The sequence below is a fragment of the Tachyglossus aculeatus genome, chromosome 18, assembly GCF_015852505.1.
Source record: "Tachyglossus aculeatus isolate mTacAcu1 chromosome 18, mTacAcu1.pri, whole genome shotgun sequence".
Taxonomy (NCBI): Eukaryota; Metazoa; Chordata; class Mammalia; order Monotremata; family Tachyglossidae; genus Tachyglossus; species Tachyglossus aculeatus.
In genome coordinates, this window is record NC_052083.1 from 39,004,592 (window position 1) to 39,073,702 (window position 69,111).

Genomic DNA, 69,111 nt, shown 5'->3' on the forward strand with positions numbered 1-69,111 from the left:
CCTCTGACTCCCAAGCCCGAGCTCTTTCCACTGAGTATATTTGTTAAGCACTATGTGCCAGGCACTGTTGTAAGTGCTGGGGTAGATACAAGCCCCTCTCCATCCCCCCCATCTTACCTCCTTCCCTTCCCCACAGCACCTGTATATATGTATATATGTTTGTACATATTTTTTACTCTATTTATTCATTTATTTTATTTGTACATATCTATTCTATTTATTTTATTTTGTTAGTATGTTTGGTTTTGTTCTCTGTCTCCCCCTTTTAGACTGTGAGCCCACTGTTGGGTAGGGACCGTCTCTATATGTTGCCAATTTGTACTTCCCAAGCGCTTAGTACAGTGCTCTGCACATAGTAAGCGCTCAATAAATACGATTGATGATGATGATACAAGGTAATCAGGTTGGAAACAGTCCCTGTCCCACGGCAGACAAGTGGCGGAGCTGGGATTAAAACCCAGTACCTTCTCACTCCCAGGCCTGTGCTTAAACGGCATAAAAAAAGAAGTCTCGAGCTGCCCCCATTGAGTCTGAAAACGATTGAAGGCATTACTCTATTTATTTAACTTGTACATATTTATTCTATTTATTTTATTTGGTTTATATGCTTTGCCAATTTGTACTTCCCAAGCGCTTAGTACAGTGCTCTGCACATAGTAAGCGCTCAATAAATACGATTGATTGATTGATTGATTTGTTTTGTTGTCTTTCTCCCCGTTCTAGACTGTGAGCCCGCTGATGGGTAGGGACCATCTCTCTATGTTGCCAACTTGGACTTCCCAAGCGCTTAGTCCAGTGCTCTGCACACAGTAAGCGCTCAATAAATACGACTGAAGGAATGGAAACTGGGCTCTTGTGGGATGGATGCAATCTCAGCCCTCCTCCTGCTGCCGTCCTGATCCTCGGGTCAGAGCAGGGGGATCTTTTAGCCCCCGCCCCTGGAGTTGAAAGTTAATAATAATAATAATAATGGCATTTATTAAGCGCTTACTATGTGCAAAGCACTGTTCTAGGCGCTGGGGTAGATACAAGGTAATCAAGTTGTCCCACATGGGGCTCACAGACTTAATCCCCATTTTCCAGATGAGGTAACTGAGGCACAGAGAAGTGAAGTGACTTGCCCAAAGTCACACAGCTAAGTGGCGGAGTCCCAGATGAGGTAACTGAGGCCCAGAGAAGTGAAGTGACTTACCCAAAGTCACACAGCTGACAATTCGCAGAGCCGGGATTTGAACCCATGACCTCCGACTCCAAAGCCCGGGCTCTTTCCGCTGAGCCACGCTGCTTCTCTTCCTCGCTGCCAGCAGTGGCCTGGACCCCTCAACCCCCCCGAAGTTGGCCGCCTCTGGCTCCGAGGAGTCCCCTGAGCCTGCTCAGACTGAGGCCAGCAAAATAACAATAATGATGGCATTTATTAAGCGCTTACTATGTGCAAAGCACTGTTCTAAGCGCTGGGGAGGTTACAAGGAGATCAGGTTGTCCCACGACGGGGGTGCTCACAGTCTTCACCCCCATTTTACAGGTGAGGTAACTGAGGCCCAAAGAAGCGTGGCTCAGTGGAAAGAGCACGGGCTCTGGAGTCAGAGGGCATGGGTTCAAATCCCCGCTCTGCCAACTGTCAGCTGTGTGACTTTGGGCAAGTCACTTCTCTGGGCCTCAGGTACCTCACCTGGAAAATGGGGATTAAGACTGTGAGCCTGATTACCTTGTAACCTCCCCAGCGCTTAGAACAGTGCTTTGCACATAGTAAGCGCTTAATAAATGCCATTATTATTATGACCCGAAGTCACACAGCTGACAATTGGCAGAGCCGGGATTCGAACCCATGACCTCGGACTCCAAAGCCCGGGCTCTTTCCGCTGAGCCACGCTGCTTCTCTTCCTCGTTGCCAGCAGCGGCCTGGACCCTTCAACCCGCCCCGAAGTCGGCCGTCTCTGGCTCCGAGGAGTCCCCCGAGCCTGCTCAGGCTGAGGCCGGCGTAAGTACTAGCCATCTCTCCTTGGGCCCCCTGTTCTAAATGTCCCCCGGGGTGTACGTGCAAGGAGGATACGGACCGCCACAAAAAAAGAGGCATTTCCATAGGCGGCTGAGCTTTATTGAGGGGGATCTGTTGCTGGAACACAAGTCACGGATCGGCCGGCCCCGAGGTCTTAACGTGTCGTAAGCGAATGGGTGCGGGGCCCGCAGACGACGTGGGGTCGTGGGGAGGGGGCCGGGGGTCCTGGACCCCCTCTATTTCACGCTGCTGAAGAGTTTGTGTGCCACCTGCAGAGAGGGCAGAAACCACAGATCAGTAAAACCTTTCGGCGACGGATGCCCCCTAATCCTAATCTTCATTATCGACTGCATTATTGAGCACTTATTCATTCATTCAGTCGGATTTATTGAGTGCTTACTGTGTGCAGAGCACTGCACTAAGCCCTTGGGAAGTCCAAGTTGGCAACGTATAGAGACGGTCCCTACCCAACAGCGGGCTCACAGTCTAGAAGGGGGAGACGGAGAACGAAATAAAACCTATTAACAAAATAATAGAATAAATATGTACAAGTAAATATGTACAGACATCATCATCATCAATCGTATTTACTGAGCGCTTGCTGTGTGCAGAGCACTGGACTAAGCGCTTGGGAAGTCCAAGTTGGCAACGTATAGAGACAGTCCCTACCCAACAGTGGGCTCACAGTCTAAAAGGGGGAGACGGAGAACAAAACCAAACATACTAACAAAATAAAATAAATAGAATAGATATGTACAAGTAAAATAAATAGAGTAATATGCACAAACATATATACATATATACAGGTGCTGTGGGGAAGGGAAGGAGGTAAGGTGGGGGGGATGGAGGGGGGATGAGGGGAAGAGGAAGGAACATATACATACATACATATTTTGAGCGCTTATTGTGTGCAGAGCACTGTACTAAGCGCTTCTGAAGTCCAAGTTGGCAACATATAGAGACAGTCCCTACCCAACAGCGGGCGCACAGTCTAGAAGGGGGAGACAGACAACAAAACAAAACATATTGACAAAATAAAATAAATAGAATAAATACGTACAAGTAAAATAGAGTAATAAATATGTACAAACATATATACATATATACAGGTATCCTCCCCAGTGCTTTGCACATAGCAAGAGCTCAATCAATCAATATCAGTCGTATTTATTGAGCGCTTACAGTGTGCACAGCACTGTACCAAGCGCTTGGGAAGTCCAAGTCGGCAACATCTAGAGGCGGTCCCTACCCAACAGCGGGCTCACTTATCCATGAAAAGCACTGTACTAAGCGTCTGGGAGAGTACAATACAACAACAAACGGACACATTCCCTGCCCACAACAAGCTTACAGTCTAGAGGGGGAGACGGACATTAATAGAAATAAATGACAGATACGAACCTAGGTGCTGCGGGGCTGAGTACAGTGCTCTGCACACAGTAAGCGCTCAATAAATACGATTGAATGAATGAATGAGAGCGGGATGAATGAAGGGAGCGAGTCAGGGCGACGCAGAAGGGAGTGGGAGAAGAAGAAATGACGGCTTAGGGGAGGCCTCTTGGAGATGTGCCTCCGAAGCAGCGTGGCTCAGTGGAAAGAGCACAGCCTTTGGAGTCAGAGGTCATGGGTTCAAATCCCGGCTCCGCCAACTGTCAGCTGTGTGACTTTGGGCGAGTCACTTCACTTCTCTGGGCCTCAGTTCCCTCATCTGTAAAATGGGGGATTAAGACTGTGAGCCCCCCGTGGGACAACCTGATCACCCTGTAATTTCCCCAGCGCTTAGAACAGTGCTTTGCACATAGTAAGCGCTTAATAAATGCCATCATTATTATTATTATTAATAAGGCTTTGAAGCTGGGGGGGGGAAGAGTCATCATCTGGTACTTCCCAAGCACTTAGTACGGTGCTCTGCACACAGTAAGTGCTCAATAAATACGACAATGAATGAATGAATCTGGGAGAAGCTCTGGGAACCAAGGTTCGCCCGATGATTCCCGGGGGCCAGAAGCCAAACAGCCCTGCCTCCTCCCCGACGTGACCTGGGATGGGAGACGCGCTGCCCACCCCGGTTCCGACGGAGCTGTGTCGTTCCCGTCTTCAACGACACCCTGGAATTAGCCGAAGAGAGGGACGTGGACCCTCTAGTCTTACGTCCCTATCTATAATTTATTTGTATTAAGGGGTCTCCCCCCTTAGACTGTAAGCTCTAAAATAATCCCCAAACAAGTGATGAGTAAAAATAAATGCCAAACGAATGAACAATAATAATAATGATGATGATGATGTGTCTATTTTATGCCAAGCAGTGCACTGAAGTGGAGAGCTCCTGGGCTTGGGAGCCAGGGGACACGGGTTCTAATCCTGGCTCTGCCACTTGTCTGATGTGTGACCTTGGGCAAGTCACTTCACTTCCATCCCTCGGTGACCTCATCTGTAAAATGGGGATTCCACACATGTTCTCCCCCTTATGTACACTGTCGGGACAGAGATGGTGTCTGACCTGATTACCTTGTATTTTCCCCAGTGCTTAGAACAGTGCTTGACACATGGAAAGCTTTAGAAGTCCCCTTACTATTATTATTATTACTACATGTCTTGAGCTCTGTTGGGCAGGGACATCAGCAGTACATGACAGAAAAAGCTTCCCAGACTCTTCTCACATTACCTATCCCATGGGTTTGCATTAGAGCTGCAAGGCCATGGCGGGTAACATCAGTCACGTTTCCAGTTTAGTATTAAAGCCTTTTTCCTGGTCGGCCACGGCAGGTAACATCAGTCACGTTTCCAGTTTAGTATTAAAGCCTTTTTCCTGGTCAGCGGGAGGGCCCTACTAGCTGGGGATGGGTGAGGAAGGGGAGAGGAGGAAAGCAAAGATAAAGTTGGAGCCCCTCCCTCCTCCTTGCTGACTTAAGCAGAACTCTGTTAGTACAGATTTACTACTCTATTTATTTTACTTATACATATTGACTATTCTATTTATTTGATTCTGTTCTGTTTTGTTGTCTGTCTCCCCCGTCTAGTCTGTGATCCCGCTGTTGGGTAGGGACCGTCTCTATCTGTTGCCAACTTGGACTTCCCAAGCGCTTAGTACAATGCTCTGCACACAGTACAGTCGAAGACTGAACTCCTTGTCTTCCCTCCCAAACCCTGCCCTCTCCCTGACTTTCCCATCTCTGTTGACGGCACTACCATCCTTCCCGTCTCACAGGCCCGCAACCTTGGTGTCATCCTCGACCCCGCTCTCTCGTTCACCCCTCACATCCAAGCCGTCACCAAAACCTGCCAGTCTCAGCTCCGCAACATTGCCAAGCTCCGCCCTTTCCTCTCCATCCCAACCGCTACCCTGCTCGTTCAAGCTCTCATCCTATCCCGTCTGGACTACTGCATCAGCCTTCTCTCTGATCTCCCATCCTCGTGTCTCTCTCCACTTCAATCCATACTTCATGCTGCTGCCCGGATTATCTTTGTCCAGAAACGCTCTGGACATATTACTCCCCTCCTCAAAAACCTCCAATGGCTACCAATCAATCTGCGCATCAGGCAGAAACTCCTCACCCTGGGCTTCAAGGCTGTCCACCCCCTCGCTCCCTCCTACCTCACCTCCCTTCTGTTCTTCTCCAGCCCAGCCCGCACCCTCCGCTCCTCCACTGCTGATCTCTTCACCGTACCTCGCTCTCGCCTGTCCCGCCATCGACCCCCGGCCCACGTCCTCCCCCGGGCCTGGAATTGGCAACACATAGAGACAGTCCCTACCCAACAGTGGGCTCACAGTCTAAAAGACTAAAGACTCTAAAGACTCTCCCTCGTCCCCCTCTCCATCCCGCCATCTTACCTCCTTCCCTTCCCCACAGCACCTGTATATGTGTATATATGTTTGTACATATTTATTACTCTATTTATTTTACTTGTACATATCTATTCTATTTATTTTATTTTGTTAGTATGTTTGGTTTTGTTCTCTGTCTCCCCCTTTTAGACTGTGAGCCCACTGTTGGGTAGGGACTGTCTCTATATGTTGCCAATTTGTACTTCCCAAGCGCTTAGTACAGTGCTCTGCACATAGTAAGCGCTCAATAAATACGATTGATGATGATGATGATGGAATGCCCCCAATCCCTCTGCCCATCCGCCAAGCTAGCTCTCTTCCTCCCTTCAAGGCCCTGCTGAGAGCTCACCTCCTCCAGGAGGCCTTCCCAGACTGAGCCCCTTCCTTCCTCTCCCCCTCGTCCCCCTCTCCATCCCCCCCATCTTACCTCCTTCCCTTCCCCACAGCACCTGTATATATGTATATATGTTTGTACATATTTTTTACTCTATTTTACTTGTACATATCTATTCTATTTATTTTATTTTGTTAGTATGTTTGGTTTTGTTCTCTGTCTCCCCCTTTTAGACTGTGAGCCCACTGTTGGGTAGGGACTGTCTCTAGATGTTGCCAACTTGGACTTCCCAAGTGCTTAGTACAGTGCTCTGCACATAGTAAGCGCTCAATAAATACGATTGATGATGATGATGATGATGATAAATACGACAGTGGGTGGACGGATAGGGCCCGGCCAGACTCACGCAGTGGTCCCGGGCGTGCAGGAAGTCGAAGAGCTCCTCGGTGCAGTCCTCCTCCGTGTGTGAGCGGGATGCCACGCGGGCGTCACACAGCTCCAGGCGCTCCCGGGCCTTCACGCATTTCTCCAGCTGCTCGCAGTGCTCCCGCACGGTCGTCAGAGGGTCCTGGGCGCAAAGCCGGGACCCGTTGGGCGGGCGCGGGACCACGGCTCCTCCCGTCCCTGCAGTGCCACCCCCTTTAAACCGTAGGCTCGCTGTGGGCAGGGAGTGTTGGCCTGTCCTCTCCCAGGTGCTTAGTACAGTGCTTTTAGACTGTGAGCCCACTGTTGGGTAGGGACTGTCTCTATGTGTTGCCGATTTGTACTCCCCAAGCGCTTAGTCCGGTGCTCTGCACACAGTAAGCGCTCAATAAATACGATTGATGATGATGACGCTTTGCACACAGTGAGCGCTCAATGAGCACGATTGAATGAACGTCCCAGAAGTGGAGAGACTTTTCCCAGCCCGCCCCATGTCCACCTGCACCCTCGATGATGCCACCCGGGAACGCCGGTCCTCGGCCACTACAGCTCTCTTCCTCCTCTTCAAAGCCCTACTGAGAGCTCACCTCCTCCAGGAGGCCTTCCCAGACTGAGCCCCCTCCTTCCTCTTCCCCTCCTCCCCCTCCCCATCCCCCCTGCCTTACCTCCTTTCCCTCCCCACAGCACCTATATATATATGTATATCATCAATCGTATTTATTGAGCGCTATGTGCAGAGCACTGTACTAAGCGCTTGGGAAGTACAAATTGGCAACATATAGAGACAGTCCCTACCCAACAGTGGGCTCACAGTCTTTTGTACATATTTACTACTCTATTTTACTCGTGCACATTTATTCTGTTTATTTTATTTTGTTAATATGTTTTGTTGTCCGTCTCCCCCTTCTAGACTGTGAACCCGCCGCTGGGTAGGGACCGTCTCTACACGTTGCCAACTTGGACTTCCCAAGCGCTTAGTCCAGTGCTCTGCACACAGTAAGCGCTCAATAAATACGACTGAATGGATGAACTGAATGAATGAATGAGTGGGCCGTCATCCTGTGAGCCCCCCGTGGGACAACCCCATCACCTTGTATTCCCCCAGCGCTTAGAACAGTGCTTTGCACATAGTAAGCGCTTAATAAATGCTATCATTATTATTATTATTATCCTGGGTCTCACCGAACCCCAGCGGCAGCTCTCCGGGGGGTCTTGGGGCCCCTCCGGGGCCCAGGCACCCCCACTTTGAGGGTGGGGGGCAACCAGGGGACCACAGTCCGGGCCTGGTTGAGGTTGGCTGCTCCCTGAGCCTCTGGGATCAGTCCTTTCGGGTCCGAACACTGGAATTCTCTGGAATGCTCCTTGTCCACCCTCTCCTTCCAGACAACCCCAACTGCTCTGCGGCCCAAGCTCCCCCATCTTCCCGCCCGCCCTCCTGGGGGGGACCCATGTGGCTGAGTGACTCGAGTGCGGATCGATCACGACTTCGTCGCGGCAAAAATGGACTCTTACCACCATCTCCTCCTCCTCCTCCTCCTCTTCCTCCTGCCAAAGAAATTTAAAAAAAGGTGACGTCACTCCACCAACAATGCCTGCATTTCGCGTAGGCCCCAGCAGACTTTGAAAAGGTTTTCTCCCATCTCCGAACACGTGACGGCCAGTGGGGAGCGGGAAGAAGACTAGAAGCTCTCTACTGGCCCCTCCCAAGCGCTCAGTACAATGCTCGGCACCCACCAGGCGCTCAGTAAATACTCCTGATGGAGCCCCTACTCCAGCAGCCAGAAGATAATAATAATAAAAATGGTATCTGTTAAGCGCTTACTACATGCCGAGCACTGGGGATACAAGGTAATCGGGTTGTCCCACGTGGGGCTCCCAGCTTTAACCCCCATTTTACAGATGAGGTAACTGAGGCTCAGAGAAGTGACGTGACTTGTCCAAAGTCGCACAGCTGACAAGTGGCGGAGCCGGGATTAGAACCCATGACCTCTGACTCCCAAGGCCGGGCTCCTTCCGCTGAGCCACGCTGCTTCAGAAGACGGTACGGCGGCCAAGCTCCTGGAGAGGTGCCCGGTCCTCCATGTCGACTTCCCGTGCCAACGCCTCCCTGACGCTTCCGGATCCCGCACGCTACAAATCCAACGCCCACCGGACGATCCCATCCTGGATTGGGAAGGGCCACCTGAGCGGCTCCCCTCCCAACCCTGACTAAATTCCCGCGCGCGGTCTTCCAGAGAAGCGGCACGGCGTTGTGGACAGAACACGTGCTTGCGAGTCGAAAGTCACGGGTTCCAATTCCGGCTCCGCTGCCTGCCTGCTGCGTGATCTTGGGCAAGTCACTTATCTGTGCCTCAGTTACCTCATCTGTAAACCAGGGATTGAGACCGGGAGCCCCGTGTAGGATCGTGTCCAATCTGACAAGCGCTTAGTACAGTGCCTGGCACAGAGTAAGTGCCTAACGAATACCACAGTTGTGTTATTATTGGCCCTCAGTGGGAGGGGAGGCCATCACACCCTCTCCTCCAGAATTCAGGGCTCCAACCTCAGCGGGGCCGCTCTTCACGGGGTCATTTTTATTGTCCTTGGGCGAGATGAGGGACAGAGGGCGGGAAAAAGGCCTCGGTCACAGGGGCGAACACCTGACTGACCTGAGGATCATCATCATCAATCGTATTTATTGAGCGCTTACTATGTGCAGAGCACTGTACTAAGCGCTTGGGAAGTACAAATTGGCAACATATAGAGACAGTCCCTACCCAACAGTGGGCTCACAGTCTAAAAGGGGGAGACAGAGAACAAAACCAAACATACTAACAAAATAAAATAAATAGAATAGATATGTACAAGTAAAATAAATAGAGTAATAAATATCTACAAACATATATCCATATATACAGGAGCTGTGGGGAAGGGAAGGAGGTAAGATGGCGGGATGGAGGGGGGATGAGGGAGAGTCTTTAGAGTCTTTAGTCTTTTAGACTGTGAGCCCACTGTTGGGTAGGGACTGTCTCTATGTGTTGCCAATTTGTACTTCCCAAGCGCTTAGTACAGTGCTCTGCACATAGTAAGCGCTCAATAAATACGATTGATTGATTGATTGATTGAGAGAGGAAGGAAGGGGCTCTCGAGCGCTCAGCGCAGTGCCCCGCACACGACAGACTGTCAGCTTCTTGAGGGTAGGGACTGTGTCTACTACCGGTCTCTCCCAAGTGCTTAGCACAATGCTCTACTTAAGGTACCCTGCCAGCTCCTTGAAGGGAGGGACCCGCTTCCCACTCGATAGACACATTCCCTGCCCCTTCCACGGGCAGTTCAGAGGGGGAGACGGACACTGATATAAATAAATAAAATAAAATTGTGGCTGTGGACTAAGCGCCTTGGGAGGGGTGGAAAAAGGGAACCAAACCGAGTGTAAGGGCAAACCACCTGGACCGAGCGCCTGGGAAAGGACCGTACCTCTTGTGCCTCCTCCTTAGGCCGTGAGCCCCGTGGGGGACGGACACTGTCGGGCCCACGTCCGCCACTTAATAAATAGTAATAATAATGATAGCATTTATTAAGCGCTTACTATGTGCAAAGCACTGTTCTTAGCGCTGGGGAGGTTACACCGTGATCAGGTTGTCCCAAAGGGGCTCCCAGTCTACTTTCAGACTCTCCCAAGCGTTCAGGACAGGGCTCTGCGCACTGCAGACTGCCAGCTCCTTGAAAGCCGGGATCGTGTCTGTCGGCTCTGTCAATCAATCAATCAATCAGTCAATCGTATTTATTGAGCGCCTACCGTGTGCAGAGCACTGCACAAAACAAAATAAGTACATTTCTATCCTACTTATTTTATTTTGTTGGTATGTTTGGTTCTGTTCTCTGTCTCCCCCTTTTAGACTGTGAGCCCACTGTTGGGTAGGGACTGTCTCTATGTGATGCCAATTTGTACTTCCCAAGCGCTTAGTACAGTGCTCTGCACATAGTAAGCGCTCAATAAATACGATTGATTGATTGATTGATTGATTGCACCAAGCGCCTGCGAAGCACAAGTTGGCAACACACAGAGACAGTCCGATCAGGGGAGAGCCCCTGAGGCCTAGCGTCGGGATGCAACTGTTTTTGCCTAAATGGGATTTGTTAAGCTGCTTACTACGTGCCCGACACTGTACTTAGCGCCAAGGCAGACACAATAATAATAATTATGGTATTTGTTAAGCCGCTTAGTATGTACCGAGCCCTGTTCTAAGCGCTGGGGTGGATACAAAGTAATCGGGTTGCCCCAGGTGGGGCTCCCGGTCTTCAATCCCCATTTTCCAGATGAGGCAACTGAGGCCCAGGGAAGCTAAGTGACTTGCCCAAGGTCACACAGCAGACAAGGGCGGGGTGAGGGAGAGGGAAAACAGCATGGCTCAGTGGAAAGAGCCCGGACTTGGGAGTCAGGGGTCGTGGGTTCTAATCCCCGCTCCGTCAGCTGTGTGACCTTGGGCAAGTCACAACTTCTCTGGGCCTCTGCGACCGCATCTGTAAAATGGGGATGAAGACTATGAGCCCCTCGTGGGACAACCTGATTACCTTGTATCAGCGTGGCTCAGTGGGAAAGAGCCCGGGCTTTGGAGTCAGAGGTCATGGGTTCAAATCCCGTGTCCGCCAATAAGCTGTGTGACTTTGGGCAAGCCACTTAACTTCTCTGGGCCTCAGTTACCTCATCTGTAAAATGGGGATGAAGACTGTGAGCCCCCCCACCGTGGGACAACCTGATCATCTTGTAACCTCTCCAGCGCTTAGAACAGTGCTTTGCACATAGTAAGCGCTTAATAAATGCCATTATGAGAAGCAGCGTGGCTCAGTGGAAAGAGCCCGGGCTTTGGAATCAGAGGTCATGGGTTCGAATCCCGGCTCCGCCACATGTCTGCTGTGTGACCTTGGGCAAGTCACTTAACTTCTCTGAGCCTCAGTTACCTCATCTGTAAAATGGGGATTAAGACTGTGAACCCCACATGGGACAACCTGATCACTCTGTATCCCCCCCGGCGCTTAGAACAGTGCTTTGCACATAGTAAGCGCTTAACAAATGCCAACATTATTATTATTATTACTGTATCTACCCCAGCGCTTAGAACAGTGCTTGGCACATAGTAAGCCCTTAACAAATACCATTATTATTATCTCATCTGTAACATGGGGGTTAAAACTGTGAGCCCCACGTGGGACAACCTGATTACCCTGTATCTACCCCAGTGCTCAGAACAGTGCTTGGCACATAGTAAGCGCTTAACAAATACCAACATCATCATTATTATTACTCATTCATTCAATCGTATTTATTGAGCGCTTACTGTGTGCAGAGCACTGTACTAAGCGCTTGCGAAGTCCAAGTTGGCAACCTATAGAGACAGTCCCTACCCAACAACGGGCTCACAGTCTAGACGGGGGAGACAGACAACAAAACATGTGGACGGGTGTCAAGTCGTCAGGGCAAACAGAATTAAAGCTGGACGCACATCATTAACACAATAAATCAAAGGGTAAATATGTACAAGTAAAATAAATAAGAGTACTAAATCTGTAAAAACATATATACAGGTGCTGTGGGGAGGGGAAGGAGAGGAAAAAGGGAGCTCAGTCTGGGCCCCCCTTAATTCATTAGATTTAGATGATACCCCTCGTGAATTACTTCCTATTCCCTTCATCCTCAATGCTGCCAATTATAACCTGATACTAATTTTAGGAATCTTTTTTTTTATCTCTCTCCCCCTCATCCCCCTCTCCATCCCCCTCACCTTACCTCCTTCCCTTCCCCACAGCACCTGTATATATGTATATATGTCTGTACATATTTATTACTCTATTTATGTATTTTACTTGTACATATCTATTCTATTTATTTTGTTAGTATGTTTGGTTTTGTTCTCTGTCTCCCCCTTCTAGACTGCGAGCCCCATGTTGGGGAGGGCCCGTCTCTATTACGTTGCCAGCTTGGGCTTCCCAGGCGCTTAGTACAGTGCTCTGCACACAGTAAGCGCTCAATAAATAGGACTGAATGAATGAATGAAGGGGTCAGGGGTGGCAAGGCTCACCTCCTTGGGGTCCCCGGCCCCTTTCAGCATCCTCCGCTCGTCCTCCAGCCCCATGCCACCTTCCAGGGGACAGCGACGGTGGCCAGGGCGACAAGGCCAGAAAAAGGACTTGCCAGGGTCACCCACCGGATATCCGGTTGCCCCCTGGCTACCGGAAGTGGGCTCCTGGAAGGCCTTCCTGGCCACTGTGGCCCAACCCACTGGAGGAGTAGTCCAACTCTGCCACAGAGGGGTGGGAGGTGCCAGAAATCATCATCATCATAATGGCATTTATTCATTCATTCAGTCGTATTTACTGAGCGTCATAATGGCATTTATTCATTCATTCAGTCGTATTTACTGAGCGCTTACTGTGCGCAGAGCACTGGACTAAGCGCTCGGGAAGTTGGCCACATCTAGAGACGGGCCCTACCCAACTTGTGAGCCCCGAAGAGCACTGGTGCAAAGCACTGTTCTAAGCGCTGGGGAGGTTACAGGGAGATCAGGTTGTCCCACTGCGGGGGCCTCACAGTCTTCATCCCCATTTGACAGATGAGGGAACTGAGGCACAGAGAAGCGACTTGCCCAAAGTCACACAGCTGACAATGGGCAGAGTCGGGATTGGAACCCATGACCCCTGACTCCAGAGCCCGTGCTCTTTCCACTGAGCCACGCTGCTTAATAATAATAATAATAATGATGATGGTATTTATTAAGCGCTTACTAGGTGCAAAGCACTGTTCTAAGCGCTGGGGAGGTTACAAGGAGATCAGGTTGTCCCACCGGGGGCTCACAGTCTTCATCCCCATTTGACAGATGAGGGAACTGAGGCACAGAGAAGCGACTTGCCCAAAGTCACACAGCTGACAATTGGCAGAGCTGGAATTGGACCCCATGACCCCTGACTCCAAAGCTCTTTCCACTGAGCCACGCTGCTTAATAATAATAATAATAATGGTATCTGTTAATAATAATAATAATAATGATGGTATTTATTAAGCGCTTACTAGGTGCAAAGCACTGTTCTAAGCGCTGGGGAGGTTACAAGGAGATCAGGTTGTCCCACCGGGGGACTCACAGTCTTCATCCCCATTTTACAGATGAGGGAACTGAGGCACAGAGAAGTGACTTGCCCAAAGTCACACAGCTGACAATTGGCAGAGGCGGGATTGGAACCAATGACCCCTGACTCCAGAGCCCGTGCTCTTTCCACTGAGCCACGCTGCTTAATAATAATAATAATAATGATGATGGTATTTATTAAGCGCTTACTAGGTGCAAAGCACTGTTCTAAGCGCTGGGGAGGTTACAAGGAGATCAGGTTGTCCCACCGGGGGCTCACAGTCTTCATCCCCATTTGACAGATGAGGGAACTGAGGCACAGAGAAGCGACTTGCCCAAAGTCACACAGCTGACAATTGGCAGAGCTGGAATTGGAACCCATGACCCCTGACTCCAAAGCTCTTTCCACTGAGCCACGCTGCTTAATAATAATAATAATAATAATAATAATAATAATAATAATGGTATCTGTTAATAATAATAATAATGATGGTATTTATTAAGCGCTTACTAGGTGCAAAGCACTGTTCTAAGCGCTGGGGAGGTTACAAGGAGATCAGGTTGTCCCACCAGGGGCTCACAGTCTTCATCCCCATTTTACAGATGAGGGAACTGAGGCACAGAGAAGTGACTTGCCCAAAGTCACACAGCTGACAATTGGCAGAGCTAGGATTCAAACCCACGACCCCTGACTCCAGAGCCCGTGCTCTTTCCACTGAGCCACGCTGCTTAATAATAATAATACTATTTGTTAATAATAATAATAATGGCATTTATTAAGTGCATTTATTATATGTTGCCAATTTGTACTTCCCAAGCGCTTAGTACAGTGCTCTGCACCTAGTAAGCGCTCAATAAATATGATTGATGATGATGATTAAGTGCTTACTAGGTGCAAAGCACTGTTCTAAGCGCTGGGGAGGTTACAAGGAGATCAGGTTGTCCCATCGGGGGCTCACAGTCTTAATCCCCATTTTATGGATAAGGGAACTGAGGCACAGAGAAGTGAGTTGCCCAAAGTCACACAGCTGACAATTGGCAGAGGCAGGATTCGAACCCATGACGCCTTAATAAAAACATAAAAATGAAACATTCATTCATTCAATTGTATTTATTGAGCGCTTACTGTGTGCAGAGCACTGTACTAAGCACTTGTGAAGCACAAATCGGCAACAGATAGAGACGGTCCTCTCCCAACAACGGGCTCACAGTCTAGAAGGGGAGACAGACAACAAAACGAAACAAAAGTTTTCAGTTGAGGTAACTGAGGCCCAGAGAAGTTAAGTGACTTGCCCCAAGTCACCCAGCTGGCCCAGGTTCATTCATTCATTCAATCGTATTTACTGAGCGCTTACTGTGTGCAGAGCACTGTACGAGGCGCTTGGGAAGTCCAAGTTGGCAACATATAGAGATGGTCCCTACCCGACAACCTGCTTCCCTCGTATCAACCTCAGACCTTAGAACAGTGCTTGGCGCATAGTAGGCGCTTCACAAACACAGTGCTCTGAACCCATTAAGCGCTCAATAAGTACGAGTGAACAAATGAACGACGCAGAGCACTGTACTAGGTGCTTGGGAAGTCCAAGTTGGCAACATATAGAGATGGTCCCTATCCAACAAACTGCTTCCCTCGTATCTACCTCAGACCTTAGAACAGTGCTTGGCGCATAGTAGGCGCCTCACAAACACAGTGCTCTGAATGCAATAAGCGCTCAGTAAGTACGATTGAACGAATGAACGACGCAGAGCACTGTACTAGGTGCTTGGGAAGTCCAAGTTGGCAACCTATAGAGATAGTCCCTACCCGACAACCTGCTTCCCTCATATCTACCTCAGGCCTTAGAACAGTGCTTGGCGCATAGTAAGCGCTTCACAAACACAGTGCTCTGAACCCAATAAGCGCTCAATAAGTACGTTTGAACGAATGAACGACGCAGAGCACTGTACTAGGTGCTTCGGAAGTCCAAGTTGGCAACATATAGAGATGGTCCCTACCCGACAACCCGCTTCCCTGTATCTACCTCAGACCTTAGAACAGTGCTTGGCGCATAGTGGGCGCTTCACAAACACAGTGCTCTGAACCCATTAAGCGCTCAATAAGTACGATTGAACGAATGAACGACGCAGAGCACTGTACTAGGCGCTTGGGAAGCCCAAGTTGGCAACATATAGAGATGGTCCCTACCCAACAACCTTCTTCCCTTGTGTCTACCTCAGACCTTAGAACAGTGCTTAGCGCATAGTAGGCGCCTCACAAACACAGTGCTCTGAACACAATAAGCGCTCAACAAGTACGATTGAACGAATGAACGACGCAGAGCACTGTACTAGGCGCTTGGGAAGTCCAAGTTGGCAACATATATTGATGGTCCCTACCCGACAACCTGCTTCCCTCGTATCTACCTATCTATCTATCGTATCTATCCAAGCGCTTAGTACAGTGCTCTGCACACAGCGCTCAATAAATACGATTGATGATGATGATCTACCTCAGACCTTAGTACAGTGCTTGGCGCATAGTAAGCGCTTCACAAACACAGTGCTCTGAACCCAATAATCGCTCAATAAGTACGATTGAACGACTGAACGACGGCTATTATTATTAATTATCGTTATTACGATGGTTATTTGAGGACGAGAGGCGGGACTCCCGCACACTCCCCCCGGTTCAGAAATGGATCCGTCGAAACGGCCGACCTTCCCAAGATGGCGGCGCCTGAGGCCTGGCCTAAGATGGCGGCCGGTGGGCCGGGCCTCAGGCGGGGCCGTGAGGCGATTGAGGCTGAGGGGACGATGGCGGCCGGCGGTGGCGGCGGTGGTGGGCCCCCCTCGCTGTCCTTGCTGTGCAGCCGGGCCGTCACTGCCCACATGGCCGCCCTGGAGAGCGAGGTGTGGGGTAAGTTTCCAGGGCCAAGCCACTGGAAGAAGCTCCTCGTGGGCAGGAAAGAAGAAGAAGAACAACGATGTCATTTGTTAAGCTCTTATCTAAACGCTGGGGGGGAAAATACAAGAAGCATTGTGGCTCAGTGGCAAGAGCCCGGGCTTTGGAGTCAGAGGTCATGGGTTCAAGTCCCGCGCTGCCACTTGGCAGCTGTGGGACTCTAGGCAAGTCACTTCCCTTCCCTGGGCCTCCGTTCCCTCATCTGGAAAATGGGGATTAAGACTGTGAGCCGCTTGTCACTTCCGTGGGCCTCAGTTCCCTCATCTGGAAAATGGGGTTTAAGATCGTGAGCCACTTGTCAGCTGAGTGATTTTGGGCAAGTCACTTCACTTCCCTGGGCCACAGTTCCCTCATCTGGAAAATGGGGATTAAGACTGTGAGCCACTTGTCACTTTCTTGGGCCCCAGTTCCCTCATCTGGAAAATGGGGATTAAGACTGTGAGCCACTTGGCAGCTGTGTGACTCTGGGCAAGTCACTTCACTTCTCGGGGCCTCAGTTCCCTCATCTGGAAAATGGGGATTAAGACTGTGAGCCACTTGTCAGCTGTGTGACTCTGGGCAAGTCACTTCACTTCCCTGGGCCTCAGTTCCCTCATCTGGAAAATGGGGATTAGGACTGTGAGCCACTTGTCAGCTGTGTGACTCTGGGCAAGTCACTTCCCTTCCCTGGGCCTCCGTTCCCTCATCTGGAAAATGGGGATTAAGACTGTGAGCCGCTTGTCACTTCCCTGGGCCTCAGTTCCCTCATCTGGAAAATGGGGATTAGGACTGTGAGCCACTTGTCAGCTGTGTGACTCTGGGCAAGTCACTTCACTTCCCTGGGCCTCAGTTCCCTCATCTGGAAAATGGGGATTAAAACTGTGAGCCACTTGTCAGCTGTGTGACTTTGGGCAAGGCACTTCACTGGGCCTCAGTTCCCTCATCTGGAAAATGGGGATTAAGACTGTGAGCCACTTAGCTGTGTGACTCTGGGCAAGTCACTTTACTTCTCGGGGCCTCAGTTCCCTCATCTGGAAAATGGGGATTAAGACTGTGAGCCACTTGTCAGCTGTGTGACTTTGGACAAGTCACTTCACTTCCCTGGGCCTCAGTTCCCTCATCTGGAAAATGGGGATTAAGACTGTGAGCCACTTGTCAGCTGTGTGACTCTGGGCAAGTCACTTCACTTCCCTGGGCCTCAGTTCCCTCATCTGGAAAATGGGGATTAAGACTGTGAGCCACTTGTCAGCTGAGTGACTTTGGGCAAGTCACTTCACTTCTCGGGGCCTCAGTTTCCTCATCTGGAAAATGGGGATTAAGACTGTGAGCCACTTAATAATAATAATAATAATGGCATTTATTAAGCACTTACTATGTGCAAAGCACTGTTCTAAGCGCTGAGGAGATTACAAGGAGATCAGGTTGTCCCACTTGGGGCTCACAGTCTTAATCCCCATTTTCCAGATGGGGGAACTGAGGCACAGAGAAGTTAAGTGACTTGCCCGAAGTCACACAGCTGACAGTTGGCAGAGCCGGGATTCGAACCCATGACCCCTGACTCCAAAGCCCTGGCTCTTTCCACTGAGCCCCACAGCTTGTCAGATGAGTGACTTTGGGCAAGTCACTTCACTTCTCGGGGCCTCATTTCCCTCATCTGGAAAATGGGGATTAAGACTGTGAGCCACTTGTCAGCTGAGTGACTCTGGGGAGGTCACTTCACTTCTCAGGGCCTCAGTTCCCTCATCTGGAAAATGGGGATTAAGACTGTGAGCCACTTGTCAGCTGTGTGACTCTGGACAAGTCACTTCACTTCTCGGGGCCTCAGTTCTCTCATCTGGAAAATGGGGATTAAGACTGTGAGCCCCCCCCCGTGGGACAGGACCGTCTCTATATGTTGCCAACTTGTACTTCCCAAGCGCTTTGTACAGTGCTTTGCACACAGTAAGCGCTCAATAAATACGATTGAATGAATGAATGAACAACCTGATCACCTTGTAACCTCTCCAGCGCTTAGAACAGTGCTTTGCACATAGTAAGCACTTAATAAATGTCATTATTATTATTATTATTATTATTATTATTATTATTACAAGGTCATCAAGTTGTCCAACGTGGGGCTCACAGTCTTCATCCTCATTTTACAGATGAGGGAGCTGAGGCTCAGAGAATAATAATAATTCTCTACCTTGGGAAAGTATAAAACAACCAGAGTTGATGCGTTTTCCACCCGTAATCTACAGGGGAAGACTACAGAGAGGGGAAACAGTAGTTTATCATGATATTGCCGTAAATGCAGAGAGCCTGGGCTTTGGAGTCAGAGGTCATGCGTTCAAATCCCGGCTCTGCCACTTGTCAGCTGTGTGACTTTGGGCAACTCACTTCACTTCTCTGTGCCTTAGTTACCTCACCTGTAAAAATGGGGATTAAAACTGTGAGCCCCCCGTAGGACAACCTGATCACCTTGTAACCTCCCCGGCGCTTAGAACAGTGCTTTGCACATAGTAAGCGCTTAATAAATACCATCATTACTATTATTATTATTACTGGGGGCTCCTAAGCTCTCCTCTCACTTCTCTGTGCTTCAGTTCCCTCATCTGTAAAATGGGGATTTAGACCGTGAGCCCCCCGTAGGACAACCTGATCACCTTGTAACCTCCCCGGCGCTTAGAACAGTGCTTTGCACATAGTAAGCTTTTAATAAATACCATCATTATTATTATTATTATTATTATTACTGAGGGCTCCCAAACTCTCCTCTCACTGCCCTGTGCCTCAGTTACCTCACCTGTAAAGATGGGGATTAAAACCGTGAGCCCCCCATGGGACAACCTGATCACCTTGTAACCTCGCCGGCGCTTAGAACAGTGCTTTGCATATAGTAAGCTTTTAACAAATACCATCATCATTATTATTATTCCTGGGGGCTCCCAAGCTCTCCTCTCACTTCTCTGTGCCTCAGTTACCTCACCTGTAAAGGTGGGGATTAAAACTGTGAGCCCTCTGTGGGACAACCTGATCACCTTGTAACCTCCCCAGCGCTTAGAACAGTGCTTTGCACATAGTAAGCTTTTAACAAATACCATTATTATTATTATTATTATTATTATTATTACTGGGGGCTCCCAAGCTCTCCTCTCACTTCCCTGTGCCTCAGTTACCTCACCTGTAAAAATGGGGATTAAAACTGTGAGCCCCCCGTGGGACAACCTGATCACCTTGTAACCTCCCCAGCGCTTAGAACACTGCTTTGCACATAGTAAGCGCTTAACAAATACCATCATCATCATTATTATTATTATTACTGGGGGCTCCCAAGCTCTCCTCTCACTTCTCTGTGCCTCAGTTACTTCACCTGTAAAAATGGGGATTAAAACCGTGAGCCCCCCGTGGGACAACCTGATCACCTTGTAACCTCCCAGGCGCTTAGAACAGTGCTTTGCACATAGTAAGCCCTTAACAAATACCATCATCATCATCATTATTATTATTATTATTATTATTATTATTATTATTATCATTACTGGGGGTTCCCAAGCTCTCCTCTCACTTCTCTGTGCCTCAGTTACCTCACCTGTAAAGATGGGGATTAAAACTGTGAGCCCCCCGTGGGACAACCTGATCAAGTTGTAACCTCCTCGGCGCTTAAAACAGTGCTTTGCACATAGTAAGCACTTAACAAATACCTTCATTATTATTATTATTATTGTTATTATTATTATTATCATCATTACTGGGGGCTCCCAAGCTCTCCTCCTGGCTGCACCCCAGCCTCGACTCTCCCGCCTTCCCCGGAGCAGAGGTGTCCGCACCTCCCTTCCCCCTGCGTGGGCCCCGTGGCCTTTCCCAGCGCTTAGCACGGTGCTGTGCACACAGTAAGCACTCAATAAATACGATTGATTCCCAGCACTGACCCGCGGCTCCGTCTCGTCCCTCCAGTTCTCCCCGGTCCGATTTTGCAAGGCATCTTGCCGCTGCTCAACATCTATTACCTGGAGAGGATCGAGGAGGCTGCAGCGAAGAAAGGTGAGTGGAGGCCCCCGTCCCCTACTAGTCGCCCACCCGCACCCCAATCTGGGTGGTCAGTCTCGGCCTCCGAGGGTCCGGTCGGGGCTGAGCGATGTTCCTCCCCCCCAGGCCTCTCCACCCAGCCCATCTGGCACCGCCTTTGGGACGACGTGATGAAGACTCGGCCCACCGGCGCCGAGGTGAGCGAGGCGGGTGGGTGGCCTTGGTGTCGGGACGCCGGGCCCGTTACCTCCCAATCCGGCACGCGTCATTCATTCATTCAATCGCATTGATTGAGCGCCCACTGTGTGCAGGGCACTGTACTAAGCGCTTGGGAAGTACTAGTTGGAAGCATGTAGAGACGGTCCCTACCCAACAACGAGCTCACGGTCTAGAGGGGGAGACAGACATTAATACAAATAGGTAAAACAATAAATTACAGATAGATGCATAGGTGCTGTGGGGAGTCATTCATTCAATCGCATTTATTGAGCGCCTCCTGTGAGCAGAGGACTGTACTAAGCGCTTGGGAAGTACTAGTTGGAAGCATATAGAGACGGTCCCTACCCAACAACAAGCTCACGGTCTAGAGGGGGAGACAGACATTAATACAAATAGGTAAAACAATAAATTACAGGTAGATACATAGGTGCTGTGGGGAGTCAAGGCCTTGCTGAGAGCTCACCTCCTCCAGGAGGCCTTCCCAGACTGAGCCCCTTCCTTCCTCTCCCCCTCGTCCCCCTCTCCATCCCCCCATCTTACCTCCTTCCCTTCCCCACAGCACCTGTATATATGTTTGTACATATTTATTACTCTATTTTACTTGTACCTATCTATTCTATTTATTTTATTTTGCTAGTATGTTTGGTTTTGTTCTCCGTCTCCCCCTTTTAGACTGTGAGCCCACTGTTGGGTAGGGACCGTCTCTACATGTTGCCAGTTTGTACTTCCCAAGCGCTTAGTACAGTGCACACAGTAAGCGCTCAACAAATACGATTGATGATGACGATGAGTCACTCATTCAGTTGCATTTATTGAGCCCCCACTGTGTGCGGGGCACTGTACTAAGCGCTTGGGAAGTACAAGTTGGAAACATAGACGGTCCCTGTTCATCCCCGCTGCCCAGACGAGGGAAGTGAGGCAGGGGGAAGTGAAGTGACTTGTGCGAGGTGTCACAGGGCAGAGCGCGTCCCCCCCCCCCCGTCCTTACGTTGAGCGGCGGCTCCCCGTCCACCTCCTCCATGGGGCCCTCCGGGCCGCGTCCCCGCCTCGGCCCTTCCGTTTCAGAGCGTGGCCTGTTGGCGAACCAAGTTCCTGGAAGCCTTCTTCGCCCACGTCCTGCGGGGGACCCTCGACCTGGCCTCGGACGGGCGCCTCCTCGACGGGCGCTTCTCCCCGCTGCTGCTGGGCTCCCGCTACGTCAGCCAGCTGACGGTGTGCAACATGCTGCAGGGCGCGGCCGAGCTGGTGGCCCCGCCCAACCGCGGGGTGCTGGACAACTTGGCCGGCTCCCTGCGCACCCTCAAGTTCCGTCACCTGCTCTTCTCCGACCTGGCGGCCCAGCGCTGCCTCCGCCGCCTCCTCCACCGGCTGATCCACCACGGCGCCGTCAGCCGGGTGGCCATGTACTCCTGGCCCGTGCCCGAGACGGCCCTCTTCCTCCTCATCCTGACCATGAGCGCAGGCTTCTGGCAGCCGGAGCGGGGCTCCCCGGATTCCCCCTGCAGCCTCTGCGAGGCGGGCCCCGGCCCGACCGCGGCAGCCGTGCCCCTCGGCGCCCGCCGGGATTCCGGCGAGGGCGGGAGGACCACGGGCCTGTCCAGCGGCGTCTTCCCGGGTACCTCGGGAGCCTCTTCCATCGGCGTCTCCCCGGGCTCGCAGGCGTCCGGTGCCCGCGTTTTCCCGGGGCAGTCAGAGAGCCGAGGGGAACCCCCGCTGCCGGCGGGGAGAGATGCTCTGAGGGGTCCAGCCTGTGCCACCCGGAGGAGCCCCCCGCCGCCCCCCACCCCACCACCCTCCTGCAAGAGGTCCCTGCCCGTCTCGGCCCTCCCGTCCGAGCCGTGCAAGCGCTTCAAGCCGGGCTCCGGGCACAGGTGCCCCAGCCCGCAGGTGGACCCGGAGTCCAACGACCTGTACGACTTTGTCTTCATCGTTGGCAAGGAGGAGGAGGGGAGGAAAGAAAAGGAAGACGAGGAGGAGGAGGAGGAGGAGGAGGACTGTGTCTTGCTTGCCCCTGCAAGGGGCAAGGAGAGCTGGCCGGCGGGGCCCGGCCTGGGGTCCCCGTGCTGTTTCCGCAGCGTGTCCACCCTGGAGCTGTTCACGGTCCCTCTGTCCACCGAGTCCTCCCTGACGCTGTGCCACCTTCTGGGCTCCTGGGTGACCCTGGAGACTCTGACCCTCTCCTACAATGGTGAGCGGCTGCCTCCCTGCCCGCCAGCCTCTCTGGCCTCTTTAGCTCATCCCCCGGGCTTTCGCCCCGCGGGGGAACGGGCTGGCCGCCCGCCCCACACCTGGGCAAAGCGGTGAGCGTGGTGACGCGGGGGGTGGGGGCGGGCTTCGGAAAGCCACCGGCCCTGGTTGGAAAGTTGGGGTTGGTCGGACCGGAGCGGGAGGGGGCCCGGGCCGGCGGGGATGCCCACGGTGCTTCTCTGCCTCGCCCCCACCACTCCAGGCCTGGGCTCTAACATCTTCCACCTCCTGGACGGGCTCCGGGCCCTGTCACGCCAGGCCGACTGTCGGCTCCACACCTTCCACCTGAGCGACCTGTTCTCGCCCCTTCCGGTCCTGGAGCTGGTGGGCTGCATCCTGCGGGTCCTCCCGCGGCTCCGCACCCTCTCCGTGCGCGTCGACCACCCCAGCCAGTGGGACGGCCACGGGGGAGAGGAGGAGGAGGACGACGGCGGCGACGACCCCGGCGCCCCGGCCCGGGAGGTGGAGACCCCAGGTAGAGGAGGGGGCCCGGGGCAGGAAGGTGCGTGGTTTTGGTGGGCCAGCCGGCTGAGTTGGTCTCCCTCCTCCCGTCCACCGCAGAGAACTCCCTGCAGCAGCTGGAAGTGGGGTTTCCGCGGGGGAGGCCGCAGGGCCCGCTCTTACGCTCCGTGTTCAGAGTCTCCCGCTCCCTGGAGCAGCTCTCGCTCGACAGCGCCGTATTCCAGTCCGCCCAGGAGTTCCGGCTCACCCTGCAGACCCTCCGAGGTGCGGCGGCCCCGCTGGGGACGGACGGGGGCCGGGGCAGAAGCCGACGGCCGCCGAGAACGGTGGTTCCCGTCGGACCGAGGCACCGGGTGGGGGGGGGATGGCGGGCTCGGTCCGTCGGTGCTATCGAGCGCTTACTATGTGCAGAGCGCCGTACTGAGTGCTTGGGAGAGCTCAGTACGACAGGATTCCCGGCCCGCAACGAGCTTACGGCAGGGGGTTCTGGGGGGTATCACTCTGGTCCTTGTCCCCGTCTCACCTCGGGAATGCTCCGGCTCCCAGGGTCGTAGGAGCAACGGTAGCTTGTGTCGACCCCCTGGCCTGGAATGCCCTCCCTCCACACATCCGCCAAGCTAGCTCTCTTCCTCCCTTCAAAGCCCTACTGAGAGCTCACCTCCTCCAAGAGGCCTTCCCAGACTGAGCCCCCTTTTTCCTCTCCTCCTCCCCATCCCCCCACCCTACCTCCTTCCCCTCCCCAAAGCACCTGTATATACATTTGTAGATTTATTACGCTATTTATTTTACTTGTACATATTTACTACTCTATTTTGTTAACAGTGTGCATTTAGCTTTAATTCTATCAGTTCTGATTTATTTTATTTTGTTAGTATGTTTGGTTTTGTTCTCTGTCTCCCCCTTTTAGACTGTGAGCCCACTGTTGGGTAGGGACTGTCTCTATTTGTTGCCAACTTGGACTTCCCAAGCGCTTAGTACAGTGCTCTGCACACAGTAAGCGCTCAGTAAATACGATTGATTGATTGACTTGACACCCGTCCACGTTTTGTTTTGTTGTCTGTCTCCCCTTTCTAGACTGTGAGCCCATTGTTGGGTAGGGACCATCTCGATATGTTGCCGACTTGTACTTCCCAAGCGCTTAGTACAGTGCTCTGCACACAGTAAGCGCTCAATAAATACTGTTGAATGAATGAATGACCCCAGTGTGTTGTACAGTGCCCGGCCCAGAGTAAGCGCTTAACAAATAATAATAATAATAATAATAATAATAATAATAATAATAATGATAGCATTTATTAAGCGCTTACTATGTGCAAAGCACTGGGTTTTTTTTTTAAATGGCATTTATTAAGCGCTTACTATGTGCAAAGCATTGTTTTTTTTGTTCTTTTTTAAATGGCATTTACTAAGCACTTATGTGCAAAGCACTGTTTTGTGTGTGTTTTTTTTAATGGCATTTATTAAGCACTTACTATATGCAAAGCACTGTTCTATGCGCTGGGGAAGTTACAAGGTGATCAAGTTGTCCCACGCGGGGCTCACAGTCTTAAAAAGTTCTAAGAGCTAAGGAGGTTACAAGGTGATCAGGTTGTCCCACGGGGGGCTCACAGCCTTAATCCCCATTTTACAGATGAGGGAACTGAGGTACAGAGAAGTTAAATGACTTGCCCAAAGTTCCGCAGCTAATTGGGCAAATACCATCCTTATTATTGTGCCAGAGGGAAGGAGGAGTTGAGGAGTCAGGGGAAGAGATCCCAGCCCCCCAGTTGGCCCCAGGTATCTGGGTTCGCGGCCCCACCAGCCTAACGTTTATCGTGTACTCTCCCAACCCCTTAGTACGGTGCTTTGCACATAGTAGGCGCTTAACAAATGTCATTATTATTATTATTATTATTATTATTAGTACGGTGCCTGGCGCGCAGTGAGCGCTCAGTACATACGATCGACTGACTCCCTGTCCTTGCAGAGTGGAACCCGAGGCTGAAGTCACTGAGCCTTCACGACATGAACCTGTCTGACTGCCAGAAAGAGGTGCTTTTCCTGCTGCAGAATCCGGCCCTGCAAGGTGCGTTCCCTCCTGTTCCCTGACCATCATCATCATCAATCGTATTTATTGGGCGCTTACTATGTGCAGAGCACTGTACTAAGCGCTTGGGAAGTACAAATTGGCAACATATAGAGACAGTCCCTACCCAACAGTGGGCTCACAGTCTAAAAGGGGGAGACAGAGAACAAAACCAAACATACCAACAAAATAAAATAAATAGAATAGATATGTACAAATAAAATAAATAAATAAATAAATAAAGTAAAAAATATGTACAAACATACATACATATATACAGGTATATATTAGCCGGCCACGGCTAGCCCGCCCTTCCCTCCCTCTGCCAGCCCAGGGCTAGGAGGGGAGGAGGGAGGGAGGGAGCCAAGCAGGGGGCTGGGCGGGCGCTGTCGGGTCCACCTATAGTCAATCAATAGTATTTATTGATCAGTGGTAGTTACTGAACACCTCTTCCTGCAGGACACTGTACTGAACGCATGGGACCCTAGACTGAGCCCCCTTTTTCAATCAATCAATCAATCAATCGTATTTATTGAGCGCTTACTATGTGCAGAGCACTGTACTAAGCGCTTGGGAAGTACAAATTGGCAACACATAGAGACAGTCCCTACCCAACAGTGGGCTCACAGTCTAAAAGGAGGAGACAGAGAACAGAACCAAACATACCAACAAAATAAAATAAATAGGATAGAAATGTACAAGTAAAATAAATAAATAAATAAATAGAGTAATAAATATGTACAACCATATATACATACATACAGGTGCTGTGGGGAAGGGAAGGAGGTAAGATGTGGGGGATGGAGAGGGGGGCGAGGGGGAGAGGAAGGAAGGGGCTCAGTCTGGGAAGGCCTCCTGGAGGAGGTGAGCTCTCAGCAGGGCCTTGAAGGGAGGAAGAGAGCTTTTTCCTCTCCTCCTCCCCATCGCCCCCGCCCTACCTCCATCCCCTCCCCACAGCATCTGTATATGTTTGTACAGATTACTTCATTTTACTTGCACATTTTTACTATTCTATTTATTTTGTTAATGATGTGCATCCAGCTTTACTTCTATTTATCCTGATGACTTGACACCTGTCCATATGTTTTGTTGTCTGTCTCCCCCTTCTAGACTTTGAGCCTGTTGCTGGGTGGGGACCGTCTCTATATGTTGCCAGCTTGTCCTTCCCAAGCGCTCATTACAGTGCTCTGCACACAGTAAGCGCTCAATAAATACGACTGAATGAATGAATGAAAAGAACCCAGGTCCTTCCGACTCCCGGGCCCGGGCCCAATCCACTAGGCCAGGCTGCTTCTCTTTCAAGTGCCGAGGGTGGGGTGAAAATCAACTGATGTGCTCAGTCAGTAGTATTTGGTGGATGCTTATTGCAGGCAGAGCACTGAACTAAGAACAAGAGAGCTCCTGAAGGTTTGGTTTTCCCCATCCCTCCTCGCTCCCAGGTCCCCCGCTCTCCTCCCCTGCCCACTGAGCCAAATCGGAGAACTATTAGAGAAGCAGCGTGGCTCCGTGGAAAGAGCCCGGGCTTTGGAGTCAGAGGTCATGGGTTCAAATGCCGGCTCCACCACTTGTCTGCTGTGTGACTTTGGGCAAGTCACTTAACTTCTCTGGGCCTCAGTTCCCTCATCATCATCATCATCATCGTATTTATTGAGCGCTTACTGTGTGCAGAGCACTGTACTAAGCGCTTGGGCAGTACAAATTCTCATCTGTAAAATGGGGATGAAGACTGTGAGCCCCACGTGGGACAACCTGATCACCCTGTAAATTCCCCAGCGCTTAGAACAGTGCTCTGCACATAGTAAGCGCTTAATAAATGCCATTATTATTATTATAACTACAACAGGCCCGGAGGCTGTCGTGAGCCACTGCTTACAAACAGCTTTGCCAACCCATCTCGCCTCCAACCCAGGGCATGGGGTTCCCTCATCATCATCATCATCAATCGTATTTATTGAGCGCTTACTGTGTGCAGAGCACTGTACTAAGCGCTTGGGAAGTACAAATTCTCATCTGTAAAATGGGGATGAAGACTGTGAGCCCCACGTGGGACAACCTGATCACCCTGTAAATTCCCCAGCGCTTAGAACAGTGCTCTGCACATAGTAAGCGCTTAATAAATGCCATTATTATTATTATTATTATTATAACTACAACAGGCCTGGAGGCTGTCGTGAGCCACCGCTTACAAACAGCTTTGCCAACCCATCTTGCCTCCAACCCAGGGCGTGGGGGCAGAGTGCGGCCCAGGGACGAGGCCCAAGGGCGAATTTCCACTCCCAAGCGAATGGGCCTCGAAAGAGAAATGGGTTCCGGTCCTGGCTCTGCCACTGGTTTTTATCGTGCGTGCCCAGGCAGCTCACTTGACTTCTCCACTCGCAGCAAGTACAGGGAGGAGGGGGCAGGAGAGGCCCGGGAAGCCCTCTGCTCCCTTCCCCAAACAGGCCCAGAGATGGGGGGAGCAGGCAGGAGGTCAGACCAGCAGAGAGGCTGAAGAGCAGCCATCTTAATGCCCTCCTCCTCCTCCTCCGCAGAAGTCACGTTTGCTTTCTGCCGACTGCTGGAGAAGCACGCGAGCCAGTTTCTGCAAGAGCTCGTGGCCGTCCTGAAGGCCAACTCCACGCTCAAGGGGCTCCGGTTGCCAGGAAACCGGCTCGGTACGGTGGGCAACGGAGGGAGGGGTAGCCCCCTCGGCGGGCAGCCGGCCCAAACCCGGGGGCAACCGTGGAGGTGGTAGCCCCTCAGGACGTAGGCCCCGTACCCCTCCCCACCCACAGCCTGGGCCTCAAGCAGGCTTCCCTGAATTCCCGGGAATGGCGGCATTCTCCCCCACTCCCGCCCCCTTGAACCTGCGGCAGATCTGGCCCCCACCCCTTTCCATGCTGACCTGGTGTGGACCCCTTCTTCTTCCCCAGGGAACTCTGGCCTCCTCGCCCTGGCTGACGTCTTCAGCGAGGACTCTCGTTCGAACATCGGCCAACTGGACATCAGGTACCTCCCTCCGTGGCCGCCAGCTGGGCGCTGGTCCGCCTCCCGGCCTGAGAGGGGTCTGAGAGCGGGGATGTCCTGTTCTCTCCCCCAGCTAGCTGCATCCAAGGACTCCTTGGGTGATGCCTTAAGGGTTAAGCGCTCAGTACAGTGTTCTGCACACAGTAAGCGCTCGAGAAATACGAATGAATGAATGATGCCTCCCGGAGTGATGCACTCCGAGGCCACAAGGGGGCGGAAATTCCAGATTCACACGGGCCATTGGATAATAACAATAATAATAATAATAATAATAATATTAAGCGCTTACTATGTCCAAAGCACTGTTCTAAGTGCTGAACACAATCAATGGCATTTCAGTGCTAACGGTACTATGCACGTGGGAGAGTACAGTAAGATCCCCGCCCGCAACGAGCTCCCAGTCTAGAGGACGATAGACTGGTCAAAGGGAAAAGGGTCCTGGCCTTCCCAGACGTCCCCGTGACTCCGTCTTGAGCACCTGTGGTAGGGGCAGATCTGGCTCCCTGACCCCAGAAATTCTGGGGGTGGGGGCAGGGGTCCGGTTCAGCAGGAATCACCTCCCCTGCAATCTCTCACCAAGGCTGCCGGGGTTGAGGCCCAGACGGGAGGCCGAACCCCGGACACGAGCGTGTTCCCCCCCGCGCCCCCCGAATTTACAGCACGCAGTCTCCCCTGGCCCTCAAGTGACTGACCCTCTCCTCTCCAGCTCTAACTGCATCAAGCCAGGTGCGCTCCTGAGATTTGCCAAGAGGCTGGAGGCCAGCAGCACACGGCGGGGAGGCCAGCCCATCTTAAGCTACCTCTGCCTCTTCCAGAACTGGTTGGATCAGGACCCGGCCCTGGCCCAGGAGGCCATGCGCCGGCTCCGGGCCACCTGCGTGGCCATCAGCGACGCGTGGACCACCACCCAGGCCTTCACCGAGTACATCAGGGCCATGTGAGCGCCGCCCCGAGCCGCGGGGCTCGTCCTGCCTCATAAAAGTGGCCCACGTTTCTCAGGCGCGAGGTTGTCTGTGTTCTCCGGGACGGGTCGGCACGGGTACCTAGTCCACGTAGGCCTTGGGCCTGTCCTGACCCCGTCCCGAGGCAGATGAGGGAGGGACTGTTCTAGGGACCTGGCGCCGTGCAGCTGGAGTTTCCCTATGGCTCCTTGGGGAGGTGGTGGGGGGCAGAGGGAGGCCTTCTCACAAGACACTGTATGACTACAGGAAGAAGTAGACAGAATCAGAATGGGGTCGCTGGGAGGTGCTCTGTTCTAGCTCCCAGCGGGGAGAATCGGGGGTAGTGGGTGGTCCACTCGCCCAGCTGCGCAATGGTCATCACCCGGGCAGGCAGAGCTACAGGTTAGGCAGCTATGGGCCAGTTCTCACGTCTGGCAGCAGAGCCCAGTCCAGCCAGCTCCAAAAGGGCCAGGCACGGCACCCGCTTTCGGGGGGTGGCTCGGCGGGGCAGAACTGTGCCAGGCACCCAAGCGGCAGAGCCCCAGATCCAGGCTGCTTCCGCGGGCAGGTGGACCAGCAGGTCCTAGACTGGGCTCGGCCGTCCCAGGACCTCGTAGTTCAACTCGTTCTCAGAAAAGTCATTCAACTGGTTTATTCCTAGAAAAGCCACCACTGGCAAAGGCCCTACCTTAAGCGCCCTCCCCAAAGCGGGCGGAGAGGGCAACAGTTCCCGGGTGGACCTCACTGAGCAGTCCTCTACCCCCGCATGCAGTCCGGGGCCGCCTCAGGCTTGGGGGCGGGGGCTGAGCGGTGAACCGCGGTTTCCCGGCATCCGCCAGGCTGCTCCCTTTCCACGCCAGTCCCTGGCTGGGCCTGGGCCCCTGCCGCGGTCCGGCTGGCGAGAGCCAGGCCCTGGCCCGGGTCAGAGGAGCCCGCGCTGCTCTTCGTGGGACTGCTGGTGGAAGACGAAGCTGATGGCGGTGGCGGCGGCGGCGGGGACCCAGGCGGCCTGCAGCACGGCATCCCGCAGCCCGCGCTTGTCGGCACAGTGGTGCCACTGGGACAGGTCCGAGGTGCAGTCGGTGCCCGCGGGCGGGGGCCTCACCTGGTGCCCGTTGACGCAGCGGCAGCATTTCAGCCTGGGGCGGCGGGGGAGAGGGCCACAGGTCAGCCGACAGACGGTCCCTTCCCTCCCTCGTCCACCGGTGGCCCTGTCCGGGGGCCCTACGCCTCTAGTGACTCCTACTTACCCCCTCCTCTCCCCACAGACCGGCCCCAAATGCCAGGCACTAACCCATCCCCCCATTCCGGGGTGGCAGGGGCCGGGATCGATGCCCACGCTCATCCCCCGCCCCGGAAGACGGCGCCCGCCCCTACTTGTCGTGGGTGTCGCTGGGGGTGGCCTGATTCAGGGCAAACAGCTCCCTCAGCTCCCCCAGGGAGAAATGGCGAGCTACATCCTGCTCCTCATCCACCACGCAGCTGCTTAGGGCCTTCTTGTGGGTCTGGCGCTGGAAGATCTTCTCCTCGATGGTGCCCGTCTGCCAGGGGGGTGGGAAGGGTTACCTGCCGCCCACCGCCCCTTTCCCTCCTCCTCCCTCCTGCTGCGGGACTCACGGAGAGGAGGCGGTAGATATAGCAGGTCTTGCGCTGGCCGTCCCGCCACACCCGCGCCATGGCCTGCTCGTCGTTGGCCGGGTTCCAGTCCGGGTCGAACATGACCAGCCGGTTGGCTCCGATCAGGTTCAGGCCGCAGCCCCCGGCCTTGCTGCTCAGCATGAAGATGAAGTCGGGGCTCTGCCGGAGAACGGAGGGGGGTCACAGTCAGGACCCGAGCCCGCCCCGGGAACCGGCTGGCGGGTCCCCGGGGGTCACTCCCGGTGGCAGGCGGGACTCACCGTGGGGTCGTTAAACCGCTCCACCACCTTGGCTCGCTTCTTAATGGACATGGTGCCGTCCAGTCTGACGTAGGGGTACCTGGAACGGGATGCCAAAGTGGGCCCCCTCAGCGAGCGGCAAACACCGGCCCTTGGGGGAAGGGGCAACGAACACAGGTATCCCCTCTGGAAGCTCATCGTGGGCAGGGAATGTGTCTACCAATCAATCAATCAATCAATCATATTTATTGAGCGCTTACTATGTGCAGAGCACTGTACTAAGCGCTTGGGAAGTACAAATTGGCAACACAGTACAAATTGGCAACACAACTCCGTTCTATTGTACTCTGCCATGCACGTGGTAAATAGCTCTGCCCGCATTAAGCGCTCAATAAATACTACCGACTGACTGATTCAACACAGCAGGGGGGTGACACGGTGATCACGCACAATCGGGCCGGTGGGGTAGGGACTGGCTCTCGGTTAGTGAAAGACGCAAACGGGCCATCGAGAGAGTGTCCAGTCCCAGGGCAAATACGATGAGCATCAAGAGAGAAGCAGCGGAGGGGGAAGTCGGAGACCGTTACAATGGGCATGGCTCCTCTGTCTTTGGGGTTGGGAAGAGATGCCCTCTGGGCCCCCTCATCCCGGTTTCGGCCAAGGGATGGCTCGTGTAAAGGTCTGTGCCGGACTCCCGTGTTAGAGGGTGAGCAGGGACGGGGCCTTGTATGCCCGTTGTATGTCCTCCGGCGCTTAGCACCTGTTGTTTGCTCTCCCAAAGCCTTCTCGGCCACTACTGCTCCGGCTTGAAGGCGAGGCCCGCGAATGGGCTAGTCCTGGGTTAGTGGCCTGCCCCCGCCCCCCCAGGTCAGGACGGGCCGGCCCGTACCTCCTCAGCCGGCAGAGCCTCTCGAACAGGTCCAGGGTCTGTGTGTAGTTGGACACCAGGACCACCTTGTCACTACTGGAGCTACGAGTCACTGCCAGGAGGCAGTCCAGCACCAGCATTTTGCCTAAGAGGAGACGGGGGGAAGGGTAAGGTGGGGGACGGGGGCTTTGAGTAGGCCGAGCCCAGCCTCTCTGGTGGCCTGGAAGGCCCCGTCCTGGGGCAGAGCGGCACCAGAGGGAGACCAAGACGTTGGGCCTGGGCCACCCTTCGTGCTGGCGGGGGGCGGTGATGGTCACCTGACAGCTGTGGCTCTGGAGAGTTGGAGTTGAAACCCGCGGGGAACAGGCCCAGGGCGCCCTCGAAGCCTTCCTCCTCCTCCACACACTTGTCGTGGATCAGGGCTGGGTCTGCCGAGCCAAAAGATCGAGGCACAGTTGCCGCCCCGGCGGGCTCCCTCCTCCGCCCGGCTCCCTCTCCGGGGTGGTCGCTGGCTTCGAGAGCCGGCCAGGGGCCCACCCGGTTGGGTGACGGGTCCCCGGGCCGGGCCAACCGGGCGATCAACGGCGACACCGACCTCACTCAACGCAGTCTGCGCCCCCCCAGTTCCCGCCGGGGACTCACGGTTACAGAGCTTCTTGAGGGTGGTGATGGACGACAGGGAAGACACGCTCCCGGGCCCTTCCCTCAGCTCCTCGGCCGGCCTGGCCTGGTTCAGAAAACGCCGGTACAGCTCCGTCTGCAGGGGCACCAACCTGGAATGGAGCGGCATGATGCCCGCGCTGACCGCCCGGCCCTCACCCCCCGTGACCCCGTGGCTCTCGGGATGCCCCTCGGGGAGGGAGGTGGGGCCCAGCCCAGAGCCCCACGGCTGAGGTCGGGGTGGGATGGCCCCTTGGGAGGATTTGTTGTTCTCCACGCTTGCAATGGGTGTAACCCCAAGTTTCCCACGTCACCCCAGACTAGAGGGAAGAGGTGGTCACTCCGGACAGGGAGGCCCAGGGCCGTGGGTTGGGCCGGAGCGGGTGGCTGGGCTGAGGTCGGAACCGGGAGGGCCCCCTTCTCATCATCATCATCAATCGTATTGAGCGCTTACTATGTGCAGAGCACTGTACTAAGCGCTTGGGAAGTACAAATTGGCAACACATAGAGACAGTCCCTACCCAACAGTGGGCTCACAGTCTAAAAGGGGGAGAGAGGCCCCTTTTAGCCTGTCCCAGACGGGGGATGAGATGGCACTCGTTGAGGGAGAAGGGGGGGTGGGGCCAGAGGCCGGGGGGGGAAAGGGGACGGTTGGGAAGGATGGCTTTCTTGAGCACCTGCAGCACACCACCTGTTCCACCTTGACAGGCAGGTATTTGGAGAGGATGTCGGACGTCCTCCGGATCAGACATCTGGAAACGGAGGGCCGCGGGGTGACATCGGTGGCCGGGGGGAAAGGTTATCATCCCTCCCGCCCCCGATCTCGCGGGGCCCGGACTGGGTGGAGCCTGGGGGGTGGCCCCTTTGGAGCGGAAGGGTTTGCAGACTACACCCCCCGTTCATCCACCAATCAACGGTATTCACCAAATTCCCATTTGGTCCCTGCTTCCGGACACAGGCCACTCCCGGAGGGGCCGTCATCCCGGATGTCCCTACCCCGCCGGGGCCACCGTCCCCCCGCCCGCCCTCCGCCCCCGGGATGGCTTCGCTGAGGGACCCGGAAGCCAGGATGAACCTATTCACGATGCCAATGAGTTCTTTCAGCTGCTCTTCGCCTTTGAGCCTGTCCGTCTCGCCGGCCGCGGCGTCTCTGCCCTTTAGGATGGGCAGCTCGAAACGCTTTTTGAACTCCTGGGCCGTCCCTGCCGGTGGGCAAAGGAGGAGAATGCAATCCGCGGGGAAGGGACGGCGGATGTCCCCTCAGATCCCTCTGACACGAGGCGGGCAAAGTTGGGCGGGGGGTTCAGAACTGGCTCTCCCACGGAAGGAGGCGAATCCACCATCTCCTGCCACCAAGGGCTCGCTCCCTGCCCGCCGCCCCAGGGTTAGTGGGCGGCCTGGGGCGGCCACCGGGAAGCTCACCGAGGATGCCCGCGTTGACGAAGTGCACCAGGCTGAAGTACTCGAGCAGGTCGTTCTGGATGGGCGTCCCGGAGATCAGGACCCGGCGGCTGGCATCCAGACTATCCAGGGCCTGATACGTCTGGTTCTCCGAATTCTTGAGCCGGTGGCCCTGGGGGTGGGGGCGGCCCCGTCAGCCGGCCTGGGGCCCGGTCTGGCTGTCCGGCTGCCCGGGAGGCTGGTGCCAGCTTGTCCCAACCCGTGTGGGCTAGGGGAAGATGCGGCTGCCAGTTAGGTGCCACCCCGGCCGGCTGGGTAGCCTTGGGCAGGCCGTTTCACCTGGGGAGGTCGGGGGAGGAGGTTTCCGCCTCCGTTCCCCTCCCGTAAACATCGGGAAAGAGATCTTTCATGTGTAAGCGCTCAGAGAGGAGGGCCACACATTTCAATCGCCCCTATCTCAGCGTGGGCCGACTGCGAGGAGTTCACCCTCCTACGTGGACCCCCTCTTTATCCATCTGTGGGGCAGTACCCACCTCCTCGAACCTGTCTGGCACAGCCAAGGGTCACATGGCACAGAATTCAACAAGGGGTTGAACACCGTACACCACGACCCGGTGGGCACTCGAAAAGCACACGGCGCCCTGACAGACGTTCCACACGCTCAATACAGCATGCAGAGCGGGGAGGCGCTCAGCACATCCTCTCACTGCTTCAGGAGGGGAGGGACTCGCTCACCTCGGCCCCCAGCTCCTCAGAAGCGGCGGGGAAGGTGGGGAGGGGGAGAGGTGGGAAGGCCGGGATCGCTGCTGCCCCGGGGGCCCGGGACGGGACCCACCTCATCGCAGATGACCAGCCCGACGCTCCCTCTCCGCAGAACCTCGGCGTGGAGGCGAAACGTCTCGTAGGAGATGATCAGGATGGGCGTGGGCGCCCTCGGGCCACGCTGGCTCATAAACCCAGCTGGGGACAGAGATGGGAGTCCCGGGACCAATTGGAGGGGACAGGCCATTCCCCCCCGCGACCGCAACGCCCTCCTCTATCTCCGTCTCCTCCAGGAAGCCTTCCCCCACTCCACCCGATTCCCCAGCCCCGTTGGGCCGACCCCGGCCGAGACTTCGCTTGCTCTCCCGTTCCTGGGCATCGGATACTCGGTGCCCGATATGTGCAGGTGGGCGCTGGACTCCAACTGGTGGCAGACCCCCGTCCAGGGTGTCCAACTGGGGTCGGACAGACCCAATCCGTGCCCTCCACCGGTCCCCTCCCGCCCCCGGACAGGGCCCGGCGCACGCCCCCTCACCCAGCTTGCGGTCGATCTCCTCCTTGGAGCCTCCGTCGATGGCCAGGGGCTGGATCCTGCCCCCGAGCCACTTCCCCACCTCGCCGGCCCAGTTCTTCACCAGGCTGGACGGGGACACCACGACGGCCTTGTCGATCTCCGGCCCCCGGTCGGGGCTCTGGCGCAGCAGGGTCCACATCAGCGCGATGCACTGGAGGGTCTTGCCCAGCCCCATCTCGTCCGCCATGATGCAGCCGTGGCTGCCGGGGAGCCGGCGTCCGGTCACGCACTCCCACAGGAACTTCACGCCCTGCGGAGGCCGGCGGGGGGGTGGGGGGTTGGAGCCGGGTTCAAGGGGCCGCGGGGGCCGCCCCCGCCCCCCGGCTTCCCCACTTACTTCTCGCTGATGCGGCCGCAGGACCTTGCTGAGGATGGGATCCACCACCACGTGAACAGGAAGTTTCTCCCTGTGGGAAGAGCCGGAGAGGCTCAGAGGCCCGCGGCCGGCAGGATCCGGACGGTCTACACCTACTTGGGCTCCGCCAGCACTCGGAACCGGGCTACAGCGGAGCTCCCGGCTCTAGAATCGGCTGTTCGAGAGCCACACGTGCTACGGATGCGTCAGAAGGACCTGGCTTTCCACCCCGCCTCTGCCACTCGTCTGCTGTGTGACCTCGGGCAAGTCACTTCATTTCTCTGGGCCTCAGCTACCTCATCTGTAAAACGGCGACTTACAACCGTGAGCCCCACGTAGGACAGGACCCGCGTCCACCCTGATGACCTGTATCTACGTCAGGGAAGCAGCGTGGCTCAGCGGGAAGAGCCCGGGCTTGGGAGTCAGAGGTCACGGGTTCTAATCCCGGCTCCGCCACTTGTCAGCTGGGTGACTCTGGGCAAGTCGCCTCAGTTACCTCATCTGTAAAACGGGAATTAAGGCTGTGAGCTCCCTGGGGGGCAACCTGATCACCTTGTAACCTCCCCAGTGCTTAGAACAGCGCTTTGCACATAGTAAGCGCTTAAGAAATGCCATCATCATTCTTATTATTATTTAGAACATCGCTTGGCACATAGTAAGCGCTTAACAAACACCATTATTATTATTGTTGTTGTTGATTTTGTTGTTTTTATTATCATTACAGAGTGCCCGGGACCTGACTGAAGCAGAGCTCTCGGCTCTGAGGTTTCGGAACCAAGGTGGAACGGGGCCCTCGGCCCTGAGTTCCCCAATAATAATGATAATGATGGCATTTATTAAGCGCTTATTATGTGCAAAGCACGGAAAAACCCAACAGGACCCTAAGCCCGCTCTCCGGGGGGTTACCTCCCTAACAAGCCAAGCCCGCCGTTGGGCTGATAAGTCGACGGACCCCCACCCTCCCGTCCCGAGACCGCGATGAGACCCCAGGCTTCGCCCCGGCAGGTGCCCGAGACGACGGCGTGACTCACTTGTCCAACTTGAGCTGGTCATGGGCGCTCAGGGCCGGGGGCTCATACAGAACCAAGGCTCCTTCCTCGAAGGGGTCGTGAAGGGGTTGCCTCCCGCCAGCCCGCCGGGTGCCCAACGCCCGCAGGCCCAGAGATCCTGGAAGAGTCCAACACTAGTCTCCCCGGCCCCCCGACGTTCCCGCTGCTGTAGCCCCGTTTGTCGGCGTCCTTGCCGTTCGTGCCGTGGACCGCCCCGTCCGGTGGGTGGGCCGAAAAGGCCGGTCCTAGCCCGGCCCCGAGCCCGCTGTGTGGCCTTGGGCAAGTTGCTTAACCTCTCGGGCCCCTCATCAGAAAACTGATGGCTCGGGGCGGCCCCCATGGGATACTGGGGGAGAGCCACCTCGAGGGGCTCAGAACCACCACCGATCAGAGACTGTGGAGCCCGTTCCCTTCTAGACTGTGAGCCCGCTGTTGGGTAGGGACCGTCTCTATATGTTGCCAAGTTGGACTTCCCCAGCGCTTAGTCCAGTGCTCTGCACACAGTAAGCGCTCCATAAATACGACCGAATGAATGAAGCAGGAGTCTAGACAGTCAACGGGGGCAAGGGCCCATCCAGTCCGGGTATTCTGAACGCCCATGCTACCGATTCTCCTCCATCAGGCCTCTCCGGAGCTTAGTACAGTGCCTGGCACTCAGGAAGCACTCAACAGAGACCGCCGTGTGACAGATCTGTGAGTGGAGAGCCCCAGCACCTGCTATGTCCGGGCTCGGCCCCCGACTCCCGGCGTTAATCTCCGACCGTTCGCGGTTCCATGGGGATGGGATGGATTTTATTCCCTGCACGCCAACCCTGAGACAGTGCACACCCCTCCCCGACAGCCTTCCTCCGCTCAACGGCAGCGCCCGCAAGGGTCTTACCTTGATAGTTCGGGATGGGGACGCGGAAGGGTCTGGACAAGACGTTGCGGATGAAGGCCTCCTACGCAGAGGGAAGGGGAGAGACTGCGGGGGTTAGACCCGCACCTCGCCCGCACGAAGACGTCCGGCCCGCGACCGGGCCACCCCACCTCCTCACCCCCTGGCCAACATGGAACGTTTTCACCGACTGGCTCTGGCTCAGCCAACACGGTGAAAGGGGGAAAAAAAAAGGGAATTTGGTTTTCCCTGCGCCTGGCACACTTGGAGGGGACCACGCAGGGCGCCCCCCGAAATAACCAGTACTCACCCCCCTAAAGAGCACTCAAAAGGCCTTTGAAGGGGAACACAGAAGAGAGGGGAAGGGTTTGGGGGCTTAAGCAACCTGGCACCTTGATGACCCAATCAATCAATGCTATTTATGGTTTGATTGATCGATTAGCCCCTGATCTCCAGGAAGCTGCCGCACTTTCAAATGCTCCGAATATGCCTTATGGTGATGGGAGGGGGATAGGGAGCAACCAACTTCTTGTGCTAATTGCAGGCCTGAGGGGTAGGGGAGGGGGCAGGGGGACAGGGAACGAAGAGGAAGAAGGGACTAGAATCCCTCTTGTATTGCTGCCAGGATTGCCTTGCCCTGCCTCTCCACAAAAGGCTCTTTTGTGCTTTTCAGATGAGGAGGATTACTATTATTATGAAAACCAATAATACTCTCTAATCTCACATGAAAAAACGCTCAAAAAAAACCAAACCCAACAAAAAACCCACCACCCCCACAATCCTGGGGGAGGAAGGGGCTGGAGAGAGCAGCCTTTGGGCAACTTGGCGGTCAGCCCCATCCTGAGCTCAGAAAAACTGCATTTTTGTCGTCTGGAGGACTGCTGAAGAAGACTAGCTCTTGTTGACCCGATGTTTTGGATTTGAAGCTCGGGAACGGACGTATGGCTGGACCCACGCAGGGACCCACGCGGACCCCTCGGCTCGCTCATCATCATCGTCATCAATCGTATTTATTGAGCGCTTACTATGTGCAGTGCTCACCTTCCCCTTCCTCGGCCTCCTCTCATATATTCGTTCATTCATTCGTCCATTCTCTCTCTCTCCTCGACTCCCACCCCCATAGCTCAACAACCTCCTCCTCCTCCCCCTCTCAGGGCGAAGACTGGCAGTCCCAGGGTTTGGGGCTAATTTTGTCACCAGAGCAGGTGACCCCCGCCTCCTCCCCATCCCTCCCCGCCTGGGAGTCTGACAACCTATTATTATTATTACTCTATTTATTTATTTATTTGACTTGTACATATCTATTCTATTTATTTTATTTTGTTAATATGTTTTGTTTTGTTCTCTGCCTCCCCCTTCTAGACTGTGAGCCCGCTGTTGGGTAGGGACCATCTCTATAGGTTGCCAACTTGGACTTCCCAAGCGCTTAGTACAGTGCTCTGCACACCGTAAGCGCTCAATAAATTCCCCCTCTCCATCCCCCATCTTACCTCCTTCCCTTCCCCACAGCACCTGTATATATGTATATATGTTTGTACATATTTATTACTCTACTTATTTATTTTACTTGTACCTATCTATTCTATTTATTTTATTTTGTTACTACGTTTGGTTTTGTTCTGTCTCCCCCTTTTAGACAGTGAGCCCACTGTTGGGTAGGGACTGTCTCTATATGTCGCCAACTTGTACGTCCCAAGCGCTTAGTACAGTGCTCTGCACACAGTAAGCGCTCAAATAAATACGATTGATTGATTGAGCCCGCTGTTGGGTAGGGACTGTCTCTATATGTTGCCAACTTGTACTTCCCAAGCGCTTAGTACAGTGCTCTGCACACAGTAAGCGCTCAATAAATACGATTGATGATGATGATGATGAAGAATAAATACGATTGATTGATTGACCTGGGTTCTAATCCAGGCTCCGCCACTTACCAGCTGTGTGACCGTGGGCAAGTCACTTCACTGGGCCCCGGTTTCCCCACCGATAAAATGCACATCAACACCCATTCTCCTTCCTGCTTAGACCAGCAGCTCTATGTGGGGCAGGAACTGCGTCTTATCATCATCATCAATCGTATTTATTGAGCGCTTACTATGTGCAGAGCACTGTACTAAGCGCTTGGGAGGTACAAATTGGCAACATATAGAGACAGTCCCTACCCAACAGTGGGCTCACAGTCTAAAAGGGGGAGGCAGAGAACAAAACCAAACATACTAACAAAATAAAATAAATAGAATAGATATGTACAAATAAATTAAGTAAATAAATAGAGTAAAAAAATATGTACAAACATATATACAGTCTTATCTGATTATATCTACTACCAGTAACTAGTACAGCGCTTGGCACCTCAAAAGTGTTTAACAAACACCATCCTTATTATTATTAGTAGTAATTACATTCACAACTCACATGTTGGTTGCCATCGAGGAAGAGGGATCGATTGCTTAGCTGGGACAGGGGTCTCCGGAATGGGGACAGGAAGGTTTCGGGACTCTCCGTCTCACGGCCCGATTTCCGCCTCTTGGAAATCTGGAATCGAGAATCGAGGGGGCCTGAGTCTCCGGGGAATAAATCCATTATTCGGATTTACTGGGTGGCTTCTATGAATGCTGGACACCTAGACTATAAGCTCGTCTCTAGACTGCAAGCTCACTGTGGGCAGGGAATGGCTCTGTTTATTATTTTGTACTCTCCCAAGCGCTTAGTACAGCGTTCTGCCCACAGTAAGCGCTCAATAAATACAAGTGACTGACTGATCTATGGTAGAGCACTGTCCTGGGTGTGCCTACTGTGTGCTGAGGAGCATACTGGGCACCTACTTTGTGCAGAGTGCTACACTGGCAGACTACTATCAATCAGTTGCATTTATTGAGCACTTGCTGTGTGTAGAACACTGTACTAAGCGCTTCGGAGAGTTCACCGTGACTAATTTGGCAGATGCATTCCCGGCCCACAGTGATCTTACGGTCTAAAATTGAGGGACAGATAATATAAGAAGCAGCGTGGTTCAGTGGAAAGAGCCCGGGCTTTGGAGTCAGAGGTCATGGGTTCGAATCCCGGCTCCACCACTCGTCAGCTGTGCGACTTTGGGCAAGTCACTTCAGTTCTCTGGGCCTCAGTTACCTCATCTGTAAAATGGGGATGAAGACTGTGAGCCCCCAGCGGGACAACCTGATCACCTTGTAACCTCCCCAGCGCTTAGAACAGTGCTTTGCACATAGTAAGTGCTTAATAAATGCCATCGTTATTATTATAAATAAATCACAGATATAGACGTAAGTGTGGTGGGGCCGAGGGAGTGGGGAATAACGGGTGCAAATCCAACTGCAAGGGTGAAGCAGAAGGGAATGAAGAAATGAAGTCTTCTAGACTGTGAGCCCACTGTTGGGTAGGGACTGTCTCTATGTGTTGCCGACTTGTACTTCCCAAGCGCTTAGTACAGTGCTCTGCACACAGTAAGCGCTCAATAAATACGATTGACTGATTGATTGATTGATTGATTGGAGGAATGCACCTTCACTAAAGCTTTGAAGGTGGAGAGGGTAATTGCCTGTAGGATATGAAGGGGGAGGGCGTTTCAGGACAGAGGCAGGATATTTATTGTGTACAAAGGGCTGCCCTGAGCCCCTACTGTGTGTAGGTTGCTGTACCGAGCCTGCACTGTGGGCAGAACACTGTACTGGACACCTTCTATGTACAAAGCGCTTCTCCTGGATCGCCGGTCTCTCTGCTGGTGCTCTAAGCAGCCCCCTTCAGTGTGGCAATACTCAGGGCCCAGGGCTTGGAGGGGCAAGTGGCTCTGACTGGAGACCCTCCCTCCTTTGGAGGAGCGAGAGGGGGTCTCACTCCATCACTCACTGCTGGATCTGGGTGCCAGTCTTCGTCGTCGGAGGAACCACAGCCCTCGGGCTTCCTCTTGGCCAGCTGGCTGGGAGCCTGGCTTCTCCTCTACAAGATGGGGAAAAGGAGAGGATGGGGGAGGGAGGAGAGGGTGGTGGGTAGGGACTGTCTCTATGTGTTGCCAATTTGTACTTCCCAAGCGCTTAGTACAGTGCTCTGCACATAGTAAGCGCTCAATAAATACGATTGATTGATTGATTGGTGTCGGGGGGGAGATGGGACAGAAGATGACAGATGACTGGGGTGGGAAGAGAGGAGTGGGTAATGGGGAGAAATAGGGTGGTGGTGGGGAAGAGATTGAGGGCAGAACAGAGTGGTGGGGGTGAGACTGTGTCGGGGGGGAAGGTACAGAGGGGGTGGGAAAAACAAGGAGAGAAGGAAAGGGAAATGGGGAGAGAGGGGAAGAGGAGAGGGGGAAGGAGGGGGGGAAAAGACATGAGGGTGGAGGGGAAGGGAAGAGGAATGGGGAGGGGGGAGGAAAAAGGGAAGAAGGGGGAGGAGGAGGGAAGGGGACGGAGGAGGAAAAGGGAAGGGGAAGAGAGAAGGGGAGGGAGGAAGGATGAGAGGGAAGCGAGAAGGAGGAGAGAGGAGGGGAGGAAAGGAGAGAAGGAGGGGGAAGGGGAGGAAGAAGGGGAGAGAAGAGGAGGAAGAAGGGGAGAGAAGAGGAGGAAGGAGGGAAGGAAGGGAGAGAAGGGGAGAAAGGAGGGAAGGAGAGGAGAGAAGGGGAGAAAGGAGAGGAAGGAGGGAAGGGGAAGGGAGGAGGGAAGGGGAAGGGAGGAGGGAAGGGGAAGGGAGAAGGGGAGGAAGGAGGGAAGGGGAAGGGAGAAGGGGAGGGAGGAAGGAGGAAAGGGAGAAGGGGAGGAAGGAAGGAGGGAAGGGGAGGAGGGGAGAGAAGAGGAGGAAGGAGGGGAGAGAAGGGGAGAAAGGAAGGAAGGGGAGGAAGGAGGGAAGGGAGGAAGAAGGGAAGGGGAGGAAGGAGGGAAGGGGAAGGGAGAAGGGGAGGAAGGGGGAAGGGAGAAGGAGAGGAAGGGGGGAAGGGAGAAGGGGAGAAGGGGGGAAGGGGAAGGGAGAAGGGGAGAAGAGGAGGAAGGAGGGGAGAGAAGGGGAGGAAGGAGGGGAGAGAAGGGGAGGAAGGAGGGAAGGGGAAGGGAGAAGGGGAGAAGGAAGAGAAGGGAAAGAAGGGGAAGGGGAGAGATGGGGAGAGATGGGGAGAGATGGGGAGAGTGGTCCGGCGGCCCGCGGTCCCCGGACGTTGCTCACCATCTCGGGCCGGGCCGGGCCGGGCCGGGGGGGTCCGGGGGGGTCCGGGGGGGTCAGAGGTCAGGGGTCAGGGGTCAGGGGGTCCGGGCTCCGCCGGGCGGGGGCCGCCATCAGGCGCCGCCAATCGAGCGTCCCGCGCCGGCCGAGAGCGAGCGAGCGAGCGAGCGCCCCATTGGCTCCGATCGATGAGCTCGGCGCTCGCCGCCAGGCCGCGACGCCATTGGGCCGGGGAAAGGGAAGGGGGCGGGGACAGGGTCTTAGGGGGGCGGGGCCAGAGCCTGAGGGGGCGTGGCCAGGGACGGGGAGGGCGCGGGGACGGGGAGGGCGCCCCCACCTGGCCGGGCGGGGACTTGCGAACAGAAACCGACTGCGCGGCCGGAGCCGGGGGGCGTGCGTGCATTCATTCATTCATTCATTCGTTCGTTCATTCATTCATCCGTTCATTCATTCATTCCTTCATTCAAATTTATATATACGGACATATATGAATATATGTAGATATGAATATCTATGATTATATATACGGATATATTATATTCAGTCATATTTGTTATGTACATGCCTAACAAATACCATATAGCAAATACCATTATTATTATTATTATTATTTAACAGTCATGATAATAATAGCATTTATTCATTCATTCAATCGTATTTATTGAGCGCTTACTGTGCGCAGAGCACTGCACTAAGCGCTTGGGAGGTCCAAGTTGGCAACATCTAGAGACGGTCCCTACCCAACAGTGGGCTCACAGTCTACAAGGGGGAGACAGAGAACGAAACAAAACATATTAACAAAATAAAATAAGTAGAATAAATGTGTGCAAATAAAAATAGAGTAATGAATACGTACAAGCGTATATACATATATACAGGTGCTGTGGGGAGGGGAAGGAGGTAAGGCAGGGGGGAGGGGGAGGAGGGGGAGAGGAAGGAGGGGGCTCAGTCTGGGAAGGCCTCCTGGAGGAGGTGACCTCTCAGTAGGGCTTTGAATAATAATAATATTATTATGGGTCATGGGTTCTAATCCCGGCTCTGCCACTTGTCAGCTGGGTGACTTTGGGCAAGTCACTTCACTTCTCTGGGCCTCAGTGACCTCATCTGCAAAATGGGAATTAAGACTATGAACCCCACATAGGACAACCTGATTACCTTGTATCCCCCCCCCACAGCGCTTAGAACAGGGCTTGGCACACAGTAAGCACTTAACAAATACCAGCATTGTTATTATTGTTATTATTATTGTACTTGTTAAATGCTATTTCCCAAGCACTGTTAATAATAATAATAATGGTATTTGTTAAGCACTTATTATGTGTGAGGCACTGTTCTAAGCGCTGTGGGGGGGATACAGGATGATCAGGTTGTCCCACGTGGGGCTCACAGTCTTCATCCCCATTCTCCAGATGAGGGAACTGAGGCCCAGAGAAGTGAAGTGACTTGCCCAAAGTCACACAGCTGACAAGTGGCAGAGCCGGGATTAGACTGTTCTAAGCACTAGGCTAGACAGAAGTTATTCATTCATTCATTCATTCAATCGTATTTATTGAGCCCTTACTGTGTGCAGAGGACTGTACTAAGCGCTTGGAAAGTACAATTCAGCACCAAAGAGAGCCCACTGGAGCCCGCTGTTGGGTAGGGACCATCTCTACATGTTGCCAACTTGGACTTCCCAAGCGCTTAGTACAGTGCTCTGCACACAGTAAGCGCTCAATAAATATGACTGAATGAATGAATGAATAAATAGACCTGTGCTCTATCCACTAAGCCACACTGAGCACTTAGTGTGTGCAGAGCGTTGTACTAAGCGCTTGGGGGAGTACAATATAGTGATAAAAAGACATTCCCTAGGTTCTAATTTAAAAAGTCTCTGGGAAGGCCAGGCCGGAGGCAGGGACTGCAGCTGGGGCCCGAGGAGGGGAAGGACCCGTGCTTGGGAGAGTACAATATAACAATGTAACAAACACATTCCCTGCCCACAGTGAACTTACAGTCTAGAGGGGGAGACAGACCTTAATATAAATAAATAAAATTACAGATATGTACATAAGTGCTGTGGGGCTGGGAGGGGGGATAGAAGAGCGTTTCGCACATAGTAAGCACTTAACAAACACCATCATTATTATTAAAGGGAGAAAGTCAGGGCGAGGCACAAGGGAATGGGAGAAGAGGAAAGGAGGGCTTAATCCGGGAAGGCCTCTTGGAGGAGATATGCCTGTTCTTTGCCTCTGACTCTGAGTCTTCCCCACTTGCGAATCATCCGAAGCCATTCACCCTTCCCTCTCCCTTAGTCCCATCCAAGAGGGAGGGAGGGAAAACAAGGAAATAGCAACAATAATAACAGTAATAACTCAGTTCATTATCCCCCTGGGGCTGAACAAGATAAACTGTTCATCCCAGACACAGTTAATCAGGCCTAAAAGCGTCACCGGGGACATTTTGGACCCATGAAAGGGTAACGTAAGTGGAATAAGGGTAATTTTCCAGCTTCATTAATACGTGACAGTGAGTGTGCGTCTGGACAAAGGATAAAGAGCTTGCCCGGCCCATTAGAGATGCTGGGAGCGTTATCCGGCCGGATCGATACCCGCTCTTGTGGGCAGGGAAGGTGTCTAACAAACTCCGTTGTGTTGTCATCTCCCAAGCGCTTAGTACAGTGCTCTGCGCACCGTAAACGCTCAATAAATATGTTTGATTGATTGTTTCCCTTGGCTTCTACCCTGCTCGGATAGAAGGGAGCTGAGAAGTGGGGATGGGGGGAACCATTCCAGAAGCAGTGTGGCCTAGTGACTAAAGCGCTAAACTGGGAGTCAGAAGGACCTGGGTTCTAATTCAGCTCCGACACTTGTCTGCTGTGTGACTTGGGCATGTCACTTCACTTCTCTGGGCCTCATTACCTCAACTGAGCCCCCTCTTCCCAGACTGAGCCCCCTCCTTATAATAATAATAATTATAATAATAGCATTTATTAAGCGCTTACTATGTGCAAAGCACTGTTCTAAGCGCTGGGGAGGTTACAAGGTGATCAGATTGGCCCACGGGGGGCTCACAGTCTTAATCCCCATTTTACAGATGAGGTAACTGAGGCACAGAGAAGTGAAGTGACTTGCCCAAAGTCACACAGCTGACAAGTGGTGGAGCTGGGATTTGAACCCATGACCTCTGACTCCAAAACCCAGCCTCTTTCCACTGAGCCACGCTGCTTCTCCTCTCCCCATCCCGCCCGCCCTACCTCCTTCCCCTCCCCACAGCACCTGTATATATGTTTGTACAGATTTATTACTCTATGTATTTTACTTGTACATATTTACTATTCTATTTATTTTGTTAATGATGTGCATCTAGCTTTACTTCTATTTATTCTGATGACTTGACACCCGTCCACATGCTTTGTTTTGTCATCTGTCTCTCCCTTCTAGACTGTGAGCCCGTTGTTGGGTAGGGAACGTCTCTGTATGTTGCCGACTTGTACTTCCCAAGCGCTTAGTCCAGTGCTCTGCACACAGTTAAGTGCTCAATAAATATGATTGAATGAATAAATGAATGAATCTGTAAACTGGGGATTAAGAATGTGAGCCCCATGTGGGACAGGGAATGTGTCCGACCTGATTTGTTTGTATCCAACCCAGTGCCTGGCACAAAGTAAGCGCTTAACAAATTCCACAATCATTATTGTTATTATTAAAATAATAATAGGTGGGGGGTTTTTTCATGGTATTTGTTAAGCACTTATTATGTGCCAGGCACTGTACTAAGTGCTGGGGATGGACACAGCCCCTGTCCCACAAAGGGTTCACAATCCCGGGCCCGCCACTTGCCTGCTGTGTGACTTTGGGCAAGATGTAAACTTTTTAATATAAATTACTTATTTAGTCATATTAATGCCATCTCCCCTTCTAGACTGCAAGCTCTTTATGGGCTTATGGAACATATCTACTAATTCTGTTGTACTCACCCAAGCACTTAGTACTGTGCTCTGCACATAGTAAGTGCTCAATAAACACCTCTGATTGATTGGTGGTATTTATTAAATGCTTATTATGTGCCAGGCTCTGAACTCCGCGCTGGGGTAGATAAAAGTTAGTCAGGCTGGACACAGTCCCTGTCCCACATGGGGCTCACAGTTTTAATTCCCATTATACAGATGAGGCAATTGAGGCACAGAGAAGTTAAGTGACTTGTCCAAGGTCACATAGCAAACAAGTGGTGGAGCCAGGATTAGAACCTAAGTTTCTCTGACTCCCAGGTTTCTGATGAACAATCCCTTCTCTAATAATAATAATAATAATGGCATTTATTAAGCACTTACTATGTGCAAAGCACTGTTCTAAGCACTGGGGAGGTTACAAGGTAATCAGGCTGTGCCACTTGGGGCTCACAGTCTTAATCCCCATTTTACAGATGAGGGAACTGAGGCACAGAGAAGTGAAGTGACTTGCTCAAAGTCACACAGCTGACAATTGGCAGAGCCGGGATTTGAACCCATGACCTCTGACTCCAAAGCCCATGCTCTTTCCCACTGAGCCACGCTGCTTCTCTGTGCTTCAGTTTAATCATCTGTAAAATAGAGATTTAATACCTGTTCACCCTCCGGCTTAAACTGTGAGCCTTGTGTGGGATCCGATTAACTTGTATCTACCGTAGCCCTTAGTATAGTGCTTGGCACATAATAAGCACTTAGCTAATACGGTTATTATCATTATTATTATTCTCTGTGCCTCGGTTTTCTCAACTGTAAAAATGAGGATTCCATACCTGTTCTTCCTCCTGCTTTGACCCCAAGTGCTTAGTACAGTGCTCTGCACACAGTAAGCGCTCAATAAATGCGATCAACTGTAAAAATGAGGATTCCGTACCTGTTCTTCCACCTGCTTTGACCCCAAGTGCTTAGTACAGTGCTCCGCACACAGTAAGCGCTCAATAACTGCGATCAACTGTAAAAATGAGGATTCCATACCTGTTCTTCCTCCTGCTTTGACCCCAAGTGCTTAGTACAGTGCTCTGCACACAGTAAGCGCTCAATAACTGCGATCAACTGTAAAAATGAGCATTCCATACCTGTTCTTCCTCCTGCTTTGACCCCAAGTGCTTATTACAGTGCTCTGCACACAGTAAACGCTCAATAAATGCGATCAACTGTAAAAATGAGGATTCCATACCTGTTCTTCCTCCTGCTTTGACCCCAAGTGCTTAGTACAGTGCTCTGCACACAGTAAGCGCTCAATAAATGCGATCAACTGTAAAAATGAGGATTCCGTACCTGTTCTTCCACCTGCTTTGACCCCAAGTGCTTAGTACAGTGCTCTGCACACAGTAAGCGCCCAATAAATGCGATCAACTGTAAAAATGAGGATTCCATACCTGTTCTTCCTTCTGCTTTGACCCCAAGTGCTTAGTACAGTGCTCCGCACACAGTAAGCGCTCAATAAATGCGATCAACTGTAAAAATGAGGATTCCATACCTGTTCTTCCTCTTGCTCTGGCCCCAAGTGCTTAGTACAGTGCTCTGCACACAGTAAGCACTCAATAAATGCGATTGAACGAATGAATGAATGACCACGAGCCCCATGTAGGGCAGTGACTGCATCCAACCTGATGATCTTTCTATCCCAGCGTCAACTACAGTGCTTGACACATAGTAAGTGCTTAAAACATGCCACTTTTTTTCCCAAACAACATCTCCTTCAGAGAGTGGGTGCTTCTTTTCCCTACTCCCAAAGCCTCCAGCCCCACTGCTCTCCTCTCTCCCCATCTGTGGCCGGGGGACTCCAGGAGAGGGGACCAGGGAAGGGTCTCCATGGATACGATGTGAGCTATCCCCATGGCAACGGGGGCGGAGGGGAGATGACCCTCTGGGAAGATGGGGATTGAGCGAGGAATTCGTGGGCGAGGATTCGTGGGCTGGGAGAGGCGGGAGGAAGAGAAAAGAGCCCCATTATGGATAGGGGCAGGAAGAAGAAGAGATCTCTGTTCTCAGAGATCTTTCCACCGACATCTCCACCCTGAATCGTCTCCTGAGCCCGTTTGTTCATTCATTCAATCGTATTTATTGAGCGCTTACTGTGTGCAGAGCACTGTACTAAGCGCTTGGGAAGTACAAGTCAGCAACAGATAGAGCCGGTCCCTACCCAACAAGTCACAGTCTAGAAGGGGGAGACAGACACCAAAACAAAACACGTAGACAGGCGTCAAAATCGTCGGAATAAAATAGAATTATAGCTGTTACGCACATCATTAACAAAATAAATAGAATAGTAAATCTGCACGAGTAAAATAAATAGATAACCCAAGCTGTCCCGAATCTCACTGTCAGAAAAGGAAGCTCAACTCAACTCCCACCAGAAAGATTCTGGACAAGCCATTGTCCAAAGCCTTCATAGCTAGAGATGTAGCCATGCTTAAGACATTAAAAATTACTTGAAAAATTTCCATATGTAAAACCTGAGAAATAAATTTAACACCTAGTTTTCATCAGTGGGGGTATGTGGGAAAAGAGTGCTCTCTGACCTTGGGCAAGTCACTGAACTTCTCTGCCCCTCAGTGCCCTCATCTACCATCTGGAGCCCAATGTTGGACAGGGACTGTCCCCAACCTTATTATCTTGTATCTACCCCAGCGTTTAATACAGTGCCTGACACATAGTAACCACTTAATAAATATTATTATTATTTATATTAACATCTGTCTCCCCCTCTAGACTGTACGGTCGCTGTGGGCAGGGAATGTGTCTATCGTTGAAGCGTACTCTCCCAAGCACTTAGTACAGTGTTTTGCACACAGTTAGCATGAAATCAATGTGATTGAATGAATGAATGATTAAAATCGTTTCCCCAAGGAGGCTGCCCCAGGGTGCTGATTGCATTGAGCTCAGCCCCAGATAATAATAATAATAATGATGGCATTTGTTAAGCGCTTACTATGCGCGAAGCACTGTTCTAAGCGCTGGGGAGGATACAAGGTGATCAAATTGTCCCACGTGGGGCTACTGCTTCTTGTCTGCGTGTGCCGTTGGGCAAGTCATTTGTCTCTGTGCCTCGGTTACCCCATCTGTAAAATGTGGATTGAGCCTGTGAGCCCCAGGTGGGACAGAGGCTGTGTCCAACCCGATTTGCTTGTGTCCACCCCAGTGCTTAGTAGAGTTCCTCGCACATAGTAAGCGCTTAACAAATACCATTATTATTATTACCAGGAATTTTACTAAGTTTTTAGATCCTAGGGAGCTGTGGAATTTAGAAATTGAGCCCCTGAGTTAATGCAGCTAATGGGGTTGAAGAGAGCTCCCAGGGAGGAGGGGCAGGGCTGTGACATTGGACTCTGCACCCCATTTTCTGGGGAGATAAAGAAGGGACATCATCCAAGGTCCCTGGGCTAGGCTGCATGCCCCTTCTCCCCTCCCCTCAACTCCCCAGAAGAGACGTGAGCAGCAGAGGACAGGACCCCCCACAAACCCTCTTTTTTTTTTTAAAAAAAAAAGGTATTTGTTAAGCGCTTACTACGTGTCAGACACTGTACTAAGCGCTGGGGTAGATACAAGCTATTCAGGAGGAGCACGGGCTTCCTCTCCCCCTCGCCCCCCCTCTCCATCCCCCCGTCTTACCTCCTTCCCTTCCCCACAGCACCTGTATATATGTATATATGTTTGTGCATATTTATTACTCTATTTATTTATTTTACTTGTACATATCTATTCTATTTATTTTATTTTGTTAATATGTTTGGTTTTGTTCTCTGTCTCCCCCTTTTAGACTGTGAGCCCACTGTTGGGTAGGGACTGTCATTATATTTGCCAACTTGTACTTCCCAAGCTCTTAGTACAGTGCTCTGCACACAGTAAGCGCTCAACAAATACGATTGAATGAATGAATGAATGAATGGATGTTAGGTAGGGACCGTCTCTCTATGTTGCCAACTTGGACTTCCCAAGCGCTTAGTCCAGTGCTCTGCACACAGTAAGCGCTCAATAAATACGATTAATGAATGAATGAATGAATGTTGGGTAGGGACCGTCTCTAAATGTTGCCAACTTGGACTTCCCAAGAGCTTAGTCCAGTGCTCTGCACACAGTGAGTGCTCAATCAATACGGTTGAATGAATGAATGAATAAAAGGAAGTTAGGTAGGGACCGTCTCTATATGTTGCCAACTTGGACTTCCCCAGCGCTTAGTCCAGTGTTCTGCACACAGTAAGCGCTCAATCAATACGGTTGAATGAATGAATGAATGGATGTTAGGTAGGGACCGTCTCTATGTTTCCAACTTGGACTTCCCAAGCGCTTAGTCCAGTGCTCTGCACACAGTAAGCGCTCAATCAATACGAATGAATGAATGAATGTTGGGTCGGAACCGTCTCTCTATGTTGCCAACTTGGACTTCCCCAGGGCTTAGTCCAGTGCTCTGCACACAGTAAGCGCTCAATAAATGCGAATGAATGAATAAATGAATGAATGTTAGGTAGGGACCGCCTCTCTATGTTGCCAACTTGGACTTCCCCAGCGCTTAGTCCAGTGCTCTGCACACAGTAAGCGCTCAATAAATGCGAATGAATGAATGAATGAATGTTAGGTAGGAACCGTCTCTCTATGTTGCCAACTTGGACTTCCCCAGCGCTTAGTCCAGTGCTCTGCACACAGTAAGCGCTCAATCAATACGAATGAATGAATGAATGTTGGGTCGGGACCGTCTCTCTATGTTGCCAACTTGGACTTCCCCAGCGCTTAGTCCAGTGCTCTGCACACAGTAAGCGCTCAATCAATGCGAATGAATGAATGAATGAATGTTGGGTAGGGACCGTCTCTCTATGTTGCCAACTTGGACTTCCCCAGCGCTTAGTCCAGTGCTCTGCACACAGCAAGCGCTCAATCAATGCGAATGAATGAATGAATGACTGTTGGGTAGGGACCGTCTCTCTATGTTGCCAACTTGGACTTCCCCAGCGCTTAGTCCAGTGCTCTGCACACAGTAAGCGCTCAACCAATGCGACCGAATGAATGAAGGAAGGAAGGAAGGAGTGTCCAGCCTCTGCGTGGGCAGGCCCCTCCCCAGGCCCCGCCCCATCCCATCCTCGCCCTCCCCTTCCCCCTTTCGGGGGTCGCAGAGCCCCGGGAGCTTCGGAAGGCCCGGTGTGTGTGTGGTGGTGGGGGGGACACCCACCCCTCCCCCTCGGAGGCTGCCTCCCTCCCTCCCGGTCCGGGGATGGCAGCCCGGGGGGTGCCCACCCTGAAGGCCAGCATGTGAGCCGGTGCCCTCCCGGCGGGAGCAGGTGCGGCCCCCATCCTGGGGGGCTGGGGGTCAAAGGGCACTGCCCCTTCCCCCGTCCCCCCTCGCCCCCCTGATGATGCTCTTCTGCAACCTGAGCGCCATCCGGGACTGGGGCGCCTTCCTCTCCCAGATCTTCCCCGGTGTGAACCTGAGCTCCCTGCCAGGGGGCATGGGCACTGTGGGGGGCACCCCCCCGGCCTCCTCCTCTCTGCCGGAGCCGCTGCCCCCCTCGGCCGGCTACCCATCCCTCCAGGCCCTGCCCCCCTCCCCCGGGCCGGGCCCCCCGGAGCCGGGCCCCCGGGCCGGGCCTCCCCTCGCCCCCCCGGTGCCCCCCCGGGACCCCCCACCCCTGCCCCAGGCCGTCTTCTACCTGCTCACAGCCGGGCTGGTCCTCGTCGCCGTGGCCTATGGCATCGTAGGGCACCTGCTGAAGGACCTGGTGCAAGGACTCATCGGTGAGTGACAGGGGCGGGGGGCTTCACACCCAGCCGGGAGGGGTGGAGAGGGCCAAGACGTCGATGAAGGGGCCGGTCTAGGTTTAGAAGTCGGGGTGGGGGGCGACCAGATGATGATGATGATGATGGCATTTAGCAAGCGCTCACTATGTGCAAGTCTTTTAGACTGTGAGCCCACTGTTGGGTAGGGACTGTCTCTGTATGTTGCCAACTTGGACTTCCCAAGCGCTTCATACATCCTCATCATCATCAATCGTATTTATTGAGCGCTTACTATGTGCAGAGCACTGTACTAAGCGCTTGGGAAGTACAAATTGGCAACAGTGCTCTGCACAAAGTAAGCGCCCAATAAATACGATTGATTGATTGATTGATTGCAAAGCACTGGTCTAAGCGCTGGGGTGGTTACAAGGTGATCAGGTTGTCCCACAGAGGGGCCCGCAGTCTTCATCCCCTTTTTCCAGATGAGGGAACTGAGGCCCAGAGAAATGAAGTGACTTGCCCAAAGTCACACAGCTGGGATTTGAACCCATGACTTCCGACTCCAAAGCCCGGGCTCTTTCCGCTGAGCCACGCTGCTTCTCTGTGGGGCAGGGCGTCCTAAACCCTCAGAAGAAGCTGCCGGAGGCTCCCCTTCCCCCCAGAGTCTCAGCCCTTAGGGGTGAGGAATAGGGTTCATTCATTCAATCGTATCTATTGAGCGCTTACTGTGTGCAGAGCACTGGACTAAGCGCTTGGGAAGTCCAAGTCAACGACATATAGAGAAGGTCCCTCCCCAACATTCATTCAATCGTATTTATTGAGCGCTTACTGTGTGCAGAGCACTGGACTAAGCGCTTGGGAAGTCCAAGTTGGCAACATATAGAGACGGTCCCTTCCCAACATTCATTCAATCGTATTTATTGAGCACTTACTATGTGCAGAACACTGTACTAAGCGCTTGGGAAGTCCAAGTTGGCAACATATATAGACGGTCCCTACCCAACAGCAGGCTCACAGTCTAGAAGGGTTGGCTCAGCTGGGGAAGAAGTACATCTGTTGCAAGTAACAGTAGCAATAGTAGTTAGAGTAATCATCATCATCATAATAATGATGACATTTATTAAGTCTCATGAGAAGCAGCGTGGCTCAGTGGAAAGAGCCTGGGCTTTGGAGTCAGAGGTCATGGGTTCAAATCCCAGCTCTGCCACTTGTCAGCTGTGTGATTTTGGGCGAGTCACTTCACTTCTCTGGGCCTCAGTTTCCTCATCTGGAAAATGGGGATTAAGACTATGAGCCCCCCACCCCCCCCCCACCGTGGGACAACCTCATCACCATGTAACCTCCCCAGCACTTGCTTAGAACAGTGCTTTGCACATAGTAAGCGCTTAATTAATGCTATCATTATTATTATTATTATAATCTCCAGAAAAGTCAGGGAGAGATCATTGTTTTCCTGAGGGGCAGGTCTGCTCTCCTTGGGTCTTCTGGGAACAAGGGTCACTCATCTTCATTCATTCAATCGTATTTATTCTAGACTTATTTATCTAGATGTATTTATTCTAGACTGTAAGACCGCTGTTGGGTAGGGACCGTCTCTATATGTTGCCGACTTGGACTTCCCAAGCGCTTAATACAGTGCTCTGCACACAGTAAACACTCAATAAATACGATTGAGTGAATGAATGAATGAATTTATTGAGTGCTTACTGTATGCAGAGTACTGGACTAGGTGCTTGGGAAGCACAAGTTGGCAACAGATAGAGACGGTCTCTACCCAACGGGCTCACAGTCTAGAAGGGGGAGACAGACAACAAAACAAAACATGGGGACAGGTGTCAAGTCATCACAATAAATAGGAAAACAGCTAGATGCACATCATTAAGAATATAAATAGAATAGTAAATATGTACAAGTAAAATAAATAGAGTAATCAATCTGTACAAACATATATACAGGTGCTGTGGGGAGGGGAAGGAGGTAGGGCCGGGGGGATGGGGAGGAGGAGGGAGAAAGGTCTCAGTCATCCCCCCCCAGCCCCCCAAACCCGTCAAATGGGTGCGATGAAATCAGCCGGACCCCCTATCTTCCAGGGCGAGGGGCTGGGGGAAGAGCCTCAGCCTTTGAGGAGGCTCCATCCCCCCACCTTACCTCCTTCCCGTCCCCTCAGCTCCTGTATATATGTATATATGTTTGTACATATTTATTACTCTATTTTTTATTTATTTTACTTGTACAGATCTATTCTATTTATTTTATTTTGTTAATACGTTTGGTTTCGTTCTCTGTCTCCCCCTTCTAGACTGTGAGCCCACTGTTGGGTAGGGACCGTCTCTATATGTTGCCAACTTGGACTTCCCAAGCGCTTAGTACAGTGCTCTGCACACAGTAAGCGCTCAATAAATACGATTGATTGATTGATTGGTGGAGGCAGGGGGCTGGAAGAATTGACCTCCGTAAGACTCCTCCTCTCGAGCTCTCCTGACTATTAAGAAGGTGGACGGATGTCCCCGGGTGATGATGATGATGATGGTATTTATTAAGCGCTTACTATGTGCAAAGCACTGTTCTAAGCGCTGGTGGTGGTGGGGTCCCCAGGCATTGAGGTTCCTGAGCAGAAAAGTTGGACAGGGTCTCTGCACCCTGCTTGATGAGGGAGAGTCGTTCACTCAGTCATATTTATTGAGTGCTTACGGTGTGCGAAGCACTGTACTGAGCGTTGAGATCAGTCCGACAAACACTTAGGGCAGACTCCTGTGTCAGAGGCATGGTCAGACACCTGCAATGGTTCCCATCAGCCCTTATGGGGGAGGAATAGGGTTGGCTCAGCTGGGTAATAAGTGCATCTGTTGCAAGTAGCACTGTTGCATGTGCAGCGCTTAGAACAGTGCTTTGCACATCGTAAGCGCTTAATAAATGCCATTAAAAAAAGTAGCAGTAACAATAGTAGTCACAGTAATAATAATCATCATAATAATGATGACATTTATTAAGCGCTTACTATGTGCAAAGCACTGTTCTAAGCGCTGGGGAGGTTACCAGGTGATCAGGTTGTCCCACGGGGGGGCTCACAGTCTTCATCCCCATTTTCCAGATGAGGGAACTGAGGCCCAGAGGAGTGAAGTGACTTGCCCAAAGTCACACAGCCGACAAGTGGCGGAGCCGGGTTTCGCACCCATTCATTCATTCATTCAATCGTATTTATTGAGCACTTACTGTGTGCAGAGCACTGTACTAAGCGCTTGGGAAGTACAAGTTGGCAACATATAGAGACGGTCCTGTCCCACTGGGGGCTCACAGTCTTAATCCCCCTTTTCCAGATGAGGGAACTGAGGCCCAGAGAAGTGAAGTGACTTGCCCAAAGTCACACAGCTGACAAGTGGCAGAGCGGGATTTGAACCCATGACCTCTGACTCCAAAGCCCGGGCTTTTCCCACTGAGCCACGCTGCTTCTCAGTAGTAGCAGTAATAGTGCCAATAGCAGTAGAAGTAATAGTAGTAGCAGTAGTAGTAGCAGAAGTAATAATAATAATGATAATGTTGGTATTTGTTAAGCACTTACTATGTGTCAAGCACTGTTCTAAACGCTGGGGTAGATACAAGGTAATCAGGTTGTCCCACGTGGGGCTCACCGTCTTCATCCCCATTTTCCAGATGAGGTAACTGAGGCCCAGAGAAGCGAAGCGACTTGCCCAAGGTCACACAGCTGACAAGCGGCGGAGCTGGGATTCGAACCCATGACCTCTGACTCCCAAGCCCAGGCTCGTTCCACTGAGCCACGTTGCTTAATAATAATAATAGTCGTAGTAGCAGTAGCACCAGTAGTAGTAGTAGCAGTAGTAGCAGTAGTAAGAAAGGTAGTCGTAACACTGGTATTAGTCTGGAAAGAGCCTGGGCTTTGGAGTCAGAGGTCATGGGTTCGAATCCCAGCTCGGCCAATTGTCAGCTGTGTGACCTTGGGCAAGTCACTTAACTTCTCTGGGCCTCAGTTACCTCATCTGTAAAATGGGGATGAAGACTGTGAGCCCCACGTGGGACAACCTGATCACCTTGTAACCTCCCCAGAGCTTAGAACAGTGGTTTGCACATAGTAAGCACTTAATAAATGCCATTATTAGTATCCAGCACTTAGAACAGTGCTTTGCACATAATAAGCGCTTAACAAATGCCATTATTATTATTATTATTGTTAATATCAGCAGTAGTAATAGTAGGCCACTAGCCCCATGTGGGTCAGGAACCGTCTCTCCTGATTACCCTGTTTTTACCCCAGTGCTTACTACAGTGCCGGGAACATAGTAAATGCTTTATAAATAACGCAGTTATTATTACCGCTACTGGTAGTAGTAATAGTAGTAGCAGTAGTCGTAGTAATTCATTCATTAAATCATATTTATTTAATGAATAATAATGAATAATGGAGAAGCAGCATGGCTCAGTGGAAAGAGCTCGGGCTTTGGAGTCAGAGGTCATGGGTTCAAATCCCGGCTCTGCCAATTGTCAGCTGTGTGACTTTGGGCAAGTCACTTCACTTCTCTGGGCCTCAGTTACCTCATCTGTAAAATGGGGATGAAGACAGGGAGCCCCCCTGTGGGACAACCTGATCACCTTGTAACCTCCCCAGGGCTTGGAACGGTGCTTTGCACATAGTAAGCGCTTAATAAATGCCATTATTAGTAGTAGTAATATCAGCAGTAGTAATAGTAGGCCACTAGCCCCATGTGGGTCAGGAACCGTCTCTCCTGATTACCCTGTTTTGACCCCAGTGCTTACTACAGTGCCGGGAACAGAGTAAATGCTTTATAAATAACACAGTTATTATTACCACTACTGGTAGTAGTAATAGTAGTAGCAGTAGTAGTAATAATAATAATAATGGTGGTATTTGTTAAGCGCTTACTCTGTGCAAAGCACTGTTCTAAGCGCTGGGGGGGATACAAGGTGATCAGGTTGTCCCACTTGGGGCTCACAGTCTTAATCCCCATTTTACAGATGAGGTAACTGAGGCACAGAGAAGTTAAGTGGCTTGCCCAAGGTCACACAGCTGACAAGTGGCGGAACCGGGATTCGAACCCCTGACCTCTGACTCCCAAGCCCGCACTCTTTCCACTGAGCCACGCTACTTCAGTAATTCATTCATTAAATCATATTTATTGAGCGCTTACTGTGTGCAGGGCACTGTACTAAGCGCTTGGGAAGTATAATTCAGCAACAGAGACAAACCCTGCCCACAATGAGCTCACAGTCTAGAAGGGGGGGAGACAGACATCAAAACAAGTAAACAGGTATCAGCAGCATCATTATAAATAGATAGAAGTATAGCTATTTACCCAACATTAATAAAAATAAATAGAATTATAATTATAAATATGTACATATATACACAAGTACTTTGGGGTGGGGAGGGGGTAGAGCAAGGGGCGCGAGTTGGGGCAATGTGGGGGAAGCAGAGGAAAAGGAGGGCTTTCTTTGGGAAGACCTCCTGGAGAAGGTGAGCTTCCAGTAATCAATCAATCAATCAATCGTATTTATTGAGCGCTTACTGTGTGCAGAGCACTGTACTAAGCGCTTGGGAAGTCCATGTTGGCAACATATAGAGACAGTCGCTACCCGACAGTGGGCTCACAGTCTAAAAGGGGGAGACAGAGAACAAAACCAAGCATACTAACAAAATAAAATAAATAGAATAGATAGGTACAAGTAAAATAAATAAATAAATAAATAGAGTAATAAATATGTACAAATCAATCAATCAATCATATTTATTGAGCGCTTACTGTGTGCAGAGCACTGTACTAAGCACATGGGAAGTACAAGTTGGCAACATATAGAGACAGTCCCTATCCGACAGTGGGCTCACAGTCTAAAAGGGGGAGACAGAGAACAAAACCAAACATACTAACAAAATAAAATAAATAGAATAGATATGTACAAGTAAAATAAATAGAGTAATAAATATGTACAGACATATATACAGGTGCTGTGGGGAAGGGAAGGAGGTAAGATGGGGGGGATGGAGAGGGGGACGAGGGGGAGAGTAGGGCTTCAGTAGGGCTTTGAAGGGGGCAAGTGTGCTAGTTTGGCGGATTTGAGGAAGGAGGGCATTCCAGGCTGGAGGTGGGATAGTAGTAGTACTAGTAGTAACATTTATTGAGCTCCCACTTGGTGTAGGGTACTGTATTAGGTGTTTGGGAAGTACAGAATAACAAAGTGACACATTCCCTACCCACCAGGTGTTTCCACCCTAAGTGGGAAGACTTTGGAAGCCCTGGGAGACAGGAGATGCCGGTGCAGGAAATAGATGCCAGAGGAAGGGGTTGAAATTGGATCTCGTGGAAGGGGGGGCTTCTGATGAGGAGGGTTCAGTTCCACCACTGCCCATACGACAGGTTTTCCGTGCAGCCAGAGAGATTTAGGTGAAAACCAAAGAAGAACTTCCGGACAGGGAGGGTTGAGAAATCACCTTTGCTAGTGTTATCTCCTAAGGCCGGGAGCCGTGAAGTGTGAGGGTGGGCTCTGAAAAGGAGGGCGGAGTGGGGCGGGAGGAGAATTTGGAGTCATGAGATGATCGAAGTCCAGAGAGGAGAGGGGATCACACAGCAAGTCAGCGACCACGGCCCAAATTAGAAATAATAACGATGATAATAATTGTGGTATTTGTGATTGCAAGGCACTGTACTAAGAGCTGAGGTAGAGACACGTGAATCGGGTTGGACACAGTCCCTGTCCCACGCGGGGCTCACGGTCTTTCCCCCCCCCCCCCCCATTTTACAGATGAGGTAACTGAGGCGCAGAGAAGCGGACTTGCCCGAGGCCACACAGCAGATACGTGGCAAAGCCAGGATTGGAACCCAGATCCTCCTGACTCCCAGGCCTGTGCTCTATCCACTAAACCAGGCTGCTTCTCTGAGGATTTAATTCATTTATTCATTCAATCGTATTTATTGAGCGCTTACTGTGTGCAGAGCACTGTGCTAAGCACTTGGGAAGTACAAGTTGGCAACATATAGAGATGAACAACGGGTTCACAGTCTAGAAGACTGTGACAGAACTAGACAAAATCAGTGGACGCGTTCCTTGCCCGTAACGAGTTTCCAGTCTAGAGACTGTGTCCAACCCGATTTGCTCGTATTCACTCGAATTCACCCCAGCGCTTAGTACAGTGCATAGTAAGCACTTGACAAATACCATAATACCATTCATTCAATCACATTTATTGCGCGCTTACTGTGTGCAGAGCACTGTGCCAAGCGCTTGGGAAGTACAAGTTGGCAACATATAGAGATGAACGACGGGTTCACAGTCTAGAAGACTGTGACAGAACTCGACAAAATCAGTGGACGCGTTCCTTGCCCGTAACAAGTTTCCAGTCTAGAGACTGTGTCCAACCCGATTTGCTTGTATTCACCCCAGCGCTTAGTACAGTGCATAGTAAGCGCTTGACAAATGCCATAATGCCATAGAGAAGCAGCATGGCCGAGTGGTAAGAGCCCGGGCTTGCGTGTCAGAGGCCGTGGGTTCTAATCCCGGCTCCGCCACTTGTCCGCTGGGTGACCTTGAGCAAGTCACTTCACGTCTCTGGGCCTCAGTTACCTCATCTATAATATGAGGATTAAGACTGTCTCACGTGGGACCACCTGATTACCTTGGATCTACCCCAGCGCTTAGTACAGTGCATAGTAAGCGCTTGACAAATACCATAAAACCATAGAGAAGCAGCATGGCTGAGTGGTAAGAGCCCGGGCTTGCGTGTCAGAGGCCGTGGGTTCTAATCCCGGCTCTGCCACTTGTCCGCTGGGTGACCTTGAGCAAGTCACTTCACGTCTCTGGGCCTCAGTTACCTCATCTGTAAAATGGGGATTAAGATTGTCCCATGTGGGACCACCTGATTACCTTGGATCTACCCCAGCGCTTAGAACGGTGCTTGGCACATACTAAGCGCTTAGCAAATACTGTCATTATCATTATTGTTAGAAGTGGAGACATGAGACGGTGGGTCTCCCTTGGATCCGGCCAGGGGGATGGGGTGGTTGTGGGGGGTCAACCTGAGGTCACTCAGGGGGTCTGTGCCCCAGTGGGCAATATCCGTTTTCCAGATGGCTCTCAGGAGGCCCCCGCGGCCGCGGCGGCGATGGACTGCCTCCCCTTGCCCCTCCGGCCGGGACCCGATGGGATGCTCGGCCCGGAGCCGCCCAACCGGGACCCCTCGGCCCAGCGCCCCGAAGCTCTGCCCGAGGACGTCTCCGTTTCCATCGAGGGTGGCGAAGGCCCTTTACCCCTGCACACGTGATCCATCCACTCACCGGTCCTATTTACTGAGCACTTACTGCGTGCAAAGCACCGGACTGAGCGTTTGGGAGAGTACGGTCCTACGGAATCGGTGACCGCCTTCCCCGCCCGCCATGTGATGGACAGAATTATGAAGCGCTTACTATGTGCCAAGTGTTGTCCTAGGCGCCGGGGGTGGATACGAGTTAATCCGGTCGGACACAGTCCCTGTCCCACATGGGGCTCACGCTTTCCGTCCCCGTTTGACAGCTGGAGTAAACTGAGGCCCAGAGGATTGAAGGGACTTGGCCAAGGTCTCGCAGCGGACAAGTGGCGGAGTCGGGATTCGATCTCAGGTCCTTCTGTCTCCTAGGTCCGGGCTCTAGCCACTAAGCTGGGGCTGGAACGGAGGACCCGTGACTTGCAAGACCTCGTGGCTACAAGAACTGGATTTGGGGGTCCCAAGGCCCCTGGAGAGAAAAAAGGCGACCCAGTTTCTCAAACCTGCAACCAGAGGGTGATGGGCGGGGTGGGGAAAGGGGTGGGGGGCTCCGATCCTCATTGACGTGGTGTTCCCCTCCCTCCTAGGACCCCCGAACAAGCCCCCCGGACCCAGGAGGCCGAGACAGAGTCCTACCGTCCCCGTCCCCCCGTCTGCTCCCGGGTTGAGAGCAGAACCCTCTTCCCCTCTCTAAGGGGCATCATCTGAAGCCCAAAGGGACTGGACTTCAGGGTGGGCTTCTCTGTGAAAGGGTTTAAAGCTCTGTTACCCCTCCCCTCCATCGCCCTGAGCTGTCTCTGGTAGCTTTTGGGGGGAGGGAGGCTCGAGAAAGGGCCCAGAAGGGAGGGATCCCCAAAACCCACGCAGCCCCATAGCCCCCACTCCCCAGCCTGCTCTGGTGATCCCGCTCCACCTCCCTACCCCTTTACCCACCTCTCTCCCGAGATTCCCAGCTTCCAGACGTCTTCCCTTTCCCCCTCCAAACCCCATCCCTTAGTCCCCCAAGCTTCAGTTCTTGGTTTCAGTTCCAGTTCCTCGTGATGGGTATCCCATGCTTCAGTTCCAGGCCAGACCCTCGTAGTGGGGAGGACTAGAGTTCAATCCCCTGGAATCGTGGCCTAATTGTTTCCAGGAAGAGGGACAGAAACAGAGACACGCTGGATGGGGGAATCTCAGCTCAGGGCAGCAAGGGGGAAGGGAGAGGAGGGGAGGGGGCTAATCCTCTGGACCACCCCCGCCCCTCCATTTCCTCCCCATAATACAATACCATCCTTACTGTAACCTCTTTTTCCAGCATCCACCGGTCTCGTACCCTCCCCTAGCTCCTGACCCTTTCCGCCATGACCTCATCCGTCCCCGGTGGGTAAGACTGAGTCACCAGGGACCTGGGAACCAGTCAGGTGTCGTGCGTGGGGGGTGAGAGAGAGGATGTGGGCCCGAGGTGTGAGGTGGCACCTCGATTGGCCTGCAGGCAGATTCATCACCTCTGCCTCCACTTCACTCTCCTCTGCGTGGCATTGCCCCTCTGGGGTTTGCTTTTTAATGAGCACCCCCATCCCCGCCCTCACCCCATTCCCACCCTTCTCTTCCCCCTCGCTGCCTTGATCTGTGCCGCCCACCCCCCCAAAACACACGCCGCCTCTCTCTGTTTCTTGTCTCCTTTCCTGGTAACAACTTGGCGACCATTTCAGAGGAATGAGCTCTGGTTCTCACGGCCCTCCCCGTTGACACACATTGAGACTTTGGCCTGGAACGAAGCATGATCGATCGTGTTTGCTGAACGCTTACTGTACTAAGCGCGAGGGACTAAGGGTAGATTCCAGAAGCACCGTTCAGATTGGTCAGGTTTGAGAGGGGGGTAGGACAGACTGCTGAGGGTGGGGGCCGTCTCTCTCCTTGGGCCCCGTTTAGTAACGGGATCATGCCTGAGTTATCTATCTGTAGCCTCATTCCCAGAAGAATAAGCAGCAGCCTGATGCCCTTTTTTGTTTTTAAATGGTTTTTAAAAGAAAAAACACATTTACTGTGTGCCTGGCACGATCCTGAGTTATCCAGCTGGGAGAGGGGCCGTTCCTGACCACTAAAGGGCATGGCCCACTTAGTAATCAATCAATCAATCATATTTATAGGGCTTTTTCTGTGTGCAGAACACTGTACAATAGAACAGTGTTGGTAGACACGCTCCCTGCCCATAACGAGTTTACAGTCTAGGGATAAACAAAAGATGATGGAAACCTCAAGTATTTTTTTTAATGCAAAATTGCCTTGAGGTGGGTAGAAGAGACAATAATAATAATAATGATAGTATTTGTTAAGTGCTTACTATGTGCCAAGCACTGTTCTAAGTGCTTGGGTAGATACAAGGTAATCAGCTTGACCCACATGGGGCTCAGAGTCTCAATCCCTTTTTTACAGATGAGGTAACTGAGGCACAGAGAAGTTAAGTGGCTTGCCCAAGGTCACACAGCAGACAAGTGGCAGATCTGGGATTAGAACCTACATCCTCTGACTCCCAAGCCTGTGCTCTTCCCACTAAGCCACGCTGCCAATCTGATTTAATTCCAGATTAGTGTCTGCTAGCTCGTCCTGCAGCCCTGGGTGTGCCTCAGTTTCCCCACTGTGGGCCCTGTCTTAACGGGGAACATTGAGAACATTGATATTCACTCAGAAAGGGACATTGAGAACACTGTTATTCACCCAGAAAGGGATTCAACTACAGCCAGACCTCAAAATTTGTGGGTCTAGCCCAGAGCCCACCCAGCATTTCGGGCCTAAAGTTCTAGCACCAAAATCCCCACTGAACCGAGACCTCTAGGATGAGGAGGGAGAGAGGAAAAAAGATGGGATGGGGGAGATGGGGAAGACAGGAAGAGAATTAGAGAAGAGCGAGGTGAAGGCATGTCCTGAAGGAATGGGAGTGGGAGCGAGTACATTAGGGTGTGTGTACCTCTGTGAGTGTACGTGGATGTGTGCCTGTATTTGTGTGTGTGTATAGGTGCATGCACATATATAATAATAATTATGGTATTTGTTAAGCACTATTTACCAGGCACTGTGCTAAGCGCTGGAGTGAATACAAGCCAACAGGGTGGACACAGTCCCTGTCCCACGTGGGGCTCACAGTCTCAACCCCCATTTTACAGACGAGGTAACTGAGGCATAGAGAAGTGAAGTGACCCACCCCAAGTCACACAGCAGGCAAGTGGTGGAACCGGGATTAGAACCCATGACCTTCTGACTCCCAAGCCCGATCTCGATCCACTCTGCTGTGCTGCGTGCGTGCATGTATGTATGTGCGTGTTAGGGAGTGAAAGCTTGCTGTGGGCAAGGAATGTGTCTGTTTATTGTTATTTTTTACTCTCCCAAGTGCTTAGTACAGTGCTCTGCACACAGTAAGGGCTCAACAAATGTGATTGAATGAAGGAATGAATGAGTGGGGAAGGGGAAATCTCAGAGGCCGTGGCCCTGGAAAGGGAAAGAGCGAACAGGGATGGAGCTGTGTCTGCGTTGGGCAGCAAGGTCATGGAGACAGGAGGCTGGGCCCCGGCTCAGCGCATGGACAGAATTTGCCCCCTGGCCTGAAGTCCAGACTGCCTTGGGAAAGTGGTTTCGCTCCAGACATTCACCTTTATTCCAGTTTGTTCCGTCGCATGGGATGTCTGTGTCCGGGGTCCCAGCTCCACGATCCAGGCCCGGCCGCCCTTCCTGGGGACTTGTCTTCAGCCCAGAGCCTCTCTTGACCCTCCCTCCCCACCCAGCACCCCCTGGGGCTTGGTAACCCTATAATAATAATGATGATGATGGTATTCATTAAGTGTTTACTATGTGCCAGGCACTGTACTAAGCGCTGGGGGGGATACAAGCAAATCGAGTTGGATATAGTCCCTGTCCCATGTGGGGCTCACAGGTGCAATCCCTATTTTCCTGATGAAGCAACTGAGACACAGAGACGGGAAGTGACTTGCCCAAGGTCACACAGCAGACACGTGCAGGAGCTGGGATTAGAAACCATGACTTTCTGACCATAATAATAATTATGGTACTTGTTAAGCGCTTACTATGTGCCGAGCACTGTTCTAAGTGCTGGATCACTGTTAAACTCTTACTATTCATTCAAATCGTATTTATTGCTCTTTGTGGAGGAGAATGTGTCGTTGCTATACTGTACTCTCTCAAGCGCTTAGCACAATGCTTTGCACACCGTAAGTGCTCAATAAATACGATTGAATGAATGAATTGAGCACTTTCTGTTTGCAGAGCACTGTACTAAGCGCTTGAAAGAGTACAATACAACAAGAGACACATTCCCCGCCCACAATGAGCAATGTGCCAAGCACTGGGGTAGGCAAACGTTAATCAGGTTGGACACAGTCCCTGTCCCACGTGAGGCTCACATTTCATAGACGAGATAAATGAGGCACAGAGAAGTGAAGTGACTTGCCAAGGTCACACAGCAGACAAGTGGCAGAGCCAGGATTAGAATCCAGGTCCTTCTGATTCCCAGGCCTGTGCTCTATCCACTAAAGCCACACCGTTTCCTGACAGTTTTGTCCGAGACTCCGATTTGGAGGGGCCCAAAGGCTATTCTGCAGCACGGGGGACCACCCGGCTTCCAGGCCTGGTCACCTCTGCTTGGCGTAGACGGTGGGGGAGATGCGGGTGGGCGGGAGGAGGAGGAGGAAGGGCAGTGGGGAGAGGGGCCAGGCAGCCACAGACCGGAGAGAGAGAGGGAGAGGGAGAGAGAGAGAAAGAGAGAGAGAGAGGGAGAGAGAGAGGGAAAGAGAGAGAGAGAGAGAAAGAGAGGGAAAGAGAGAGAAGAGAGAGAGAGAGGGAGGAGAGAGAGAGAGAGGGAGAGAGAGAAAAGATGGAGAGAGAAAGAGAGATTGAGAGAAGGAAAGAGAGGGAGACAGAGAAAGAGGGGGAGAGAAAAGACGGAGAGAGAAAGAGAGATTGAGAGAAGGAAAGAGAGGGAGACAGAGAAAGAGGGGGAGAGAAAGAAAGAGAGAGGGAAAAAGAAGAGGAAGAGAGGGAGCGAGAGGAAAAAAAGAGAGGGAAAGAGGAAGACAGAAAGAGAAAGAGAGGGAAAGGGAGAAAGAGGGAGAGAAAGAGAGAGGGAAATAGGGATAGAAAGGAGAGGGAAAGAGAGAGAGAAAGAGAGGGAGAGAGAAGAGAGAGAGAGACGGAGGGAGGAGAGAGAGAGGGAGACAGAGAAAAGACAGGGAGAGAGAAAGAGAGATTGAGAGAAGGAAAGAGGGGAGACAGAGAAAGAGGGGGAGAGAAAGAGAGAGGGAAAAAGAAAGAAGAGGAAGAGAGGGAGCGAGAGAAAAAAAGAGGGAAAGAAAGAAAGAGAAAGGGAGAGAGAGAGAGGGAAATAGGGATAGAAAGGAGAGAGAAATAGAGAGAGAAAGAGAGGGGGAGAGAGAGCAAGCGAATGAGAGAAAAGTCCTTCAGCCCCTTGCGTCGTGCTTGAGGACAAGGAACATCCCCCCGCCCCCTGTACCGCTCCTTCCTTCATAACGTGCACCCGAGTGAATCAGCTTCCCACGCGGTCACGACGGCGGCCAGTCCTCTCCCTGCTCGGGATCAAACTTAGGTTTCCTCGCCGTTCGCCCACGGAAAGACCTGAGAGATGTATCACGATCCCTGTTCCCTCTCTCCCTTCTCCCTGTCCGGCTCCGACCCCGCCACCCGCCCACTGCCAAGGCCCACCGACCCGCCTCTCCGCTCAGGAGTCTCAGCCCCCAAATTCCAGCCGCCTTCTTTGGGCAGGGGGGAGATTCATCCTTCTATCTCCCTTCCCCCCTCATCCCCCGCCCCCGTCTCCACAAGGACACTTAATAATAATAATAATGTTTGTTAAGTGCTTACCATATGCCAAGCACTGTTCTGAGCGCTGGAGTAGATTCAAGGTAATCAGGTTGTCCCACCTGATTGTGGGGCTCACAGCCTTAATCCTCATTTTACAGATGAGGGAACTGAGGCACAGAGAAGTCGAGTGACTTGCCCAAGGTCACACAGCTGATAAGTGGCAGAGCCGGGATTAGAACCCACGACCTCTGACTCCAAAGCCCGGGCTCTTTCCAGTAAGCCACGCTGCTTCCCCGAGCTTCCTCTGGGAATCTGGACTCAAGCCACCGGGGGTCTTGACCCCTCTCCAATGGGCTGCGGAAGCTCTTGATTTCGACTTTCTCCCCTAGGGTGAAGGGGGGGGGGGGGGGTCCTGGGGGGCGTGGGGCAAGGGGATCTGACATTGGGAGTGGCTGGGAATTCAGAGAAGGAACGTGGGAAGAAGCCAAACCCTCCGTTCTGGAGACGCACAAAGAGATTCCTCTGGGATCCCGTTTTCCTCCTTCCCCCACCCCTCCTCAAACTATTAATGATGGTGTTTGTTAAGCGCTTACTATGTGCCAAGCACTGTTCTAAACGCTGGGGTAGATACAGAGTTATCGGGTTGTCCCACGCGGGGCTCACGGTTTTAATCCCCGTTCTACAGATGAGGTAACTGAGGCACAGAGAAGTTAAGTGGCTTGCCCAAGGTGCCACAACAGACAAGTGGATTAGAACCCACATCCTCTGACTCCCAAGCCCATACTCTTTCCACTAAGCCAAGCTGCTTCTCTCTTCCTATTCTTACCTCCTCCCCACCCCCCGCCACTATCCCACCACTCCCACAATACCCCACATGCCCCGGTTGGGTGGAGGCTTTAGGGAAATGAAATCCAATGACTGGAATATCTTCCTATGTATGATCCGAAAGCATCCGGTGGGAGCTCTCTTTCAGAATAGGGCTGTGGCAGAGGCTGGGGTGAGTAGAGCCCATAGGGGACGGGTTTTTAGGAAAGGCTAGGCTGGGCTGGCAGGGCAGAGGCTGGGAGCCCTGCCGGAGAGGGGCAAGGGGCTGGGAGCACTGGGGGAGAGGGATGGGAGCCGGGAGCACTGGGAAAGAGGGACAGAGTCTGGGAACACTGGGAAAGTGAGCACACCCAGCTTCTCTCCTTCCAGACCAGGCCAAGTACATGCCCAGCAACCCAGCAGAGGATGTTGGAGCAGCTGGGCCGCCCGGCATTCCTGTCCTCCCCGGGAGAGATCCGCATCCCACCTGCCCACCCTTGGGGCTATGGGAAAGGGGATTTCCATTCTGTTAAACACATTTGGAGCTGAGCCGGGCCTTCCAGACTCCCTTTGGCCTCTGTCATTGCTGCCCTCCCACCGGAAGAGCTCCTTCCCATCCCCCTTAATAATAATTAAAATAATTGTGGTAATAATAATAATGACAATGGTATATGTTAAGTGCTTACTGTGTGCCAGGAACTGTACTAAGCGCTGGGGTGGATACAAGTAAATCAAGTTGGACGCACTCCCTATCCCATGGGGGGGCTCATAGTCTTAATCCCCACTTTACAGATGAGGAAACTGAGAGCCAGAGAATGAAGAGACTTGCCCAACATCACACAGCAGACATGTAGTGGAGCCGGGATTAGAACCTGTAACCTCCTGACTTCCAAGCTTGTGCCGTAGCCACTATGCAGTGTTGCCCCTTCCCCTACTTTTGGGGAGGGGGTGGAGGATTCAGATATCTAGGATATCTAGTGCTTTTCCCTTCTCCTTCCTCCTCTCATTCCCCATCCCCCCCACTCTTCCTCTTCCATGACCCCCTCTCTCCTCCCAGCTTCTCCCGTCTGAGGGGCTACATCCCTGACCGGGAGCCCACTCCCCAGGGGGTGGAGGTAGGTGGGAGTGTGCAGAGACAGCAGAGGGAATCTCAAATCGGCTGTCCTGCCACTCTCTGGGAACAAATATGCAGGGAGGAAGGGAGGGAGGGAGGCAGGGTGGGGAAGAAGTGGAAAGGATTTGCTGAAACTGTCAGACTCCCCCTTGCCTCAGACCGCAGGCAACTGAAAACTGGTTCTCTGCACACCCATAGCACCCCCCACCATACACATGCATACATATACAACGTAACATAATCATTATAATAATGGTGTTAGGTGCTTAATTTGTATCAAGCACTGCTCAAA

General features: G+C 52.5%; 3 protein-coding genes across 3 annotated transcripts; 1 reads left to right on the forward strand and 2 right to left on the reverse strand.

The window, feature by feature from the left end:
• Positions 1-2,073: 2,073 nt before the first annotated feature.
• On the reverse strand, positions 2,074-12,805 carry LOC119940254 (cytochrome b-c1 complex subunit 6, mitochondrial). Its single transcript, XM_038760404.1, has 4 exons — positions 12,639-12,805; positions 8,092-8,124; positions 6,563-6,724; positions 2,074-2,265 (listed from the first exon to the last, which is right to left on the reverse strand). Exons 1-4 carry the CDS (start codon positions 12,690-12,692, stop codon positions 2,233-2,235), a joined length of 282 nt encoding a protein of 93 aa, XP_038616332.1. The 5' UTR covers positions 12,693-12,805; the 3' UTR covers positions 2,074-2,232.
• LRRC41 (leucine rich repeat containing 41) lies at positions 12,691-29,606 on the forward strand. The gene is made up of 11 exons (XM_038760145.1): positions 12,691-12,716; positions 16,352-16,575; positions 20,536-20,622; positions 20,734-20,804; positions 21,892-23,014; positions 23,276-23,548; positions 23,635-23,799; positions 25,502-25,600; positions 28,132-28,254; positions 28,513-28,588; positions 29,313-29,606. Exons 1-11 carry the CDS (start codon positions 12,691-12,693, stop codon positions 29,545-29,547), a joined length of 2,502 nt encoding a protein of 833 aa, XP_038616073.1. The 3' UTR covers positions 29,548-29,606.
• Positions 29,607-30,184: 578 nt separating this feature from the next.
• Positions 30,185-43,166, reverse strand: RAD54L (RAD54 like). Its single transcript, XM_038760513.1, has 18 exons — positions 43,134-43,166; positions 41,832-41,921; positions 40,383-40,502; positions 37,974-38,034; positions 37,076-37,211; positions 36,027-36,096; positions 35,651-35,939; positions 35,189-35,313; positions 34,375-34,525; positions 34,028-34,154; positions 33,630-33,704; positions 32,935-33,065; positions 32,610-32,720; positions 32,314-32,437; positions 31,446-31,524; positions 31,165-31,344; positions 30,925-31,088; positions 30,185-30,686 (listed from the first exon to the last, which is right to left on the reverse strand). The coding sequence occupies exons 1-18, from the start codon at positions 43,134-43,136 to the stop codon at positions 30,470-30,472; spliced, it is 2,253 nt and encodes a 750-aa protein (XP_038616441.1). The 5' UTR covers positions 43,137-43,166; the 3' UTR covers positions 30,185-30,469.
• Positions 43,167-69,111: the final 25,945 nt, after the last annotated feature.

Bases quoted from the DNA above. Each gene is read 5' to 3' on its own strand.
- LRRC41 (XM_038760145.1), top strand. From the start codon at position 12,691: ATGCCACCTTCCAGGGGACAGCGACG. The intron at 20,623-20,733 runs GTGAGTGGAGGC...CCTCCCCCCCAG, and splicing joins GGAGGCTGCAGCGAAGAAAG to GCCTCTCCACCCAGCCCATC. The intron at 23,015-23,275 runs GTGAGCGGCTGC...CCACCACTCCAG, and splicing joins TCTGACCCTCTCCTACAATG to GCCTGGGCTCTAACATCTTC.
- LOC119940254 (XM_038760404.1), bottom strand. From the start codon at position 12,692: ATGGGGCTGGAGGACGAGCGGAGGATGCTGAAAGGGGCCGGGGACCCC. The intron at 8,125-12,638 runs GTGAGCCTTGCC...TTTCTTTGGCAG, and splicing joins GGGCCGGGGACCCCAAGGAG to GAGGAAGAGGAGGAGGAGGA. The intron at 6,725-8,091 runs GTAAGAGTCCAT...CTTTGCGCCCAG, and splicing joins AGGAGGAGGAGGAGATGGTG to GACCCTCTGACGACCGTGCG.
- RAD54L (XM_038760513.1), bottom strand. The intron at 33,066-33,629 runs GTGCTCAAGAAA...GCTCCATTCCAG, and splicing joins GAACAGGTGGTGTGCTGCAG to GTTGGTGCCCCTGCAGACGG. The intron at 31,089-31,164 runs GTGAGTCCCGCA...CCCCCCTGGCAG, and splicing joins ATATCTACCGCCTCCTCTCC to ACGGGCACCATCGAGGAGAA.